We start from the raw sequence: 54,882 nt of genomic DNA on the forward strand, positions 1-54,882 counted from the left end.
GGCTATAGCCAAGCTTCGAAGAGCAAAATCTAATCCTGTAGACATGACAGCTCAGACTAGCCTTGGAGGCTAATCTATGCAGGAGAGCAAGTGGGCCTGAAGGAAGTGCAGCAGATTTAAGTCTTTGTCCTTGGGGCCTGGAAGAAAGACCCATCACATGGGGGCTTAGCTCAGTTTCTCCACCATGAATTATAGAGTCTCCCTCTCAAAGAATTTGAGTTGAAGAAAAGCATATTTTGTTCTTAAAAGAAAAGTGTGCTTTGTTTTTTTGTTTTTTTAAATGTAATAATAATAGTATATATATATATATATATATATATGTATACTGTATATATATAGTATATATATATGTATACTGTATCTGGGCTCTGCTCAAATCCAGAAAACACACATATTTGACATCTCAGATCAGTTAAGATGCAGTCGTTCTTCATTCATTATCATTCACCCATGACATAGGCCTATGATTCATGAAAAACAAGATTTTTTTTTTTTTTTACTTCAACAAAATGATTCATTCCTTTGATTCACATAACATGACACAAGATAAGGGTGATTCACAAGACAAAACACTTGATCCGTCAAATTCAATGTGCATCTACAAGATGTCATCTATATATGGTGTGCCTTTAACACTCATAGCATAACACAGCTGTTCTAAAACCCATTTCTGGTCTCTGACTCTAACAATGATAACCATAAGATAGATGAGCAAATATAAATACACACTCTTCTTAATGGTCTCTGAAGTACAATAAAACAAAAAGAAACCCTCGCACACCATTTCCAGTGGACAAGGACTGGCAACTTGGTCTACCTAGCCAGGTGGAATAGTTTCCTTGGCAACAAACTGACATTTATTTGTGCACTTGCCCTAGGGTATTTGAGGTTACAGAGACACCTTTATGGGTAGTCATTGACTTTCTACCATTTATGAGTCAGTGCTTTGATATGGATTTGCATGATTTGAGTGCAAGTCATGTGACTGAGGGGATCACCAATCACAATAATGTGCTTGTTATTCAAAATGTTGCTGCTTTGTGTTAGTATTTTTTATTCAAATGACATTTGAGTTTAAAGATATTTCTCAGTTATTATAAGTAATAAATATATAAATTATTTAAAAATGTAAATAAAATAAATAAAACATTTAATTGATTATAAATTAAAAAGAAATTCAAACTTGCCAATTCCCTTTTCCTTTAGTGATTCCTTTGTCACCCCCTACAGAACAGAATGAAGTATTGCACTGGTGTCTGCATGCACTAAAATAACTTTTTTACTTTTAATGCTGCACATTTTACTCTGTTCTGTCAAAACTTAAATGCATTTTAAAAATGTACTACACTAATATTTTGTATTGCCTTTCCAAGAAAATATAGCTTCTGCACAGTTTTCTGATCAACTCCGCAAGAGAGAAAATTCCTCAGCACACCTGAGGGACTCATAAAAGAGGTTTTATATGAATGCGGGATTGGGGGGGGGGGCTCTCCTTCCATAATGCCTGTCCATGGGCGTGACTCTTCATGGCTGGCTGCACTCTATAAGCATTTGTAAAGGGTGTAAAAAACAAAGGACATCTCATATTACATTCCCTGTCCATGGAAATCTCATGGCGCAAAATTTTAACTGAACACCTGGAGCTTTAACCATCAAGAAACAAACCAACCACTGGACTAGAGGATCCCCCCCAATTAAAAAATCTTAATAAAACCATTGTCTCATGGATAAATTAAAATACAGGACGGAAAATCCATCCTATCATGTAGTTTGAGGTTTAATTTGCCACCTTTTCCCCACAACATGAGCCTCAGATGTTCAAAGAGTCAATCTCAAAAGCTTTGTAAGAGTTGTGGATGACAAATGGCCAGAAGTCAGCCAATCACCTTTTGCCTTTTATGTCGTTCTCTGGCATTTACAAAGAAACATCCGTAACTGGGCAATTTAAGCACAAAGCCATCCTGTATACAGTGACATGGCCCTTGGGAGGGACTAGGAAACTAACTCCAGTGTTGCCAGAAAGTCATTTCTGCTTCCTCAAAAACCCTGCACAAACACTTGAGTTAACCCTTTGGTGGCTGAGAGGCGCAATTCAATTTTAATCATTGTTTAACTAAAAACAGCTGAGTGAGTGTGAAGATCTGAGATCAAAACTTGTGGCTTAATATGTTTGTAATTTGTAGCCACAGAGTGACACTCCTTTTGATTTGCTCAAGAGTTATTACAGTCGACTTTTCATACACTTTACTAAAGTAGGCAGAAGGTCACCATTTTTTATTCATTTATTTTTGTATGACACCAATATATCTCCAAGTCACCATAAATGTGCCACATACTATGAAAAAAGTTAAACAAAGCCTTGATAAAAAAAAGTCACATACAGTATGTGTTCATTTTGTAGAATATCTGAATAAACCTGTTAGCCTACCGCCTACCACACTGTAAAAAAAAAAAAAAAAAGTTGTGCGAACAAAAAATTTTTTTTTTTACCAGCTTCAGCAGATTTTTGAGTTTGCTCAACTTATTTTTGTGGGAGATTCTCGAATTTTTGTTGTATAAACTTAAAACGACAAGTTGAGAAAACTCAAAAATCTGCTGAAGCTGGTTGCCTTAAAATTTTAAGTTGGCTCAACTTATTTATTTTTTTACAGTGCACCTAGAAGTGTGAAGAAATTCAGAGAGAAAGGTCTTCTGTTTTTCCTCATTAAAGGCATTCCAGAGCTACCTGTCTGTAAAAGAGTTAAGGAATCCCTAAATATACAATCCTGCAGTTATATCATTCAATAACTTTCTCCCTTCACACTTCATTCTAAAACATAAATTACACTGAAGGAGTGGATCGCACATCTACAAATAGCCCTCATAATAATGTTAATTATAACATTTCTTGAATAACTATTTATCAAAGTTACATTTATGCATGTTAGAAAATAAGCTGAATATGGCTTTAGTCTGCCTTTTTACTCTCTAAGAAGCTGCTCTCATTGTGTGTGTGTAGTTAACCATATTAGACAAGATTCAGGGCAGAGTCTGGCAACCTTGAAGTACAGATAAGTGTTCTCTGCGTATGTGTGTGAATGTCTATCTTTGCAGCTTGATGCAGAGAGAGAGCTCTAGGAGAAAATTGTCATTTGCCGTCACCCTGATATCCAGGGTAACAGATATACGTCTCTGGAGAGACCTATTGCGTCTGACCTCTGATCAATTGTCACCAAAATAATCACTAGAAGATATGCTTCGAGTTTTACGTCCATGTGTGGAGATTTTCTAAGTTTATCTACCAACCAGAATCTTGCTTACCTATGTATTGACGTAATTCGTGACCTCTGTTAGAGTATAACTATTGGTTTCTAGAACATGTACGCAGAGCGGCCTACGAACTCCATCGTGAGTCTTGAAGCTGACTTCTGCTGATGAAACTGCAAACTATGTTCTTCAGTAAATTTTTCTTTAATTTATCGCATCTCTGACTCCTGGTCTTTGTTCATCATACCTGGTCCTTGTGTTTTAACTGTAATTCCCCTACAACACACAATCATACCTCAAAAATAACTACTGTAAAGAGTGTTGTGATGGAGACATGTTCTTGTTTTTCTTGAGAGTTTTCATTGTGTTTTATATATTTTTTATTTTTAATATTTTTGCATTTCTTTTATTGTGAAAATGTAATTTTTGTGTTTGTCATGTATGCATTTGTTGTGATTTGGCTGCTACCTTGGCCAGGTCTCTCTTGTAAAAGAGATTTTGAATCTCAATGGGACCTCCTGGTTAAATAAAGGTATAAATAAAAAAAATATAAATAAAAATGAGTTTTAAAGCTGCTTTATTTTATTTTTTTAATTTTATATTATTATTTTTAAAATATGAATATGTTTATATGATTTTTTAATTGTTTATTATATATAGGCAATATAAGCTTTGGTTTTATATTTATATGTTAAAGTTGATAACTACTTGCTAAGGACTATAAATTTGACATGAATCAGACAACCACTGCAGGATTTATATAAGAGTTTGTTCAAATAAAAAATAAAAAGTTGTTAAATTCGTGGTTGAGGTGTTACTGTATTAATGTAGAACATAATATGAAAGTCTTATTACTTATATATTTTACTCAGAAATCGAAAAATACTACTCTAAAAACCCACAGATTATTAAACATATTTTGTGTGAAAATTATTTGGTGTAAAGTGGCCTTGAGAACACACAGTCAAAAGTTTATTTTTATCTGGAGTTAAATTTAGAGTTTATCATTATAAATGCATCTAAAATAGTAAAATAGTTCAAATGATATTTTAGGGGGAAAACAGAGGCACATAAAACAACAAAAGAAGAAATAAAAAGCATTTTTAAAAAAAAGAGATAAATATAGTTAATTATGTTGCTCATAAAGCTTTTAAATTATTGAAATAATTACCTTCATTCAGTCATTTATGTTATGTGTAATTGTTGTTGTTTGTATTTTTTTTTTTTTACTTTTGACTGCCACACAAACCAAAGCCACACTGTGTGTAAAGTGGATGGCTATTAGTTATTATGCACCCAACCAAATGACTGTGCGGAACCTTCGACACACAGCATTATCCGGGGAAGTTCATTGTCATTGCACCAGTGTCAGGAAGTGCGCATGTTTTGAAAGATGGCGGACGTTCCTAATGATGCACCAGAACGTAAGTTCTATGAATGATAATGCATTTTCACATTAAGCGTATAGAGTCCCCAGTTTCCTCGGCTGCCATCTGTGCACAGTTTAAATGACGCTTTCGCCAACTCTACACATATTCGACACGTTTCGCTGTGCCTTTCTGATGTTTATGTCTTGGAAAATGACCTGTGTGTCATATCAGAGTCTTTCATAACAGCTGCCTGTGTCAGCTGCCTAGACCTTTGCATTACTGTTTACTTTAACATCCACAAGTACAGTTACAATATGCTGTCAAGCTAAGCGTGGGAACTTAGTTCTGGTCTTTGAATGGCATAGTGTTAACTTAAGTCTTTCAGTGTATAAATAATCTCGGTTAAAGGGCAGAAAAGGGAGGGTACAATTTACAGAGGCATCTGTTCAGATACACACTACACATTTCTGTTTATTAATTGCTTAAATCTGTTATGATACTCTCTAGACTGTCCGGGCACAAGCAGTGACCAGGCTGGTAAATCATCAGCATGTCAAGGATGCCCAAATCAAAACATGTGTGCGTCTGGTGCTGCCAAAGCTCCTGATCCAGGTATACATACATAAATATCACGGCTAAAATCAGTCAGCTCTGTGTGAGCAGTTTCCTCCAAGATGCTTTGAAATCTCGTAAAGAAAGAACAAACAAAATTAATCTGAAATTGTTCTAAATGTTATTCAAGGTTGATGGCATGTCATACTACGACTTTTTAGATTTGTTAACAGATTTGTTCTTTTTTAAAAAAAATAAAATAGCTTGTTGGCTTGTTGGTGACTTTGTTTAATCTCATTGCAGCCATAGAGGAAATCAGACAGAAATTGACCTCTGTGAAGCACAAGATTCTGGTTTTGTCTGGAAAAGGGGGTGTTGGGAAGAGCACATTCAGCGCACATTTGTCTCATGCGTTGGCTAGTGATGACTCCAAAGAGGTAAGACCAAAGAAGGCTGCATCTCTGTACTATGCTGCAGATGTTTTTCAAAACACTGAGTAATGCAGAATATCACTTGTTAACTGTAATATATATATATATATATATATATATATATATATATATATATATTTATTTCTACCATGGTCTGTTTGAATACTACAAGTCAGTTTAATCACTGTTTTATATTAATGTGCTGCTTTAATTGATGCACACAAACGCACACACACGCACGCATGCACACACACACACACACACACAGAGAGAGAGAGAGATTGCAGATTGTAATGCGCACACACAGAAACATTCATTAGCACAGAGACTTGTTGTCAATGCTGCCCCGTGACTTTTATTAATAAAATTACCTAGATATTGGATCGCTACGTTATATTCCTCAGCAACAAGGTGGTAAAATTGCTGTTTTTTAAAGGGATCATCGGATGCGACATGCACTTCTACAAGCTGTTTGAACTGAAATGTGTGTTGGCTGTGTGTCCACAACCACCCAATAATGATAAAGGTCTACCCAGTGTGTTTTTTTTTTGTTTTTTTTAATCTTGTTAAATCATTTCCCCTTTCTCAAATCGAGCCGATCTCAGATGCCTGTGTGTGTGACATCAAGGCCCCTACTTTGATAAGGCCCCTCCCACAATTGTTTGATTGACACTAGCGTTTCAGCACAGACTGGACTGGTGTCTTACCTCAGACCCGACCTGAGTGAGCTGTCATCAGTTGTTTCACTGCCGGAGCAGATGTAGATGAGAATGTCTCCTAAGCGATTGAGGTGTTTTGTTGTTGGATGTAATAATGAACATAGCAGTCATCATTTACTGCCAACATCTGAGACACTGAAGACACAGTGGCTTACATTTGTTTCTGAAGGGAATGCGCCCCTCGTTCTACCTAAATGCGAATCATTCGCGAACCAGCTTCACGTCCAGAAGAAGTGAGTGTAAGGTTTTTTTAATGAATCTTTGCAAATCGCCTTTCCTGATAATGTGCTAGTTAGCGAGTTTCATGAGAGCGGCTCGGAAGAGAGGGGCGGGGCAAGCAGAGCGCATTTGCATTTAAAGTGGAATGCAATAAAACAGTTTAATGTTGACAGAGCTGTTTTTGACAGGGTAAAAACAGTGTTGTTATACACTACCATTGGGAAATTTTAACCAAACTATGTCACAGACCTTTCATTAAGACCCTAAAGAATCATATCAACTTGTGGAAAATGGGTATCTGATGACCCATTTAAGCAACACAACACAGTGTCATTGTTTGTAGAGAGAGCCGCACTGACGCAGGTGATTCACACACACACACACAGCTGTCGACTCTCTCTCTCTCTCTCTCTCTCTCTCTCTCTCTAGATCGATAATTAATTTTAAAAAATGGTGTAATTCATTCAAATAAATGTGGTCTTACTGCACTATTTCATTTCTGTGTCTGATTTGAAGCGGGCAGAATGCTAGCACTAATGAGCCATAACAGACGAAAATAACTGTCATTTTTACCCTTCTGGTCAAATATTGCGCTGCAAACATCATTTACAGCTTTAACTTGTCAATGCTGGTAAATAACCATGGTATAAGCGGGATAATGCACGGCTAGCTGTGCATTAAATGATTTTAATGCACTCCACTTTGCGTCTGGTGGTGGCGAAGCAGAGTGCATATTTTCTTCTTTAAAGATTTCATGCGAGTTGTTCAGAGTAGAAAATGCATCACTAATTTGGCTAACAAATTATGCTTTTCTTATTGTTAGGGTTGTACACAGCTATAAGTGTATTTTTATGATTAAAATTGTTAAAACAGAAATACAAATATGATTTGATAACTTTGTACTGTCTTGTAGCAGATGAGTTTTTTTATCACGTGTTGTTGGTTGGTTTATCCATAATTTCTTGGAAGCTTACATTTATGTCGGTGTTCACATTAAGCCTGGTTCAGTTGTTTTATTTAAAGTGTTGACTTGATGGTTAGTACAGATTTGGACCTCGGATTTGAACAGATTTTGATTTATTTGCTAGTTTATTTACATTTTGATTTAGTGTTGTCAAACGATTAATCGCGATTAATCGCTTCGAAATAAAATATTTTGTTTACCTAATAAATAAATAAATATATATATATATATATATACATATATATATATATATATATATATATATATATATATATATATATTTAAATGTATATGTATACATATTTAATATATAAACATAACATATTTTCTTAAATATACACATGCATGTGTTTGTATTTATATGTACATAATAAATATACACAGTATACACACACACACATTATGTAAACAAAGACTTTTATTTTGGATGTGATTAATTGCGATTAATCGTTTTCCAGCACTAATTTTGATATTGACGATGCTCTTTTGAGCATTTTTTTTTTATTCACATGCACACACAAATTGTCAAATATTTGTGAACTTTCCAGTTTTTTTCTTGTTTAAATACTATGATTATTAGAAATAAAATCTGTTAATTCAAAGAAGTAAAATATGTATAAAAAATGCCATTTTTATTTTTTCAGCCAACTAGGCCTACACATAGGACTGTGGCATGTCAAATGGTACATTTACACTGCCTTTGACTAAACTGACTAAATTATGTAGTGTCAGTAGAAAGGATGCTAATTCTGGCATACTTTGATGTCTTCCTTCCTCTACCAGAAAAGTTAGCATTGTTTAGATATCAGACACAGCTATTGTTTTGTCCAACATTTGTCTCACTATTAATGTGATACCAGTCAATTCCAACTCATTGGAATATGAAATGCCATAACTAATTTAGATGTTCTGCAAGCCCTGCTCATATTGGTTTTTTTCTTTTTTCAACAGAAAGCGCTTCATTTTGATTAATTTTCATCATAGCTTGTTGTTCAAGTGGATTGTTTTTGCCTTACAGCACTGTTAAATCACATTTCCGAACCCGCTCAGAAACAATCCTGAAATCATATCAGACATTTTAAGTGTGGTGCCTTCAGCAAAACATTATCGTATTAATCAGAATAGGAAAACAAACTAACTTCTGAGGAAAACGTAACACTTATGCTTGGATGAATCGCTACGAAAGAGCAGTGAACAGGAAAAGCTTCTGTTTGTATATCAGTATCCGAGCCAAGCGCTTCACAATAATTTTTCTCCATCTGAGACTGCTAGCTATTTTTAGTGCATTGTAGAGCTCTGCGGCAGAAAGAGCTGTGTTTACCGGGTTCATTCAGAAGAGCCCGGCTCTGACTGGGACTCTTTCTGAGCCAGTGCACTGGGGAGAGCTGTATTGATCTCGTCTCAACAAACTGCGGCCACAATAGTGCAGTCAGCGTGCAGACTGCGGCCGCTGTTTACCCTTTGGCAGCTCACTGACTGAAATAATCTTCAATCCCTCAAACAATTTAAATCGCACAGCTTGGGGACTTCCACAATGTGAAGCGCTCCATTGTTGGCAGACATCTAAAAAGCCGAGAGGAATGGAGTCCCACGCTCTCCGCTTCCAGTATTCAGAAGTAGCTTTAAAAGGTCTCACTGTGGTATTATGGGTCATGTCTTTTTTTCTCTTACATCTCACTCTCTTTTCATTGTAATATGGCAGTTTGTGCAACTGTGCATTTTTCTCTTTATTGATTTTTCAATAAAACATTTTTCTTTTCCCCTAGGGACTGTTATTATTTTTCGAGCACATGGTATATGTAGTAATGGGACGCTGTAGCCTGCAGGAAAAAAATGTAAATGGTCTCTTTTTTGTGCTCATGTTAGGTGAGAGTGAGAATATGTTCACCCTGGCTGACGCTGTTGACAGTTGAAACCTTGTGTGTGTGTGTGTGTGTCAGTATGATCTCCAAACAGCACCTTCCACTCAGGCCTGTGTGCTGATAGCTCCCTCTTATCTGCTGTGTCAAAAGCCCCTCTTCTGAATCCGGAAGGGCTGTGAGCTTGAGTGAGAACATCCTGTTGTATGCCTTGCGTTGTGTGCACACTTCCTGAGAACTGAAAGAGTGAGGAAAGCATTGAGAGGCTCATCTAGTGCAACCTTCAGCAGATAAGAGTGGCATCCACTCCAACGCACACGCATGGACAGTCATAAGGAGTTTATTTCACATGGAGTGAACTATAGTAGATATGGAACAGAAAGAGAAATCTTGCGTAAATAAGTATATACATAAGATTTTGGGGTTGAAACATTATTGCAGTGATTAATGTGTTTCTGGCATGTTGTATGTTTGGTAACAATTATTTTAACCCTAACTGATGAATTTTATTTTAGCTTTTTATTTCTCAAACAACCATGTTAGATGTACCCATGTCCTTATTCCAAGATGACAATGCCAAGATTCATCAGGCTCAAACTGTGAAAAACTGTCCAATGCAATTGAAAGCCTTTGGGATATGTTGGAGTCAACTTTACACTGCCTGTCCAAAAAAAAGTCACAAACTCATAACATTTTGTTGGATTGCCTTTAGCTTTAAAAACATTGTGCTTTCATTGTGGCATTGTTTTGACAAGATAATGCAACATTAAAACATTTATTTCAATCAAGAGTTGCTTTCATTTTTGGCAGAGATCTTGTATTGACAATAGGAGAGTCAAACCACATTGTTAAGCTGAATCCAAGATTTTCAGTGGGGTTAAAGGGTCATGAACTGAGAAAACAACATTACCTTGATCTTCCCCTTGAAATTCCTTTTTGATATGTAAGAGGTCATTGTACTATAAAAACACCCTGTAAGTTTCAGAACTCAACTTTCTGGTTAGTCTAAAAACAGCTTACATTGAAGCCAGTCTGCCAAAACGACAGCTTGTGGAATGTACCACTCTGTGATGTAATAGTGTGGATAAAGTCCGCCTCCACAGAAGATGATCAATGCCTGCTTCTACGTCACTGCCTATTTAGCCCCGCCCACCGATTCACGCATGTAATGTAAAGAACGAGAGAGGCAAGCACAGGTCTATGCAGAAACCAAACGAAAACCTTCATTTAATGAGTTTTCAGACTGTGTCAGTAGGCTGTCAAACATACACAACTATTAGCCAATCTTAGCAGTGGGCGTTTACTTCTTAGTCTACAATTCTGCCATGCCTATTCAAACAGAGCATTCTGATGAGGATGGTTATATTACTTATAAATCATTCATGACCCCTTTAAGGCCAATTTATTTGTGAAAATCATGCTCGCTAAATTACTCTTTGAGTCTGATGAATCTTGGCATGGTCATCCTGGAATATGTACATGGATACATATTCCAACATAGTTTTTTAAAAATACAAAGCTACCCACTGCATCAGTTAGGATTAAATGAATTGGTACCAGACATACATGTGTCCATCTTTAAGCAGAAAGCAGACACATCAAGTGACACATCCTGGCTTCCTGTGGGAAGGTTCGTAGAAGCATCTCTGTATTCTCAAGAAACTATTTTCTATGTTCAGTGGCAGTGTTCAGTGAAGCTGGATTCTTTATATTTACGCTGACTGTTTATCCCCACTGTTTTTCTAGCATGTCCTCTGGAGTGAGTATTTCAGCCGACCCAACCACCTCCTCTTGTCATTTTGGTTTTCTACACAGTAAACGCTAAAGGTCATACTGTTAAACTTTGTAGACCGTCGTCATGAATTACAAAAATGCTTCCCAGTGTTGATTATCATGGTAAACATATTGTTTGCCCTAAGACCCATTTCTTGCTAATAAGCATCTATGTAATGAATTTACTCAATTTACATTTTAATGTAGGTTAAGTGCTGCAGGCTTTGACTGAAGGTGCATGCGAGTTGGAAAAGTAGAGTAATTTACAGGTGCAGCATAAACTCACAGTAACTGGAGCAGGAAGGGGATGAGGTCATCACTGCAGCATAATGACAAGCATTATGTAGCTGTTAATGAGAAAGTGTGTGTGTTAATGGTGATAACTCGATAAACCTGCTCTGGTGTAATCGGATGCGGTTCACACATTTTGCTGAAATACACAATGTTTAGTTGTATACTTTATGCTGAAACTGAATTAAATTGTGATGCAGCATGATTTTATTATCAAATGATTATATATTACATGTTTATACCAAAAAACAAAGGCGGTTACAGATGTGCTTTTGAACAATTGTGAGGTTTTTGTTTCCATATGGAGTTTGTCTCATAGTTTTGATTACAGGGGAATACTCCGCCCAGCTGAAACTGGGAAGAGACTTGTGTTTGACCCAAGAATGTCTTGTTCTTCTGCCATTTTAAGTGCTTTAGGCTGTTGCAGACACCCTTTTTTGGTTCTCATAGTACACATTTTGTTTGTTTTTCTGGCTGTTTTGATTTTTCTCAGACATTTCTATTGAATCTCTTTCTGTTGGTCTGTAGAGATATGGTCACATATTTTCATAACTTGCCACTAGACGTGTGAAGAAATAAGATATAAGAAAGAATTTCCCTTTGGATGAACTCTATCCTCCTCCTCCTTCTCAGAGGATAAATACCCTTTATGAGAGAGCTGCGCCTATATCTTAAACTTTTTCTCATTTTTCTTGTGTGTCCCAAGCTGCTTTCTAAGGAAATGCTGGTGGTTTAGTAGCTGTCTGCAGAATCCTGATGAATGTGGGAGCCACTTGTTTTGATGGTTGAGAATAATTGCCTGCAGCTGGGTAGTTCTTCAACAGTATTTTTGCTGTTGTTGTTTTGAATAATTTTATTTATTTATTGTTTTGCACATTAGTAGTATGTGAACTTAATTGTAAGGCAAATTTGATCAGTCTTTAGATGTTCATTTATGGTGATGTGCCAGTCACCAGAAGGTCTGTGAATAAGGTTTAGGAATCCCTTCTTTTGGGCCTCGAACCAACAACCTTTGGTTTATGAGTTCAATATCCCCAGAAGTGAAAAACATAACAATGTCAGTTATTCAGCACTTACTAGCTAGGTTTCCATCCAAATATTGTTATGCAAATGTTCAGATATTTGGGGAATCCTTTATTGGTGATAAACATTGTACATTTGTACTTCTGATCCTTCCTATCCTTTTTTTTTTCTCTGTATAGTCAAGTATTAAGAAGGTATACATTGATTTTGAAATTCTGGAAAGCTTTATGTGTAGTATAACTTCATGTGATGTTGCTAAAAAGAACATTATTTTGTGTAGTTGGTTTAATGCAATGTGTTTATGTGGTTTAAGGTTCAAAAAACACATTTTCCACATACCGTACATTATTGTTGCTCCTCTCTGCCCCGCCTTTCTGAAATGCATCTATTTTTACAAAGCTCATCATTCTGAAGGTGTGCTCTGATTGGCCAGCTATCCAGTGCATTGTGATTGGCCGAATACCTCAAGTATGTGTCGGAAATGTTATGCCCCTTATCATATATGGAAACACACAGTATCTCCACAACTTGGTGGTTGTGGCGGCAACAATACTACAGCAAGAATAAAAGTTACGCCTTCTTTCTTTGCGTATACATTTGGGTGGTGTTATGCAAATCTTCCCACACAGTGAACAAGACATGTGGGGGCGTGTTTAAATGAGACATTTTAGGAAGGCGTGGTTGAGTCTTAACTTTTAGAAAGAATATCTCTTTGGATTTGAGAATTCAGTCATTGCGACTTAACGGATCATATATGCACAAACAGCTTGTAACACTCCATAGACAAAAGAAAACTTGAAATCGTGTCATATGACCCCTTTAATATGTAACTTTACCTATAGAAATGTATATGAATTGTGTAAAAATTTTATATTTCCTGAAAAAATTGTGAAAATTTGCATAAAAATGTATACACTCACTTAAGGTGGATAATATTTTTAAATATTAAATATCAATTGGAAGGCATAAACCAGCAAATAATTTAACACAACCATTTACATTTTGCACCAGTTTTCTCAGAAGTTAAAATTTTTTCTTTTAAAAACATGGGATGTAAACACTTTATTCGCAAATGAAAAAGGTTTTTTTTTTTTTTTTTTTTTTTATAAGTTAAATTCACGTTTAGGCCAAAATCTGCTTTTAGGCCAAATCTGCTTCTGGTCCCAAACAGGCCAGTTTGTGGATGTTCCATATTCTCTCAAGAGCTCTATGGGATTCCTTGCATTTTTGTAAGGTTAAGATGTGATTTTCCACTCCTCGCTCATCATATATTTGATGAGCCCTGAGGGTTTCAGACATTGATTTAAGAAGGCCAAATAAGACTCAGGAGCACGAACATTTGTGTTTCTAGCCCAAGAAAGAGGGAAGTACTGGAAAAGAAGAGCGGTTGCCAGAAGAAAAGTATTCAGACTCTGGGAGGAAGTGGTGTGACTTCCCCTTTAGCTCGGTGGAAGAATCCCTGACTTTTTGCCACTATGGTAGCCTCCCCACAACCCTGCTCACTGAGCATCCTTTTCCTGAGAGAGCGCGAAAGGCAGAGCGAGGGAACCTGCTCGATTCCTGTGGGACTATTAAGTGGCATTCTGTGCTCCTCCTCGTTTGCTGCTTTCACTCCAAAGTTTGCTTTCAGTAAATTTCCTTTAGGAAGCAGAAGAACAGGGAGGGAGAAATAAACACAGTGTGACCCTTCAGAGGGTGTGTATTAAGGGCGTGCTGCATAATTCAGCCGTCGACAAATAACATTTAACTCAAGCCAGGGGCAAGAAGGTCATACATTTAATTAGACTCTCTATTTATTTTTAAACCAAATCCATTTTACATTTTAAACAAGTGCTTGTAGTAACATTTTTAATATTTCTGATCCATTTAGGTGCATGTCATGTCTTTGTTGCATGAAAAGAAAGGGCTTTCGTGGATCCAAAAAGTCAAATCATCAGCACATCTGGAATTTTTATCAGTTCCTATCATGTCCACAGATCAGTCACACAAACAAACTCTTACTCTGAAGTGATTATCTAAACACATGCTGCAGTATAATCCAGTGAGCATGCATCAGCTCTCGGGGGTCTATTGTAAGAGAAGAAAACATTTTCTATACAAAAGCCAGGAATATCATCCCTCTAAAAGATTTCCAGGTGTTTTTTTCCACCTCGTGCCTAATGACATTTGCATCTGTTTCTGTGAGGCCCTGTTGAGGTGTTTGCAGTGATAGATAGATAGATAGATAGATAGATAGATAGATAGATAGATAGATAGATAGATAGATGCATATTCTTTTTTTACATTTGTAATGCTTCTCTTCATTATTGGTACAATGTGATCCAGATAGTTGTTTTTGCTGTATAATTACTTTTAATGAAGAGCTGCTCTAGTTTTGGCGGTATTTGTCAAAGTGTTCTGGGTCTGTTGTCACACTCGCTGACTCACATTGAGCACCTGTTCTTATGTCATGCATATATGGCCCTGAGTTCATATATAACTATTAGGTCTTGTACAAACTCAACCCACGCCAAATCAAGGCTGTACACTCAGAAATGAGACCATAGACGTGATGTTTTCATTCATTCCACATAGGCAATGGAAAGGTTATGTTTCCCAGTCACAGCAGGGTAGAAGTGGCATTCAGAGATGAGTTTAAATAGCCTAAACGTGTGTTGGAGGTGGTTGTGGTCTGTGTGTACAGAGCTGGAACTGAAGTGATGGCCTTATGTAATGACTGAGTCAGTGCTGGTCAGACCGAAGCTGTATGTGTGTGTCTGTGTGAGTTGCTGACTCACTAAGCTATGCCATGCTGACATCTTGTGTTAACTTCATTGTATTGCCGTGGTGCAATTTTCATTTGTCTTTAGGAAATGTTACCTGGGTTCAAATCCCAACTGTTTTGTTTTGTTTGTTTTTGCTTTGTTTTGTTTTGCTATGTTTAATACAGTAAATAATATGAGTAAGGTACTTATATGAACTAGAAATGTATTGCTGGAAACACATCACAAAGACTGTGAACTCTGTAGTACTGTATTGTGTAGTTAGACTGTTAAACCGGTGTTTGTGTTTGGGATTTTTTGGGCATCCCAGAAATCATGTCTCATTGATGCACTGAATCTACTGAGAATGGGTCTTCCCCTAAAACTGTAATAACTAGAGAGCACATGAGCATCAGTGGTTCACCCACTCAAACACGAGTTACTGTCAGCCTTCAGTTTGTTAGCTATGCCTTAATCATGTAAATGCATATTTCATGTATGGCTGTGTAAATCCAATTAAGCTGCAAGAGGGAGCATCCATTCAGGTTGTAGCAGTATTTGACAGTTGAGAGGTGGCAGCTTTCCCGCGAGTGGCCGTGGTTTCAGTGATTTTGATAACTTATTTCATTTACTTGCCTTTTTTTCTTTATTCAAATTTGGCTGGGTGATTAATAACACGTTGTTTGTGGTGTTATAAACTCAGAACACATTCAATATTGCTTTACAGACTTTCAATGTCTGGGTAAAAGGCACATCCTAATTAATCCATATCCTTATTAAACCTTATTAAATCCTTGTACCAGTTTTTGTGCTTTATTTATTTATTTATTTATTTATTTTCTTTCCTCTTCCAGGTTGCACTGCTAGATGTGGACATCTGTGGGCCGTCTATACCAAAAATAATGGGGTTAGAGGGGGAGCAGGTATGTCGTATATCTCTGGTTTCATTGTGCTTCTTGCTTGTGTCAGAATGCTGATTGGGAATCTCATTCTTTGCTTCTTTTCTCTGTAGGTTCATCAGAGCGGCTCAGGCTGGTCCCCAGTGGTGAGATCTTTTAAATCTCTATTCTTTTGATTTGTATTCTCAAGCATTTGTCATTCTTGCATAAGGATATATTCTCTCTGTCTAGTATGTTGAGGACAACTTGGCCGTCATGTCCATCGGCTTCCTGCTCAGTAGTCCAGATGATGCTGTTATCTGGAGAGGCCCCAAAAAGAATGGTTGGTGCTTTATTTTAGCCCAGTCTTCTGTTGTCCACATCAGGAATATTAAAATTTTTCATTTTATTAAGTTGTTTAAATTGTCTTCCTCAAAGTCATGCAGTTTTATTTAGCTGTGAGTTGTATCGGAAGCCAAACATGGCAGTCATTTTTGAAAATAGAAATCTGTTCACTTGCACCCCTGATAGTGAAGGTCAAAACAAGCAGGGGAGCCTGCACAATCCCACAAAACCATATGACCTATTTGAATTCTACCCAGAATGCTGTACTTCAGAGTTCTAGGGGAATTCAAGCTCCTGATGAACGGGCACTTGGTAAAAACACATTAAACAGCCCTGACGATCTAAACAGCCAAAACGTCATGAAACTGAATTTCTGTAGATTTTGTAGAATTTGTAAATTATTAATGAGTTAGATGGGTGAGAGATTGACAGTGTTACTGATCATTACATTTTTAGTGGTGGGGTAAAAATACTGTTATGCAAATATATGAACATTGTTCTATTCTGTTGATTTTTATTTATTACATTTTTTTATGTTGTGTCATAATTAAACTTACTGCCCTGATATGATTATAACCATTTATAAGAATTCAAAATAACAAATGGCACCTCATATAAAAAAGATCCTACTAAATATATGCCCTCCTAAATAATAAATAAATGATTAATCATAAATAACAGTGCTAAATATTCCCTACATTCCAGATCAGGTCTATACATATCCCCAGTGTAAAAGACAACAGTTAGTGGGTGTATGTGCTGTGGGCAGCAATCATGTGATAGGTTGGTTTGATGGTTAAGTATATTGTGGTGATGCATGTTTGCTTTCATGCAGCTGTTTTTAAGTGACATGTTTCCACTTGGTTAAACGTTATTTCAGTAAGCAGGTTTGTTCATCTCTGCCAACTGGTGTACAATAACTGCTTCTTAACAGTCACATCATGATTAACTGTAGTGTAATTAAATCAGGGGTGCAAACTTGTCACCTTTTGGAGAAATTTGCCGTTTTCACCTTGAAATAGGTTATTCACATGAATCGTGTAGATCTGTGTAAAAAAAAAAAAAAAAACAATTGGGTGGGTGTGTGGTGGTCGTATCTGCGAGTCGTTTGTGTCACGTCACCTGGAGCGTTTTTTCCCCTGTTGGCAAAGGAATGGACCCGCCCTACTCTGCCTCTGATTGGCTTACCTTAATGTTCTTTCCGTCATCCAACCAATCTCACTCCTGAAGCCTAACTTTTAGACGCTGCAGGCAACTGTCCATATTCCCAGAGGCTACGTAAAATATGAAGGAACAAGCTAATGGCAAGCAAATTATTTTAGAAGTAATTGGGCTATGCTGGTGGTTAGATTAGCCTGTTTGTAGCTAGCTAAATTAAGTTCGCTGTAGAGCAGGACGGAATGCATTTGTATCTGCTGTAAATTGTGTTCCAGTATAAATGGTGATTACCACGTGAGGCTGCTGTTTTTTTTGTTTGTTTGTTTGTTTGTTTTGCATGAGGCTGCTGTTGCAATAGCTATGAAGATTGTAAGTTACGTTATCGCTACATTAGTTCGCTTCCCTTTGCAAAATGCTCCTCAGTCTCAGTAAGCTATTACTCTGACATGAAGTCGATTTGAGAACTGTTCGACCTACAAGTAAAGCATACTGTTTAATGTACAGTAATATTAGTATCACTCAGCTCAAGTGGAGGCAGCGCTAAGCCATAGCTAAGTGTGACGGAGAAACACCTGGCGTTTAGCCTGTCAGCTGCTTCAAAAATTTGAGTGCTGAAATGATTTACAGTGGTTTATTTGTCCTGACTAAGTTCATGTAACATCTTAACAACAGTCCTTGTTGATTGTAGACCGTAGTTGTCGCACAAAGGTCTTTTAATCATATAAAGGTGTTTATCCTTGAATGGTGCACTGCAATAAATGATTTCCTACATAGAGTTTTTGTCTTGTTTCTAGTCCAAATATCAAAAAAAATTTAAATCAAGAAGCATTTTCTAGACAAGTAAAAAATTGTCTTGTTTTCAGAAAAATAAGAAGTCAAAATTAAGTGAGTTTTTCCTTAAAACAAGCAAAATAATCTGCCAATAGGGTAAGCAAAATAATCTTATTTCAAACCCAAAAACAAGATTATTTTGACTTTTGACAAAATGTTTAGAAAAATTATTTGATTTAAGAATTATTAGATATTTAGACTGGAAAATGTAAGAAGCATTTTTAGCAGTGTGTAACATTTTCTCCCTATAAAGCACTTCGACTTGCCAGTGTATGTGAAATGTGCTATGTGTGTGTGTGTGTGTGTGTGTGTTGTGGGGTGAGTTAGTTTGGTTTGTCACCTTTTCACCCCTGGCGAGTTTGCACCCCTGTAAATAAATGATTTGTGTTCCAGTGGTAGTTAAAAAAAGGGCAGCATTAGCTTCCTGCCACAATAAAACTCACGAAGCAGAAGTACTGCTTTCAAAATTTAAAAAAAAGGGTTCCGTTCTGACAGGACAACACAATGCACATATGACTATTAGCGGAACTTGGATTAAATGTATTTTATGATGAACAACAAAAAATGCATTGTATGACATTCTTCTTTCTTTCTGCACCAGACCTGAACGTATTACTGTTTAAATTTGTTTTATACTTTATGCTACAAAGGAACAGAAAAACAGGTGTCATGTTCCACGATGAGATGCTCAGAAAAGCTTTCTGATGAGAGCACGTGGCTCTGTTGATCTCAAGCACTAAGTTATGTTTAGACCGGATGGGTTTCACTTCCTTGAACGCTGCATTTTAACCACTGTCTGAAATCTAAGTGTCTCATCTGTGATGAGAACTGGTTTCCTTTACTCTATGCCTTGAATGTAGCTTCCTTTAGACTTGAGATACAGTATCGAACAAGGTGTTGAGTAGCTTCATTGATATACATACTGTAGCTGAATGACTCTTGCTTTTGAACTTTAAGTATACAGAAATATATATGGCATATATGGCAAACAATAGCAGTTTTCGAGCACATTCGTCTGATAAACTTAATAAATCAGGTGGGAGGTATTGTTGTTGTTTTCTTTTTTAATTTCAGGAAATAACACTGTATGATTCAGGGGAAGCTGACGTGATGTCTAATGTTTTGTGAATCTTAAATCATACACGCAGCTCTCTTTTTGTTGTTTTGGGGATGCACCTGAATACAAATGGACAGAAAGTTAAAGGAAAGGTCATAAGACATAAGGTCATGTTCTGGACATTTTTGTTTAAAAATAAAATAAAGTAAAATAAAATTTATTTAATAAAATGTAAATAAATAAATACTAGTTGACAGTGATATTTGCATGTACCTTTTTTCCATTTTGGCCCACGTGTTCTTTTTTTGGAAGACTGTAACTATGTGCAATCATTTAGCATGGGTGGAGGGTTTGTAAGGACAATGATTATTATTATGAAACCTGAATTCCTTTCGGTTGGTATCATACCAAATGCATTACATTACAATGTTTTTCTCTTGTTATCTGTGTATTTACTCTGTGTTAAGTACTCTGTGTTATCTATGTGGCTTCTGTTTACTTTAGAGTTGTGAGAAAGGCTTATTGTAAGTTACATTGGTCTTGTCTGCCAAGAATAGGCTTCAGAAAATTAGGATTATACTCTATAGTTCAAGACCATGACTAAAATGTATGACAAAAATGGCACTGTTTTCTGCATAAAACGACAAACATGATGCAAGCCATGATGTCTGATTCACAAACAGGAAGAGGATGTGTGAACAGGTACTTTTTAATGTGTCAGCCAAAATATTCACGCAACTAGTGAGTTAATGGACTAAATCTGGCTCATTCAGTCAATTATTAATTACATTTTTTAATGGTATTAAAAAACATTCAGATGTTTGTCAAAATAAAATCGGTTATTATTTAACATAAGAGGTTGTATTGTTGAATTAAGGGAAAGTTAAGGAAATTTAGTTTGAACCATACCCAACCACCAGCATTTTACTCACCCCCCCAAACTGGACACCAAGCCTACGATTAAATTTCATATTTGAAATCACCAATGAAATCTGACAACTCTAGACCACAAAACCAGTCAAAAGGGTCAATCTTTCTAAATTGAGATTTATACATATATACATCTGAAAGCTGAATGAATAAGCTTTCCATTGATGTATGGTTTGTTAGGATAGGACCATATTTGGCTGAGATACAGCTATATGAAAATCTGGAATCTGAGGGTGCAAAAAAATCTAAATATTGAGAAAATTGCTCTTAAAGTTGCCCAAATGAAGTTCTTAGCAATGCATATTACTAATCAAAAATTAAGTTTTTATATATTTACAGTAGGAAATTCACACAATATCTTCATGGAACATGATCTTCAATCAATGTCCTAATGATTTTTGGCATAAAAGAAAAATCAATAATTTTGACCCATACAATGTATTTTTGGCTATTGCTACAAATATACCCCAGCGACTTAAGACTGGTTTTGTGTTCCAGGGTCACAAATGTTGTTTATTTTGCTCAAATAGCTTTATAAAAAGCGTATTATTCAGGCTAGACCAGCCAGTGCGCATGCGCAGTCCTTGAACGTTGACTGTCTCTATAGCAACCGGGACTTCTAACGCAGCTGCAGTGACACGCTGACTTTACCGATTAGCGATTGACTCTTTTACTGAGAAGGCGGGGCTTCGTTCGATAGAGCGGCTATATTGAGTGTTGCATTTTTTCCCCTCCATTCTATACGAGTGACACGTCTTGGGTATTCTATAGTCTTTGTGTGTGTACTCGGTGAACTGAATCACTTTTGAATGAGTCTTTGTCAAACACTTGAGAAATGTGTCAACAAAAAGTCATTTGACTCCAGATGTTTCATCTGCATGATTACAGCCTAGTTATGTTGACAGTTTTGGCACACAAACATATTCGATCGTGTTTCATTGTGGTGCACATCAAGCATCAAAACACTACAAGTGTACAAAAAGAAGGATTTTGAGTTAAGAGTCATCTTGAGTGGCAAAGCTGTTTGCTTTTGTGATTTTCACAGCATCTCGCATACGATAAGACTGGAGTGCTAGACAGTGCAGTTGTGTCAGACATATGTGTTGTGAAAAGGCCTATACAAACAAATGGAAATGGATTTGAATTCAGTGACATTTTTCTTATGGTGCATTGTCACATTTTCAGTCTTTTGCTAATGTTTAGGCATGATAAAACAGTTTCTGAGGGATGTGGACTGGGGAGAAGTGGATTATCTGATTGTAGACACGCCTCCAGGAACGTCTGATGAACATTTGTCCATCGTGCAGTATCTCAGCAGCGCTGGCATCGATGGAGCTGTCATCATCACCACCCCGCAGGTGAACAACAACACTCAGACACGTGGAACGCTGTGCATGTTCCAGGAAGTTGCTTTCACATCTTGTGATCTGCTTTGCATTTATAAAAATAAAATATATAAAAAAAAAGATTTGCATTAAAAAAAAATAGTTTGATTTTAATCATGAGTTCAGATGTATTAACGTGCGAGGAACAAGAGGCTTTCACACTTAACTGAAAGTTAAAAAAAATAGTTGATTTCCTGCACACTAACAGTGAAGTGGAACTCAGTGGTGTGAACAATTTATAAAAAAGAAAAAAGTTATTTATGTCTTCACAGAGTTGCACTTCTTAATTGTGCACATGCTGAAAGAAGCCATCAACACATTTCTCAGAACTAAGCATTTGAGCTTTGCAGTTAAATTTTAATCGAAGGTGATAAATGTTTAGACTAGAGGCTTTCACTGAAACTCTGTGATAGGACACACAAATGCACTTACGCTTCCTTAAATAGCCAAAGGTTTTTTGTTTTTGTTTTTTGTTTAGTTTTTTCGGTAGAATATTGTATTTTGCAATATCGGACTGTGTTGCAGCAATGTTGAATGTTTAAGTTGAATGTTTGCTTTGTAGGTGTTAGGGTCACCCTTGTTGTGGCACTTTGTTGCCACCACTGCACATGAGAAGAAAAGTATCAGCTAACATAAACAATTTTGCTGTATTTGTAATGCGTTTATAGGAGTACTATGTAATCCTTATTAATATGTAACTGTTTTATTTACATATTATTTATTGTTCCCTTCTCAAATAGGAAGTATCTTTGCAGGATGTGAGAAAAGAGATCCGATTCTGTAAAAAGGTCAAAATCCCCATCATAGGTGTGATTGAAAACATGAGTGGCTTTGTTTGTCCTAAATGCAAGGTACAGTATATGTGTTTAAATGCAGTATCATAGTAAAACACAACACACGTCACCCTTGACGTTTTCTGTATGTTAATGGTGTTGCGCATGACTTTTTTGCAATGAAGTTTGAGATTGTCTTCGTCTTTTTATTTTTATTGACATTATTTACTCACCCTCATGTTATTCCAACCTATATGGCTTCCTTTCTTACATGTAACAAAAGTTACAATTACTTTAAAAGAAATTTTAAAGATTATCCTATTTTTTTTTTTTAGGTTTAGGTTTACTAGGCAGTTACAATTAATGGGGACTAGAGCTTTTAAGCTTCAAAGAGGATGCGAAAGCACCATTAAGTATCTGGAGAGAAGTTAGTTTGAGTCAGTTGATCATATGATGATATGTGACCTAAATTTTATACTACTATTTAAAAGTTTGCAGTTAGTAAGGCATTTCATTGAAAACAATACTTTAATTCTACAAGGATGCATTAAATTGGTTGAAAGACATTTATAATGTTACAATACAATTACTATTTCAAATAAATGCTCTTCTTTTGAGCTTTCAATTCTTTAAAGAACACTAAAAAATTGAATACAGTTTCTACAGAAATATTAAGCAGCAAAACTGTTTTCAGCATTGCTAGTGAAAAGAGATGTTTCCTGAGCTCCAAATCAACATATTAGAATGATTTCTGAAGGATCATGTGACACTGAAGATTGTTTTTGCCTCTAATTTGATGGGACAGTGTAGAGAGGACAGGAAACGAAGTGGGAGAGAGAGAGGGATATGGGATCGGGTCCGTGAGCTGGGATTCGAACTCGGGACGCCCGAAGTGCAACGGCGACAATAATTGACATTTATAAAAAATAAATAAAAATAGAAAGGTTTTAATTTGTCATATTTCAAAATAAAAACATGTTTATTGTATTTTTGATTAAAAATGCATAAGAGACTACTTTCTAGAACGTTTAGAAAAATCTTACAGGCCCCAGACCTTTATATGCGATTATAAGTTGTTATTTACAGATATTATCGTAACTATTATTTTTGTAGCATCCTTAAAAATGAATCTGTTTATCCAGTTCATAAAAATACTCAGAATAATTCATTCATAAGTCTGACTAATCCGGTTCTTGAGTTCTGACAGCCAGTGGAAAGGAAGATGGTAAGGGGAAAACATAAGGGAATATTGTTCCCTTCTCAAATAGGAAGCATCTTAAATTCTGTTCTTTGTCACATGAAGCTGTTGTGCAACTTGTGTGGTCTACTTTGATGATCACTTTGCATAATTTTTTAAGCTTGTAAGTTCAATTGTACTTGCATAGAAAAGAGTGATTTAAATAATGTGTTCTCTAAAAAAAAGTCATTAGTGTTTGGAGCGACATAAGGGTGACTAAATAAAATGTTGCATTGTGAAATGACCTGCCGCGTTATATATTGTTTTGTAATACCCTTTCTCTTTCTTTTGACAGAATACATCACAGATATTTCCTCCGACCACAGGAGGAGCACAGAGAATGTGTGAAGAACTAAATCTCCCTCTTTTGGGCAGAGTCCCCCTGGATCCACGGATAGGTACAAAGAGCTTTAATCTTTTGCCATTCACAAGGAAGCGAATGTTTTAAACCAGATTAAATACAACAGCAAATATCATTCTATATTTGTTCCGCATTAAGTGGTCAGGACATGAGGAAGTTTAACAATTCACATCATAGCACAGCGGTGCAATCCATTTCTTTATTTTGTGAGAGTGTTTCCTTTTTATATTTACAGCGTGTAGTCAGTGAATCAAGTATCAAAAAACTCCCTATGGTGGTTCTTATAAAGCGTCTGAAAGAAAGTCAGCAGCCTGCAGTTTCTAGTTCTCTAAATGCACTTCCGTATGTTGCTTTTCAAGGGAAAAGCTGTGACGAGGGAAGGTCTTTCCTGACTGAAGTTCCAGACTCTCCTGCAGCAGTGGCCTATCAGAATATTGTCCAAAGTAAGTCATCCAAACCCCAGCAAGCATCTCTAAAACAGACCTACCTCACACGTAAGCTGATAAACTGCCATAACTAACCATTCTGGTAATGCTGCTTTAGTCTGTTACCTAAAAGTTTTATAGTACTGGTATTGACAAACCAAGAATGGCAAGCTTTGCCAGAGGCAAAAAGACAGTGAGCACTAAATAAAGGTTAGGATACACCTGACACTGAAGGAAAACAACTGCAAAGACAACAAATGTAAAGACATTAAATATATTTACACTTTGATTGAGTTAATTGATTTCCCCATTGCTTTTATGAAGAACCAGTTTTTAAAGGTTTTCAGTGAATCAAGAAACTCATTGGGCGTAAGATATTTAATCTTCAAGTGCCAAGAATACCCAAAATAGCTTTCTGAGAACTTCTGTATACAGATCCTGTCTTCCCTTTTTTTGTTCCTTAATGTTGCACTTGGTATATTTCTCTTTAAGTCTGGAACACACCAAGCCGACAGTCGGCCGTCGGGAAGTTTTTGTTCATCGACCGACTTTTTTTCGGCCGATTCGACGTGTTGAATCGGCGTCGTAGCTCGTCTGTCAGTGAGTCAGGCCATCTGATCATTCTGATTGGCTGTTCAGCTGGCAAACCAGTGCACGAGAAAGGCACAGAACGGATGTGCTACTCGGCCGTCCAGTGTCAAGCGTCGGCTTGGTGTATCAGGGCAACTTTGGACCCAGACGCTGCCGACGTGAGCCGACCCCGCAGTCTGCCTTCGTCACCAATAATTCGTCGGCGTTGGCTTGGTGTGTTCCGGGCTTTATTTATATATACTGATCTGCCACTAGGTGTACTTGCTTGTTTAATGACATCTTCAGATCATGTGGTAGAAACTCAAATCATACATATAGCTGCTTAAAGGGTCAGCTTAAAATTTCCTATATATATTTATATATATGCAGTGCCCTCCATAAGTATTGGAACAGTGAAGATAAAATTGTTCTGTTGGCTGTGGAGTCAAGACATTTACAAATATGATGAAAAGATGAATATGAGACAAAACTACAGAATGTCACATTTTATTATTAGCTGTTTCAACACATACATGTTTTGCCAAATAAAAAGTACAGCACTTTTAGAGTTCGTCCCACCATTTGATGCGAGCATAAGTATTGGGGCAGATGAACTTAAGGCAGATGTAAACGATTAAAAGCTATTATTTTGTTGTAGATCCCTTGCGCACAATCACAGCAGCGAGTCTGTGACCCATAGACATCACCAGACTCTTGATCTCATCCTTTGAAATACTTTTCCCAGCCTTTAATGCAGCCAATTCCAACTGTTGCTTGTTTTGGGGAGTTTCTGCCTTTACTCTCCTCTTCTTCTGGTGAAATTCATGTTCAATTGGATTTAAATCTGGAGATTGACTTGGGCAATCTAAGACTTCCCATTTCTTTGCCCTTATAAATTCCTTGACTGAACTGGCAGGGTGTTTTGGGTCATTGTCCTGATGCAATATGAAGCACTTCCCAATGAATCTCGTGGCATTTTCTTGAATATTGGTAGGCAAGATGGTTTTGTACCCTTCCAAATTCATTCTGCTACTGTCATCATACATTTAAGTCATCTGTAAAGTTGAGAGGGCCTTTTCCAGAGGCAGCCATGCATGCCCATGCCACGACACCACATCCACCATGCTTTAGAGATGAGGCTGTATGCTTGGGATCATTGCAGTTCCCTTTTTTTGCAAACTCTAATCTTGCCTTTCTATTTTTGGAGCTGGTCAGAGGTTTGTATCTTGATGTGTAGCATCTGTAATTCTGTGTCCAAGTCTCCTGAGGACAGTAAGTTGTCAGAGCATCTCCCCAGCTTTCTGGAAGTTGTTGGTGATTTTACAGACAAGTCTTTTAGGATTCATTTTCACAGCTTTTATCAAGTCAAGTTCAAGTTGAGCTTTATTGTCATTCTGCTACATGTGTGGACATATAGTGGAACGAAATGTCGTGTCTCGCAGGACCACGGTGCTACATACTAGTTAAACATGAGATAAACATACAACAATGCAAATATAGGAAAAACAATAGAGCTATAAAACAGTTTAACCATCTGACTATACATATACTATAAATACTATAACTACTATACCTAGTTGACTACACATACACAAACTGAGACTGTACAAGAACTTTACATAAATACTGTACATGAAATAGTGTTAAAGAGATATTTGTACATGAAATTGTGCAGGAAATATATATTTTGTACATTAAATTGTTCAGAAGAGAGATTTTGTGGGAAGCAGTGCATAGTGCAAAAGATTTAGTAGTGCAATGCTCCAGTACACATTGTTTTGTAGTGCAATATTCAAGTAAACATATTATCTTATTGAGTCTTTGTTGCAGGGAGTGTTTATAGAAAGTGTCTAGTGTGCATATAGTGGGACGAGTGCGTTACTACAGGTGGTTTGTATAGCCCACTCACCTGTGTATAGCACACTCAGAATTGCTCTTAGGAAAAATTTGTCAATAGTTATTTATAGTTGGGGGGCTGAGGTGTTCATGGTTTCAGAGCGGGGACAGGGAGATTGGAGTTAAGAGCTCTCACAGCCTGGGGAAAGAAGCTGTTGAGCAATCTGACAGAACGAGCTTTGATACTCCGGTACCTTTTTCCTGATGGCAGGAGCTGGAAGAGGTTGTGGGAGGGGTGGGTGGGGTCCTTCACGATGCTGGAGGCCTTGCAGGAGCATCGTGCAAGGAAAATGTCCAGGATGGAGGGAAGAGGGGCACCGATGATCTTTGCGGCAGTGTTCACTGTCCGTTGTAGGGTCTTGCGGTCAGCAGCACTGCAGTTCCCATACCAGACAGTGATGCAGCTGGTCAGCACACTCTCAACGGTGCCCCTGTAAAAGGTGGTGAGGATGGGTGGAGGGAGACTTGCCCTTTTTAGCCGACGGAGAAAGTAGAGGCGCTGTTGTCCCTTCTTGTTGAGTGACGTGATGTTGGTGGTCCAGGTGAGATCCTTTGTGATGTGCACCCCCAGGAATTTAGTGCTACCGACTCTCTCCACTGTTGAGCCGTCGGTGGTCAACAGAGTTTCTCCTTGAAGTCCATCACAACCTCTTTTGTCTTACCCACGTTGAGGGACAGGTTGTTAGCACCACACCATTCAGCCAGCTGTGCCACTTCCTCTCTGTAGTGCGTTTCATCGTTGTTGCAAACTTGATGATGTGGTTGGAGCTGGACTTGGCAGTGCAGTCGTGGGTCAGCAGTGTGAAGAGCAGCGGGCTGAGCACACACCATTGTGGGGCACCTGTGCTCAGTGTGGTAGTGCTCGAGGTGTTGCGGTCGACACGGACTGACTGAGGTCTTGCAGTTAAAAAGTCCAGGATCCAATTACAGAGGGAGGTGTTAAGGCCCAGCAGGTTTAGTTTGTGGATGAGCTGTTGTGGGATTATTGTGTTGAATGCTGAGCTGAAGTCGATGAACAACATTCTTACATAGGAGTCTTTCTGTTCCAGGTGAGTAAGAGCTAGGTGGAGAGTGGTGGATATTGCATCGTCCGTGGAACGGTTTGGACAATATGCAAACTGGAATGGGTCCAGCTTGTTTGGGAGACTGGACTTGATGTGATGCATGACTAACCTCTCAAAGCACTTCATCATGATTGGGGTCAGTGCTATGGGACGATAGTCATTCAGACAGGACACATGTGACTTCTTTGGTACTGGGATTATGGAGGTGGATTTGAGACACGTGGGGACGACTGCCTGGCTCAGCGAGGTGTTGAAGATGTCTGTTAGGACATCCGTCAGCTGTGCAGCACAGTCTCTCAGTACACGTCCAGGTATGTTGTCAGGGCCCGCAGCCTTTCGTGGGTTAATCCTGGATAATAGGGTCTTCCTTACATCGGCTGGGGAGAGACAGAGTACCTGGTCGTTTGGAGATGTGGGTAGTTTCTGTGCAGGTGTGTTGTTCTGTATATCAAATCGTGAGTAGAAGTGGTTGAGTGCCTCTGGTAGAGATGTGTCATCGTCACTGGCCTGTGGCGGGGCCTTGTGGTCAGTGATGGTCTGAATGGCTTGCCACAGGGTCCGAGTGTCTTTACTGTCGCTGAAGTTGTTGTTGATTTTTTTTTTTTTTTTAGCATACTGATGTTTTGCCGCCTTGATGCCATGAGACAGATTTTATGATTTGTCTGTCATCAACTACTGTTGTTTTGGTTGCTGGTGTTGCTGGTGGTTTCCAAACTCTTGATTTCTCTATGCCCTTTGTTTTTGCTATAGCTCTAACTGACTTCCTCTTTTCTTTTAGCATCCAAATTGCTTGCTTTTCTCTCAGAGTCAGCTCCCTCACCTTCATCGTGGTTTGTGTATGTCATCATCAAATGCAAGATTCAGAATGCAGAAGTAATGGATGTAACTGATACGACACATTCCCTGCTTTTAATATCTGAAGAATTAATGCAACAGGACACAGCTGATCACTTAGAAAGACCTGTGAGGCAACTTTCCCAATACTTATGCTCACATCAGATAGAGGGATGAAACTCTAAAAGTGCTGAACTTCTTAGCTGGTAAAACATCTATGTGTTGAATCACCCAATAATAAAATGTGACATTCTGTAGTTTTGTCTCATATTCATCTTTTAATCATATTTGTAAATGTCTTGACTCCACAGCCAACAGAGCAATTTTGTCTTTACTGTTCCAATACTTTTGGAGGGCACTGTATATTAGGGCTGCATGATTATGACAAAAATCATAATTGTCGATTATTCCCTTGATATTGTAATTGCGATTATTCATAACAATTCTAAACCGATTATTTTGAACCGATTTATGCCACTGTTTGAAGCTGCATGCCATATTTTTATATAAAATATATATTAAAAAAGGCTGAAAACTCTCTTCCTGAACTTTTATTGCTTTTCTATAGCACTGAGCCTCAAATGTCAACTACACATTGGTTTGGTTTCTTCTTTAAACAAAAAAAGGTAAAATTATGCATGGTATAATAATGTTATACTAAAACTAAAAGGAAAAAAAAAAGAAAAAAATGGTTTACTAAAGCTATATATTTCATTTACAATTAAACAGACGAAATTTCAAATTACAGTAACATTTTACAGTACAATTTATATTATCAGGGCTCCAGACTAACATTCGAGAGCAGTGGCACCAGCACCTGATTTGGTAGCACTGAACATGTAATATTACAAGTTTTGTCTCTTAGAAATGCACATTAGAACAGGAGCTTGAGTTCAGAGTAGCAGGAGCTTGAGTTGGGATGCAGATGTACATTTAACAGTACCATTGTGAAAACTGTAACAGCCTCATCTTTTATACATAACCAAAAGTACAGCACCTCATTACCATGCTAAAAAAGTAGCCTAACTATATGGTCTCTATGGTGTTTGCATTAAAAAACAGTAGCCTTAAGAAATTCAGTCAATTACAAATCCACATCAACTGATAGAATAATTAACAAAATAATGTAATTATATTCCATTACTCCTTTAACATATTTAGTATATTAATAATATAATAATACTCTATATGAATATCCTACTTTTCTGTTACTACAGTAAAACTATGGTAAATGTGGGTGATTTGTGGATTGAAACGTCTTCTAACTGGATCGTTGTTGCACTGTTTCTGCTGCTTTCTGCATCAGTGTTGTCTTTTATCCAGTGTGTTTGAGTTTGTTAAAGCCTGTGCTGCAAACACCTCTTAAGCACACAGAATAATGCAAGTGGGCATTTTTAATTGTTTATTTATTTTTGTAATCGCGGCTTTGAACGATTATGGAATCGTGGCATCCATAATCGTAATCGCGATTACGAATTCGATTAATTGTGCAGCCCTTGTATATATATCCTGTAAGTTTCAGAACTCAGAGCTTTCTGGTTAGTCTAAAAACAGCGTATGTTGAAGGCAGTCTGCCAAAATGACAGCTTGTGGAATGTTCTACTCTGTTTTAATAGTGTGCTGAACACCACCTCCACAGAAGATGATCAATGCCTGCTTCTACATCGCTGCCTGTTTAGCCCCACCCGCCGATTCACACACGTAGTGTAAATAATGAGAGAGAAAAACAGGTCTACGCAGAAACCTAAAGATAAACTTCATTTGATAAACTTTATTTTTAATGAAGTACCAGACTGCATCAGTAAGAACTTGGTCTTTTCTTCACTTCATTTTAGCGCGGATTCATTTACAAACAAAGCACAATTTGACGCATGATTTTCAGAAAGATTGAAACTAAAAGACGATGCTGTGCTGACTATATTGAATCGCAACACACAAATGTAACTCTTTTCATTATATGATCACTTCTTACAGATCGCTTGATGTGTATCTAGTTATTTATGCATTTTTAAACTAAAACACAGCAGCGTCCATCTGTGAAGGATGTAGGCTGTCAAACATATACAACTGTGTATCATAGCAGTGGGTGTTTACTTCCAAGACTACAATCCGCCATGCCTATTCAAACAGAGCGTTCTGTTGAGGGGGTCAAAACAGGCCAGAAAGTAACCTATTACTTCTTAATTATGTTTTTTGATGTAAAAATCATAACACAGAAAAAAAAAATTGAGCTGAGTGATTGTGGCTAAAGCAATGATTGGAGTTTCCCTAAGATATTGCACAACTGTAAGAACTGTAGATACTCCACCCCAAAATGAAAATTTTGTCATTAATCACTTACTCCCCCATGTCATTCCTAACCTGTTATAGCTTCGTTCATCTTTGGAACACAATTTAAGATATTTTAGATGAAAACTGGGAGGCTTGTGACTGTCCCATTGACTGTCAAGGTCCAGAAAAGTATGAAAAATATCGTCAGAGTACTCCATCCTGCCATCAGTGGTTTAACCGTAACATTATGAAGCGACGAGAAATAAATGTATGGAAATAAAACAAAAATAACAGCTTTATTTAACAATTAGGCACCGTAACGTCAACGTAGCGCCATTTTGGAGAGTATCACTGCACGCAAAATGCGTACGCTCTTCTGTGTTTTTGGTTTATTTCCGTAAAAAAGGTATTCTTGTCGCTTCATAACGTTACAATTGAACCACTGATGGCAGATGGAGTATTCTGAAGATGTTTTTCATACTTTTCTGGGCCTTGACAGTGTAATTTACTTGGCAGTCAATGGGACAGTCACAAGCCTCCCGGTTTTCATCTAAAATATCTTAATTTGTGTTCCGAGGACGAGCGAAGCTTTTACGGGTTTGGAACGACATGGGGGTAAGTGATTAATGATAAAATTTTCATTTTGGGGTAGAGGATCCCTTTAAAGTAAATGCAAAAAATAAATAAATAAAATGAATTAAAAAATGTATTATGTAGCTTTTTAAATTACATTAAATCTGATAATTTATGTATTTGTGCTTTTCAGAAAATTCATTGTCAAAATGTTTGTTGTCAACCTTGGAATTTCATAAAAAGTTGTGGAAAAAAGGAGCAGTTTATTTTTGTAAGGATGTAAAAGTATTAAATATCACTTTCCATGCTAGGTTAATTGTTAATAATATTCAGTGTAGCCAGATTTTGTTAATTTTGCCCTTTTGCTGGATGACCAGGTGCTATTAGTAACTGTGCTGTAGTACTTGCAGATTTCTTCACAGACATATTTAACACATCCTTCAACCAAGCCACTAAATGTATATCTCATAATATAAGAGAAAAATTGTTGAAATATAGACAAAATACTATGTTCACAAAAATCTAATCTCAAGGAAATAATGCATAGTTTGTGAGAAGTCCCCCCTCACCCCCGCTTTTTTTTTTTTGTTTTTAATTAGAAGCAGATTACAGAAGTGAGTATTCGTTAGAATCCGGATATCTTGTTATTTTGACTCAATGTTGTTACACAAAATGGAGTGTGGCCTTCATTTGTGCTGACAATAACAAAAATATCTTCTTCTTTTTTCTTTTCACAGAAATCAGAGATTACTGTTCTTCCCATTCTACACCAGATAATCCTTGTTGACGCAGAAGTGTACATCAGACCTTTGTCCAGCCAGTTGGGATGTCCGATGAATTCAGACAGCAGTGTCATGTGATTAATCAGTCACAAAAGCAAGGTCATGAGCTTTCTGCTCAACACACTTGCTCACCTTTATAAACTCATTTACAGGGCCAAATCTGAATTCCTGGGTTCCCTTCAAATCACAGATTGTGAAAATATATAATTTTTGAGATTTGAAAAATTGTGTGTTACAATATATCATAAAAACGAATTCATGTTATACATTAGAAGTAGAGATCACAAGTCACAATCCAATTCATGAATCCAAATTTGTAAATTGTACTTGATGAAAGTGAAAGCAAAATATAATTATTGCTATAATGACAATGGGCATGTTTCAGCAGGCCAGGAGAAATTGTGTTTATTATCAGAAAAGGTAATGTGTGCCATATAGTGGCTTTTCTCGTCAGTGAGATGTAATGGCTAATGTTTAATTTTGCTAATAAATTTCTTAAGATGACAATTTCTAAATCTGATCTGCGCTAAATCTCTATATTTTTTTTGTTATTTGATAAATAACATAAGTAAAAACACCTGTTTTAGTCCCCATACACACATACTTGAACATTTTTTGTATTGTTCCTTGTTATATGGTATGTCAAACCAACGAACTCGTCATCCTTTCTGATAAACTTCAGAGTATTTATATTATTCTTCATAAAATATTCATATTGCTACCATAGGTATTAATCCAAATTTCAGGGGATTTCCACTTTTAGTTTATGAAGGCGTTGTCTGCTAGAGCAGTGTTTGATTGTGAGTCACTGAGATATTCAAGGGTCTTTATACAGGATCAAATGTTTTTGAGCTGCATCCAAAAGCATTCGCTGCTGCTTTAAGAACAGTGTGGTAGTGTTTCGTTTTCATTTGGCTGCAAAACTTACTTTCACTATTAGACGATCCACTGGCACAGCTCATCTTAAAGCATCGGCCACACTTTTCCTCACAGCTACCATTTTAGGCAAAATAATTGACATTTATTAATTAAATGCTCTTTTCAGCTGCTTCATCGCATGCCATTTATGCTTGTTACACCAACTTCAGAACTGCACACACTGGATTGTAGGTTATCATCTACCATGTGCTGCCTTCATAAACTGACCTCAGTAGACAGTTATGCGAATATTGTATTCGGCGAATATTGTGTCTTGGTGTCTTCCTACCTCCATATACTGTCTGCAAAAGCTATGTTTTTTTTTTTTTGTTGTTGTTTTTTTTTCAGATATATGTCAAAATATACATTTCATTTTAGAAGAGTAGATTGTGCTCAGTATATGGAACTATTACATTTATGGTAGTATACTAGTGGTAGGGGTTGGGATCTGTTAATGGCATGTGTATATATAATCTCTTCCATATTAATTCCTAGTAACAAAGGAGAAGTGAGATGGAGATGTGGTCTCTTGATTTGTCCATGCACAGCACATTAGCGACATTAGTTTTCTTCTGGAAAAGTACATGCGAAACTGTCCTCACCTGACCTGGGTAAAACTGGTTGTCCTTAAACACAGTATAGTATTAAACAGACAAATGGAATCTGCTGAGGGGATTTTTTTTATCCAGGAACAAAAGCACAGATAATTGGCTTTGGTATGACAATCAGGAAATGAAGCATTGAAATGAGCTTGTCTCGCGGCTGCTGTCCAGTCATGGTTCCGTTTGAGGAGGTACTGTTTCAGGTGAGGAAAGCTTTACAGGTCAGCCCTATCCTACTGCACGAGCTTCTCGGAGAGCTGCACGAGGCCAACGTCTTCTCTACCCAGTTCTACCAGTCTCTCTACAAGGATAGTGAAATTGGAGAGCAGAGTTTATGTGAAGCCTTTTGTAACGATGGAGAAGATCTGGCCAGAAGACTCTCTTTGCCTATCTGGCAAAACTGGGACATTAGCCAAGGCATCTTGGATTTGGCACTCTCCAAAGAGGAAGATTTGGTTCCTTCTGGTGAGTTAAATATTTGTATTTACTCGTGCTGTCAAATGATTAATCACGATTAATCGCATCCAAATAAAAGTTTTTGTTTACTCAATATATACATTACATATTTTTCTTAAATATATACATGCATGTGTTTGTATTTATATGTGCATAATAAATATACACAGTACTCATACATGTATTATGTGAACAAAAACCTTTATTTTGGATGCAATTAATCGCGATTAATCATTTGACAGCACTAGTATTTACACATTCTTTGTCTGCTCACCGTGTATGTATAATATTTTACACTAACTTGTTATAAATAAAGGTTTTAAATGGCATTTATTGTTCTGTCAATCTGTGGAACCTTTTCGTTCCACAAAACTGTCGATTTGTCAGTGTTCTTTTTTTTTTTTTTTTTTTTTAGTCTGTTTATTTAACTTTCACAATAATAACAGGATACAGATACAGGAAAATATTTTCACCCCGCCCACCCCCCAAAGGGAAAAAAAAAAAACAAAATGAAATAAATACATTATAATAATGATAAAAAAATAAAGTAAAGTGTAATTAAACAAACTAAATAAAACAAAAATAAAATAGAAAAAACATAATACATATTGTACTATAAAGAATTTCAAGCATAATGTCTCGAGTGTAGAATATATGTTGGAGCATTAAAGTTTATAGACATTTCAACCATTTATCAAATGTATACATATACATCCACAAACAAAACCTTACAGCTATAAAGTATATACACATACACATGGTAGTATCCACACAAATAATCACACACTCCTAACTAGATTCAAGCCACAATCATAATAACATCTTAATGCTTATTTTGACACACTCTAGACATATTCATGTACTGACATATTCAGAAACAAAACAAAAAAAATGAAGGGATCCCAGATCTCAGAAAATATACCAGTGTTGCCCTTTAATGTATACCTAAATTTTTCCAAATGAATGAAGCTCATAACATCTCTCAGCCAGTCATCAAATGATGGAGGGAATTTTTGTTTCCACATCAGAAGAATGCACCGTCTAGATAATAATGTTAAAAAGGCAAAAGTCTTTGCAGTATTTCTAGGCAAACCAGTGACGTTTGAAGAAAGTCCAAAAAGTGCAACCAAAGGGCATGTAAAAATGTTCTTAACACAAAGAAAAATAGTTTTATTAAGAACTGTTCACTGAAAGGATCTTTGCTGAAACAAAAATAGTTCTTCCATGGCATCGCTGCAAAAAGCCACTTTTGGAAACTTAATTTTTGGCAAGGAGGAAAGAGACTAATTATATTTCATTATATTTATATGTTAAGTATCAAATAAAATTAGAGGATCACTTTTATAAGTTGGCCATAGAGTGAATGTATAATTATAATAAAAGCGGTTAAGTGAGTTTGCCCCACAGCTGCCATTTTGGGCAAAAGCTCAGTTTAATAATTAATGGCCAATAATAAGACAAAAATGACATGGCTTTATAAATTATGGATTTGCCATCATTCACTCTAAAAAAATTTTTTTTAAAAATCCGTAAAAATAAAGCACAATGGTCAGTGCCGATAGCCTCGTGTTTAGTGCGCCGTCATACAGCGCAACTGTGCTCGCAGCGACCCAAGTTCGAATCCCGTCTTGTGGTCCTGTCCCACTTAAGGCACTAAAGCCCAAAATATAACTTTAAAAAATAGAGCACAATGTACTACATTAATATTAAGGAATTTTGTGTTTTGATTATTTACAGGTGTTTTTCCTGTATTTAAAATTTTGTTATGTTTTAGCATTAATGGAAATGTCTATAAAATTAATGCATAATGTCAGTGTCCTGGCAGAAAATTAACAGTACTTTTTTTTTTTTTTTTCTTTTTTTTTAACAATGTATAATATGTAAAAAAACTGTGAATGTGGTCATTGTCTGCCATTTAAAAAAAAAAAATGAGAGCTGCACATTATTCACGATGTTTATTCTCACAGACAGTTATACTGTATATGATGGGCCCTGTTTGTCAGAACACTGCTCACAGAAACAGTGCACAATAGTTTCATTGACTAAGGGTTGACACATCTTACCCCACAGATTCCCGATTTCAGTGCCAGTTCTGCCAACGTGAAGACTAGATCAAATGCATCAAATGTCTTACAGTTATGAGAACTTGAGGAGAAAAATGCTTGATCTTTTTCTATGAATAATAATTCAGTTAAAGAAATGGCTCAACCAAAAATGAAAATTTGCTAAAAATGTACTCATTCTTAGGCCATCCGAGATGTAGATAGGTTTGCTTATTCATCGAAACAGATTTGGTGTTATTTAGCTCACCAATAGATCTTCTGCAGTGAATGGGTGCCGTCAGAACGAGAGTTCAAATAACTGATAAAAACATCACAATAATCCACAAGTAATCCATGTGACTTGAGTCCATCAATGAACATCCTGTGAAGTGAAATGCTGTGTGTTTGTAAGAAACGGATTCATTAAGGCTTTTAACTTTAAACCATTGCTTCTGGCCAAAATACCAGTCCAGAATACATAATAACACTTCCTCCAGTGAAAGGTTCCTCCTTTGGTCCTCTCACATCAAAATCCCCCTTCATATTTGTTTTGGACTTTTTTAAACTTTTATCACTTGTAAACTGTAAAAGAGTTATGGATAGAAGGCTCTCGTTTTAGCCTGTAGCTATGTTTGTTAGTTAAAAACATCTTGATGGATTTGCATATTAAGGACAGGCAGCTTTTCGCTTGCTATTCCTTTTAACCCTCTGCACAAAGAATGACATCACTACAATAGCAGTGCAATAAGAGAGTGTGAATAACATTTATAACAGGCCAGCAGTGAAACTGTCAAATATACATGTAAATACTGTCCACTTTTTTACTTTTCAGCTCACAAACCGTAACACAGGATGCACCTGTAATTAGATCTCTCACAGACACTAGAGTTGCTTTCTAATCACGCTGTGTGGAATAGTCTCTGAAGGTTTTGTTTTTCTTACATGGGGATTGCTGGTCAAAAAGCAAGAGGACACTGAACGATGTGAGGGTTAAACCCAAAAGGTGCCACTAAAACTTCTAATGGTAGATGCCCTTCCTTGACTTGACTTTGATAGATTGTGTGGTAAATTTAGGCTAAATGTAATGTCAACAGCAAGCCAAACCAGTTGGCAAGACAGTTTATGGTATGGGCAGTGTTAATACAAAACTCAAAGTAAACAAAGTACTCATCATACCAGTCTGATATGTGAACAACATTTTTGTTTCATTTTAGGAGGGTGGCATCAGGTTTTTATTTTTTAATGTAACTGTAGCTGGGAACTTATTTAAATTACTTATTTTAGGATTTGCAGAGGGGTTTTTTTCTTTCTGGCTGGTTGGTTTTGGAAAGTCAAATAATAATTGACATTTCGAAAGCATAAATGTGTGTTATATAAAACCAGTGTGTTAAAAAAAGGGCACAGTAGATCATGGAAAATACCTACCACTCCTGGGTAGTGCATTTCCGCATAGGAGTGACAAGATTAAAAAAATAAAAAAATAAATGAGGGTCAACTTTAATTCTTTGTGTGTGTGTGTGTGTGTGTGTGTGTGTCAACCAACAGAGTTCCTTACTTTTAGATTGTATAATATATCAGTCTATCAACCTGTTGTGACAGATCTATTTGTTACTGTAAAATGTAGGCTACTGACATTAATTAACTCTTGGTAAAATGGAAGGTCACATGATGACTTAATCACATGGCAATTCAATAATTTACTGTAAAAAAAAAAAAAAAAGTCTTTAAAATTTAAAATACTTTATATTAGCCGCCAGCATGTAAATAAGACTAGAGCTGGAACAGACACACGAATAAATAATAATAATAAAATAAAACTGAATAGCCTAAATAATCATAATAATGTAGCTTATGTGTCAGTTCATTATCTCCATCATTTCAGAAAAACTGCTAAATTATCCACACGAGGCAAAATGCATGTCCTTTGTGAGAGAACAGATTTGCTGGTAGAGCTTGGTTTTTGCAAAGCCAAATCAACTCCCCTCACATACTGAAAGTAAAAGCAAGCAGTGAGGTGTAGCCAGTTTTGGTGTTTGCCAGACAATGCCTGAGCCTGTGTAATCTGAGGACACGTCGAGCGCTTATTACAGTATAAAACATTTTTTGCTTCACAACTTTAATGTTATGGATTAATAATTCTTCAGTAAACATGGAATATCTCTTTGAAACAGGTAATGTGCAAATATATTTTAATTTATTAGACATTTTATATTAATGCGTCATAACTCAACTTATTTTACTTTGATGGTGCATAAAACCAGACATTTATATAAAATGTACAAAAGAACATTATAATTTGAATAGTCAGATAGTTGTTTCTATATCGGAAACGGGCTTTTCTACGCGCGTTATTTTCCTTGTCTTTTCTTTTTTTCTCACAGCAAAGGAGCGCGCGCTTCACAGCATCTTGCGCGTCCACGCTATAAGCGGTTACCAACAACACTATTAGTTTTCCCTGTGGCACATTCATGTCTCAAATAAAAATAATGTAATGTAATGTAATGTGTCACTATGTTACAACAGATGCTGAATCGCAAGATATTGTCCCAGACCCAATGTCTGAACTCTTACCTGGTGAGTTATAGCCTACTTGTTATAACATGGTAAACAAATGTAGCTCTGTATTTGGCATTTGAGTTTTCAAATGAAATATTTACCCTTTGTTACTATTTTTCCACAGAAAATATCATCTCAAAATATCTCGAGTCATTGGAGTCTATTGAAGATGATTTCGGTCAGTTTCACTTGTTGCCCTATTTATTGCATAACAGTGTGTTAATGTCATGAAGTCTGTAAATAATTTCCTTGTGTCTTGGCAGATCCGTCCATCCTTTATAACTTTTCAGGTAAGACTCAGTAAAATAATATATAATAATAGCCTATTAATAATATTAAATTTGGTCCCACTTTATATTAGGTGGCCTTAACTACTATGTACTTACATCGAAAAATAAGTACAATGTACTTATTGTGTTCATATTGTATTGCAAAACACATTTGCTGCTATTGAGGTGGGATATGGGTAAGGTTAGGGACAGGTTTGGTGGTATGGGTAGGTTTAAGGGTGGGTTAAGCTGTAAGGGATGGGTCAACAGTGTAATTATAAATGTAACTACAGACATTAATTACAGATGTAACTACATATAGGTATTTTTAAAAATATAAGTACAATGTAAAAACATGTATGTACACAATAAGTGCATTGTACCAAATAATAAATTTAAATGTAAGTGCATAGTAGTTAGGGCCACCTAATATAAAGTGGGACCTTACATTTTAATTGAATCAGTCCTTGAATCCCATATGACATTAACGTTTTTGAAGGTGAAGGGTAACCTGTTTGATAATGCATTTGCACATCACACTTAAAAAAAAAAAAAAAAAAAAGGTATATACTGTGTATATATAGTAAGCCTTTCATGTCTGCTTTGCAAACAACAGGTGACATAGACACAACCTCCACGCCAACACCAGAAAATGCTACTTTCCCAGATGAAGTGCCAAAAAAAATACCAAAAGGTAATGCTATTTTCTCTTAGATGTTCTCTAATAAAAGATCTGCATTGAATTCAGCACATAAGAGTTGTGTTTTCTATCTGTCAATAGTTGTTGCAAAAACCCCCCGCAGAAAACGCAACAAAAAAGGTAAATCAAACATCGCAATGTAACAATGACACAATCATTGTAAGTGGTTTAGTGGTGGGAACCAGAAATAATGTAGTGGATTATTTGACTCCCAAAAAAATAGTTTTAAAAATACAATTTCTTTTTTTTTTTACTTCTGTTTTTAAGTAAATCGTTTCTAAAAAAAAAAAAAAAACTATTGTTAGAACTGTCTATTTATTTAAAAAAAGGAAGGAAGTATATATTTGCGATAACTGAGCATCTCGACCACGAGTGGAATGAAACATTGGTAACCGAAAGTCTGATGTATTGCAGCAACAAAGTACCCTGAAAGTCCCTCAAACGGAAAGACGGCCACCATTACCCCTGAGAGTAGTTTCCATCTGAGCTCAAACCCATTCCAGCATGTATTACATATTCCCTTCAGCCCCTCTCTTCTCCCCTCTAGTGGTGAGTAGCTGTTTCCATACTGTATTTGCATTTCAAGGAACTATTCCTTGGCTTTACTTTTGACTATGAGTCTTTGAATATCTCAGGAGGTTCACCACTACAAATCATCCAGACCATTGGCCCTTATACACCACCTCTATTCGGCACTGTGGTTCCACCAGGGTCTACGTACGTGATTGGTGAGTAAAATGTAAAAGTATCATTAAACAGCCGCAGGTGCCTGCATGTTCTTTTAATGGTGTGCACTGTATCTCTAATTTCACATTCAATATCTGCAGTCTCGCCCCAGTGTGTGAGTCCAGGCACTCAGATAATTCCTCTTTCACCTGGTAAGTAAAAAAAAAAAGATGGTCTCATAAATAATTATGCTTTTAGGGTTAGCAATATTGTGGTGTGTGTTAACTGAAATCTTCATCTTTCAGCCATTGGCACAGTTGCCCCGCCAGAACTCATTGGTTCTGTTCCTGTTGGCTCATCCTCAGACAGCGCATGGCAGGGTTCGCCAACAGTAGACACACTCTCCCCTACAAAAGGTGAGTTCAGGGTTTGATGACAAACACGCATGGCAAATACGTGTCTGTGGTAGGTTTTAACCAAGTGTATATATCTATTAAAGATACAAGGTCTACAAACTATAGAATCTGTTCAGAAACACTTTTTTTTCAGTGCCTCCATTGATAAAGTGCTCCTATTATGGGTAATGAAAGGTTCATTATGTTGTTGTTGTTTTTTGAGTCCCCAACAACAGGGGGTCCCCAATGCTTGCAAGGTTAAAAAACATTTTCATTATCTTATAATATGCATTTATTTTTTACCTTACTTGCTCAACGACTCCCAGACGATTCGCTCAACGATTAATTTTTCCAAACCCCTCCTTTGCGTGACGCTAATCTGCGGTGATTGGTCCGGTTGGTCTCATTTTCATTTCATCTCGCCTGTAATGCCTGATAAAGCAGCGTTTGTAAGCGCAGTGCTGCTTTGTGTACAGCGTTACTGGGGAAACAGCTATTTTTTCCCTCCAAAAGCAGCACCTAGTGGCAAAGAATGAATTTGCATTTTCATTCAGACCAACACAAAAAGACCAACTAGTGGGCGGGCAATATGCTAATGTTTCATGTTGACATCAAAATGAAACGTCTTGGGATTCGTTTTAAAAACGACTCGTTTCAATGATTCAGAGTCGACTCTTTCTTTTGAGAGACAATAACTTTATACACAGTGCACCTTCAGATTTAAAACTTTGCAGGATGTTTTCATTCACTTAGAGCTGTGTTACACACTGCATGTGAAAGGTCATTTTCAAAAACCCGTAATAGGGGCACTTTAAAGTATGCTATTTGGCAGCACAAGAGACATCAGACGGAATAGTGAAAATAACTATATTTCAGTGCTTTTGTGAGGGAACGCAAAAGTTTATCTGGGGAAACGCAATACAACACAAGCGAACAATACAAAAACATTGAAATATAATTAGAAATATAATTTTTCCTTCCTTCTCTCTCTCTCTTTTTTTAACCATCAGAACGTCCATATTTATGCACTTTTGGGGAAAATTATTCTATAAATGGATTACTTTGGAAATAATCACACACATCCCTATTTAATTATCCTTACAAAGGATTACACAAATCCAAACAAGATTGTGCAAGACTAATTATTTTGCTTTGAACACGTTTAGAATTGATCTGGTAGCCTGTCTTCCGCTTAGTCATGGTCAATACAGCATCATCTTTTCTAGATTTTGGCCAAATGTATTAAACGAAAGACAAAACTGTCAGTGCTTTAAAGACATTAAAGGAACACTCCACTTTTTTTGGAAATAGGCTCATTCTCCAACTCCCCCAGAGTTAATAAGTTGAGTTTTACCGTTTTTGAATCCATTCAGCCGATCTCCGGGTCTGGCGATAGCACTTTTAGCATAGCTTAGCATAGATCATTGAATCCGATTAGACCAGTAGCATCGCGTTCAAATATGACCAAAGAGTTTTGATATTTGTCCTATTTAAAACTTGACTCTTCTGTAGTTATATCGTGTACTAAGACCGGCGGAAAATGAAAAGTTGCGATTTTCTAGGCTGATATGATTAAGAACTATACTCTCATTCCGGCGTAATAATCAAGGAACTTTGCTGCCGTACCATGGCCGCAGCAGGTGCAGTGATATTACGCAGCGCCTGAAAGTAGTCCCCAGCTAGGTATCTAGTTATAATATATATATATATATATATATATATATATATATATATATATATATATATATATATATATATATATATATATATATATATATATATATATATATATATATATATATATATATATATATATATTATTATATTACTATAGGCAAAGAAAAAATAAATAAAATAATGTTATTAACCGATACTTTTTCACTTAAACTGATTTCGGAATCGTAATAATACAGAGGAACGCATGAAAAGAAACATTAAAATACCAATTCTGCTCGGAGTGAACCCATTGGATTTTATTTATTTTTTTCGTTTTTAAGCCCTGCTCTTAGCAACTATTGCAAAATTCTTTGTTCAAATTTCAGGAGGCTGTTGCTTTGGAAAGGTCTAATATTTTATTTCTAATTTGAAAATTAAAATCTAATTTGATGATCAAAATTCTGATCATCCAAAGTTTTTGTTTTCTATTATTAATTCTGTATTAAATCCTTCCACTGTTATTGGTCTTGGTCATAGCCCAGAGTTGTGTGAAAAGTTTTGCAGCTTCTTCATAAAAAATAAATAAATAAAATCAGTTGTATTAAATTTCAGATTATAGTGAATCCACCTCAGAAGGTCTGGTATTTACCTTCGAGTCCAGCTAAATTTTCACATTTTTATCCTATCTTGTATTCAGAGTTGCTGGATATTCTCTCCAGATAATGAATAATTATAATTATATTATCTACCACTCACTCTCTTGATGTTATTTCAGGTATGTTACTTAAGGACGTCTGACTCTATTGTTTCTGTTATCAATAGTTCTCTACAAACAAGTTCTGTTCCATCTTGTTTTAAACACATGGTGGTTCATCCGATGCTTTAACAACTATAGACCCATTTCATAATTGCCATTTTTGTCAAAAGTAAGGCCATTTTAAATCAGTTATCCATCGATTTTATTTCCCTTATACATGCTCCCTCTCCACTACATTTAGGAATCTCTGAAGATTGCATGTCACATATATGCAGATCACATTCAGTTATAAATGCTGATAAAACCTGGGTCAAAGCCCTTATCTGATTTGCTAGCTTGTGTAAATGACATCAAAAGTTGGGTAGGTGATAATTTTCTTCAGTTAAATGAAAATAAGACTTAAGTCTTTTGTATTTTTTTTGGCTCCCCTCATTTGTTAGATAGCCTGACCTATAGTTTAGGACCACTTCAATCAAATATCTGCACTCATGTAAAGAACTTGGGTGTCCTTCTTGATTCAGAGTTACAATTTAACAAGCAAATAAACTCTGTATAGAGACAGTTCCCCCCCCCCAGCTTAGGGGTTTACGGAAACTTTAAACTTTCTATCTTTTACTGATCTAGATACAGTCATTCATGCCTTCATTTCAATGTGGCTTGATTATTATAATGCTCTATATGCTGGTGTCAACCAGTTTTTCCTCTCACTCTTGCAACTGGTTCAAAAGCAGGTCGTTTTTTTAATGGAGTTAGAAAAACAGTGAGCATATCACCCCTATTTTAACACATTTACACTGGCTATCAGTTAAATCTAGAACTGATTACAAGGTTTTGACTTTTGTATTTAAATTTATTCATCATTTTATTTTTTACTGTGAAGCACCTTGCTCTTTTGTGTTGTTTTATGGTGATATAAATATAAATGACCTTGATCTTCGGATTCAGTTATATGATCTTAATATAAAAGCCACATCAAAATAAAAAAACTTTATTTTTTTTTAAAAAACAGTTGAGTGAACAGAAATGTAAATGTTTATCTGTGTAAAAGTTTTTATAATGAAGAAAAAATACTAAGTGCACCTTTTGATTTTAGTAAACAAGGCAGACTTTTGCTGAAATTGTTTGGTCACACTTTATTTTAAGGTCCAATTCTCACTATTATCTACAACTTTTCTCCTCAATAAACTCTTAATTGTTAAGTTTAGGTACGGGGTAGGATTAAGGGATCTAAAATATGGTCATGCAGAGTAAGGCATTAATATGTGCTTTATAAACAAGCCAATATGGTAGTACTATGCATGCTAGTTTATAGTGAGAATTGGTCCCTAAACTAAAGTGTTACCAATTGTTTTAAACAAAATTACTGACTGTAGGTGTCTTTATTTCAGACATGGCACAAGAGAGTTAACACATTATCAGCTAAGTGAGCATGATCTCAAAAGGCGTAATCAGTCTAATAATTGACCAAACGACTAGTATATCATTTACTCTTTAAAGAATTAGTAGAGAGGATGATTAGCCTTTCATTCAGTCTGGTATTGCTTCACTCTGTTTGCAAGGAAAATGAATATTCCTTGCAAACAGAGAAACTGTGGCATTTTACAATTCACAATTCAATTCAAGTGTTACATTATTAAATCTGTATGGTAGTTCTGTGCATATACTAACAATTGTGAACAGGAATTAATAGTCACAGAATGACTGCTTGTTTGTTTTGCAAATTACAGACCTACAAAAAAACTACGATTCCACATCTCCAAAAACCGAAACGAAAATCCGCCCAGAAGCACCAGGTTAGAAACCAATTCAAACATTGTGTAAAGCTTAAATTACTTTATTGTGTGAAACTATTTATGAAACTGCTGTTTATGACTATGTGAAACATGATAAATGTTTGTTTTACAGAATGTGTTAAGGACTACATACATCACCTAAAATCTTTCATGAGAGATGTCTGCTGCTCAATGCGTGGGGGAATGGGAATGGAGTCACACTACGTGGACACGCATCTGGTTCAGAGAAAACTCCTTATCAAATCTGGCAAGAATGCAAACAAATGTCTGGAGAAAGAGCTGGTCGTCCTTAGTAATTCAGAGCGAAAGAAAGCAAAGCTGGACAGAAGCCAGTTGTTTCCAAACAGTGATTCCAAACCAAAACAGTCTGTCGCTCTCCTTGGAAAAGCCGGAGCGGGGAAAACCACGTTCATTCAGCGTTTATGCTTGGACTGGGCAAGTGGCAGCCTGCCTCAATTTCAGTTTGTTTTTTTGTTGAACTGTAAAATTTTAGACTTCACACAATCAAACTACAGCTTGAAAGGCTTGCTGTTTGATTTGTCTATGTCTCCTCGCTGCGAAGACTCGGACTCTGTGTTCAAACGCATTCTGTCCTGCCCTGATGAAGTTCTTATTATCTTCGACAGCTTTGATCACATTAAAGACTTTGAGGGGCTTCTCCAGTCCCCTGCTAAATCACACACAAACACTAAATACACAATCAAACAGCTATTTTCTGGTTTGTTCCAAAAGGAAATCCTCTCGGGCTGCAAGCTTCTCATCGCTACGAGGCCTAAAGACGTTTTAAATCAGGTTCTGCGAAAAATGGACAGCCTTTTGGAGCTTTGTGGCTTCTCTCCTGAGGAAATTGAGCTGTATACGTCAAAACATTTTGGAGACGCTTCCCTCCAAGAAAGTGCACTAGAACAGATTAAGAAGGACAGATACATATTCAGTCTATGCTCCAACCCGCTGCTTTGTTGGACTACCTGCTTCCTGCTTGAGCACCAAGAAAGCTGCAATGAATTGCCTTCAACCCTCACGGATTTGTACCAAAGAGCGACCTCAAAGCATCTACAACTAGCTAGCCTTGAAAACAGCACATTGTGTAAAAACAGAAAACAGCTGGACATCCCACAATTGTGCAAAATGGCATGGGAGGGATTCAAGAATCATGATACGCATGTAAATCCTGCCAGCTGTACAGAGCTGCTGGACTGCGCTCTTAAAAGTGGCATACTTACATCCTACAAAACATCTGAGGGTCAGGAAAACCACTTTTCAGACCTTTTCACTCAGAACCTCCTGAGCGCTGTGCACCTGGTACAGTCTAAACAGGTGAACGAAAAAATGGTGGTGGCAAACAGCGTAGTCCATCAGAAGAAACGAAAGGTTCAGGGAGAGTCGCAGGACGTGCTGCAGAGGTTTATCATGGGCTTGATCTTCCAGAAGGCTCCTGATGGAGTCAGCATCCTGGACAGCAGTGTCAACATAAAAGCCAAAAGAAAGGCTGTCGAAACCCATCTGGAGAGCATGAAGCCTAATGATTTGGTTCCTGCCAGGTTACTAGAACTGTTCCATTGTGTTTATGAGACCAGCAGCACCAAATTTGCCAAACTGCTGTTGAAGAACCTGCCCGACAATCTGTCATTCTATGGGACGCAGCTTTGCCAATCGGACGTGTATGTTATATGCCATCTCCTTCAATATGCCAGCACACTGAAGCGGACCTTCTCTATTAACCTGCAAGATACATGCATTCCCATCAGTGGCCTGAAAGAGCTTGTGGGACTCAAATGTATCAAAGAATTCTGGTGAGAAGTTGTCAAAGTGCATTGTAGTTTACCTTATCATTTAATAACCCTAACATCGAGTTCATAACCTGAATGGCTTTTTTTCTGTAAAAATACAAAACTGGATAGTTGAATACTTTTAATTCATTAATTCCCATGCAATCATAGTGAAGGGAAACTGAAGCGTTTGAGCTTCAAAAAAGCTCTTGGAAGCAAAGAATTTTGGAACTAATAGAATTTTCATTTTTGAATCATAAGGTTTTCATTTATATGTCATGATGTTTATTTACTATATAATAATTTGTTTTCCCAATAGGGCACATACAGCAGACACCATTGGATTATGGGAGGACTTGCACCAAAGCAATGATGAACTGAACCTGAAAAGTGCCATTGAGAAATTCACCTTGCACCCATTCAAGGCAACCGAAGGGTATCACATCGAGAGCCTGCCTGTCCTTGTCCAAATTCACAGAGAGAAGAAGCTACCAATGAGGTACAGCATCAAATTTGTGTTTGATAGGAATTCTGATGACTATAAAAATAATGTTAATATATATAACTGACCGATGCCATTCCCATTCATGTTCTTCACTTCAAATTGTAGCATAAAATGATGCTGTTGATAAGGAGTATGATTGTTCTTTCAGTGAATTTGTGTCTGCACTGGATGAAGGTGTGCCAGCCCTCCGGCATCTTCAGAGACTGGAATTTGAGTAAGGTTCCCGTTGCCGTTTTCACTGTATCCTTGTATACATTCAGTGTTGTTTTTATAATAAGTACTGGTGTTCTGCATTGCAGGCTTGGAGTCCAGAACGGTCCTGAACTTCTCCCTAAACTCGTAGAGGTCCTGCCTTCTCTGCAGTCTCTCCAACATCTGGAGTGAGTATTAACTGGTGGATATCATATGGTTTCACGACTATGAATGGATTGGGAAAAAAAAAAAATCCTTTAGTGTTTTTAAGATTTACAAATGTTCTTGATTCTTTGTTTGTCTTTTAGCCTTGAGAAAAACCAAATAGGAGACTCTGGAGCTGAGAAGCTAGCTGGCGTTTTACATTTTTTGGAATGTCTGAAATTGCTAAAGTAAGTTTTGAAACATCTATGCCCTTAAATATCACACACAGGGACTTAATAGTCTCTGAAAAAACTGTGGTTTCCAAAGTAAATACAACTTGTAAAGGAACAACTGTGCCACAAATGAACCGTCCAATCTTCCCACCATACAGTCTGTCTCAAAACCTCATTGGAGATGCAGGAGTGGAGAAACTAGCTAAAGCTTTGGCATCAGTCCCTTCTCTACAGAGCCTCAGGTACAGACACCCTTGGAAAAATATTTACCATCACTAAGTAAAATGTGAATTTTGGAAGTGTTTATAAGACCTCACTGTTTTGTCAAAATTATTCCACATTCCTCAATTCTAGCCTTTATGGAAATGCAATTGCTGACATTGGAGCTGAACACCTGGCCTTGGTATTACCAGACATGAATTTCCTGCAGGACCTGGAGTAAGTATCTATTCAAATCATGTTTTTATTTATTTAGTTTCATTTTTTTAAATGTTGTCGTACATTAGTCATTTTGATGTACATTTTCTCTTCTAATGCTTGTTTAAAAAAAAAAGAGAATTATATTAAATTACATTTATATAATATTATATCTATGCATTTCTCTTTTTTTACTTTCAGTGTTAAGTTCAACAAGTTCACAGACATTGGAGCTACAAAGCTCAGTGCTGCTCTGAAAAACTGCACAGGAATGAAGTCCCTGGAGTGAGTCTCCTTTTTTTTTTTTTACATTTCGTATCTACCATCCTTTTGGACATGTAATGTAAAGCTAAAACATTAGCTTTTACTTGGATAACTTTTTCTTGTAATTAGGTATTAGATACTAGCATCTCAAGAGTGAGCATAATATTTGAGCTAGTTTAAACAGAAAATAAGAGATCTTGCGACAGTTTGCCAACACAGTCGAATGGACAGGAAGAAGTTTATCTCTACAATCTGACCACAGTCGCTAAGAAGATGCATGAAGTCCATTATTGTTCATGCATTTAGTACCATTACATAACTCCACAATTTTTCCTGATATGCAAATTTTCTTTTCCTTCTCCCTCATTAGGATGTGGAATGACTGCATTCCATATGGAGTTTTTGAACACCTCCGTCTTCAAGATCCACGGATAAGATCACTTTAACGCACATTTAAAAATTACAAGATTTTTTGTTTGTTTGTTTGTTTTTGTTTTCTCATCAACGTTTGTCAACAAGGACACTAAACTGCTTTAAAATGTTGTTTCACTTTCTCATTGAAATGACTGTACATGTGGCTTGTATTATGACTGACTTGCACTTTCTGATGCTTTTGTGAATATACTCTTCCACAACATTAAAGGTACTTTTTATACTGTATTTTTTTTTACAATAAACACAAGTTCTCTGAGTCTGCTTGTCTGATTGTGACAGTTACAGATGTCAGATACATCAAACGTTTAGCTCCTTCTTTAATTCATTATAATTTGAATTAAACATTAGTTAATACTGCTGCTTTGATTATCTGTTCAGTTTTGGTTTTCAGGGGCTGAAACAATATGTACAATAAAATGAAATGCATACATACAATGACTTGAATACACCTCTCTATAGTGGAGATCAAAATTAGAGAACAACCTATAATTACCTAAATTTCAAGGCCACTGCTTAATCCTATTTGAAATTAGACTAACAGGAGAAGAAGGGCAGTTTTTTAAGAATATTTCATAAATTAACTGTAATCTGAAGCACAATATAAAAAAGACAAATGCAAGAGAAGACACGATAATGCAGAGACTCTCAATTGGGAATCGGTTCAACACTGCAGCTGGAATTGCTCGCCAGTTGAACGCTGAACAGGGTAAGGATCTGTTTAAGAGAAGTCAGACTGAAAGCGCACTCTGCAGTGACCAAACCTCTCATCAGCAGAAATAATCAAAAGGCTAAGCTCACCTTTGCTGAGGAGCATGTTGTGTGGAGAGAGGAGAACTGGTCCAATGCTCACTTTAGTGATGAGCAAGTTTAATTTATTTGGGTCTGATGGGATTTTTTGGGGTTTGTTTGGCATCAAACTGAGTAAAGACTGAATCCCGAGAGCGTAAAGAAGTCAGAGAAAGGTGGAGGATGAAGTGTTGGGCCTCTTATACAGATACATGGCAAAGTGAATGCAAATGTTTCAGAAACCTCTTTAGCAACATGTGGTGCCTTCCCTGCAAGCATCTCCCAATCAGCCTGCAATTTTCATGCAAGACAATGCCCCATGTCACACTGCAAAATAGGTAAAGGCGTTCTTTGAAGCTAAAAACATTGAAATAATGAAATGGACAGTCCAGAGTCCTGATCTAAACCCAGCTGAAAATCTCTGGAAAATCTTTGGCAATAAAGTTATAGCTAAGAAATCCACTACAGTGGATCGACCAAGATCACACCAGCGCAGTGTGAGAGACTAGTGATGTCTCTGGCCGCTGTAACCATAGGGCTGTAACCCTCAATTTTAGTTGTAATCTTCTTTTGTGCTACAGTGGTTACCGTTCTCTAATTTTGATCACTGTGTTTTCCACAAAATAAAGGTTTTTTGTTGTTGTTGAAATGCCTTGGTTATTTTGTAAAACATGTTAGTAGTTCTGTGGTATACCTACAGCTGATGAAGATTAACAATATTTCAGAGAAAATATTTATGGATTGTTCTCTAATTTTGATCTCCACTGTATATGCTAAACTAAGAGAACATCAGTCAACATGGCAAAACTCCTTTACACACAATGTGTGGAAAGTTAATTTCATTCTAATGAGATCAGGCTTTGTGGACAACAAAGGATGTGCCTTAAAGGTGCAGTAGGACATCTTGGAAAATGCTAACTTTAGCCTGATAGCTGTAGGGTTTGATACATAAATATAATTTAATTTAATTTAGCTCAAAGGGAATCATTTGTGATTTTATAGGGAATTTGAACAGAATCACTGTTCTGCGGCTGATCACTGAGTCGGCAGCGATTCACTGAATGAGCCGTATAACATTAATTCTGCACTGGATATTAAAATCCAAAATATAGTGAAAACACTATTAATAAGCACAGTAACAAGATCGGCAGATTAAGACATTAACTTGTAAGCACAAAACACAAGATACTTCTCTTTTAAATATAAATACGACTTTATATAAACCTAAGACATAAACTAATCTAACACATGAACACAAGCAGTCACACGTTGCAGAAAGGATGAGTTTAGAGAATGAGAAAGTGAAATCCCAAGTTTATAGCAATATGTGCTATCACATAGACCTGAACAACCATCAATCACGTAATTAACCCTCGCATTGAGTTTCTCAATGAGGCTAAAAATTATATTAAATGTGCCAGTTCAGTTAGACCTGGAGGTACTTGCTTACGTTGCCTTTGTGTTACAGGGATTCCCTTTTGTCGTCGTCGTCGTTGCAGGAAAAGGGGTTTCCCGAGTTGGTGATTGGCTGGAAGTTCAGTAGTCTTTGATGTCTTGGGAAGCCAATGGTTGGGCGTTGACTGAGGATGGTTTTGGAGTCAGTTGCTGGTTGAAGTTTGAAGCGGGTGCAGTCGGAGCTGGACTTTGTGGCAAACTTAACTTTTGATCACGAGACTCAACGGAAAGAAAAGAAACTAAAGTAAAAGAATAAAATGAGTAATGAGACTAGGTGGTTTTTCTTCTCATCGTGGTGTTAAGTAGCAACTGGCCTGTAGGCCAGAGCACGCTCAAAGAGTGCTAAAAGCAGCGTCAAAACGCGGTGGCAGAAGAAGGGGAGAAAGGTGAGAAAAAGGGAGATTTGATGGTGTCCTGAGTTTTTAAACTCGGCTTTTGGACACATCCCATCTGGTGTCTTGACCAATTAGATAGGCTATTATCTTAGCTAGGGTTGTTCCTTCCATCATAAATCAGCATGTTATCAGTCACATGGTCCGAATTTTACACACTCTTGCAAAGTATACTTTTGGATGTGATTTCTATAACCAGGATATGATACATTTGACAAAGAATCAGTTGGAAGAAACGTTTCAAGCTAGAATTGTCAAACTCATACATACCAAACACGACTAACCCTTAAAATCGCTCAATAGTTATTAAAAAGACATACATAATATGTGCTTAAAACATGATAGTCTAATGTGTGGGTTACATACATAATATAGTGTTATGCCTAGAAATGTCCTTTTAGGATGATTTTATATGCATATGAAAAAGAAAGTCTCTGTGTAGTTCTGTGGAGACCAAAAGACATGTTCTTTGGACAGAGGAATTTCAGTCTGGTCCTTTGTCTTCTATGTGTGGGGAAAAAGTCAATCTAAAGAAGCTCGTGATTTCTCTCGTGGAACACATGTGATGGCCATCTCTTTGACCACTAATCTTGATTATTTACCCCAAATTTGACGATCTCCTTCCTGCATTGGACTTATCAATAAGTATTCTTTTGTCTCAATGTTGCGAGCTGTTCTGTGAAAGAGGCTTGTTGGTAAGGCTTGCTCCAGACTCATGGTGCTAGGAATCTGATTTATGATGTCCTGTTTTCTTGGGCCTCTCTGGAATTTCGGCTCCTCATGTTTCGATGTTCTGATCGAATCTTAAATTTGTCTGACTCGTTCTGATCCTACATAGCACTGAAAGCTCCCTGCAAATCGCCATCCAAAGCCACACCTCCTGCCAGACAACCAGAGTCAACATTACTACAATACATCATGTGTCATTCAACCATGAGAAAACTTTATATTACAGTTTGTAACAGTGCTACAATACCAGGAAGGAAGGCCAGGTCAGGGTATCTGGCCATGGTAAACTCCCATGCGATTTCAGGTTTGCCGGATATGTGGAAAAACCTGACCAACATTACACAGAACAGTAAATTTCCAGAAATACCCAGATACTTGGGGTACACGGACATATACAGGAATCTTTCTTCCTCAAGCTTATCACTTGTGGAAGGCAGTACTTCAGCCATTGAACAAAGACTGATCCAATCACCATGTGCTCTTTCACTGATCACAGTCCTTCATTTTGAGACCTAAATGTGAACGACTACTGACTACCGCAGACTGACCGGTTTTTCCTTGTGGTTGAAGCAACAAACCAAGGACACACCTTCACATGCGTTCACACAAAATTGATTAAACCTTCCTCGTATCAATTTAAAGAACTGTATGAGTGCTGTGTGCGATACAGCAATGTATGCAACCTTGGGTTGTGGGTGGTTTGAGGGGGGTTATATAATATCCAAACTCAAAATATGTCATTTCCATACCTAAAATACATATTTTATAGTCAATTTTATGCAGATTGATCATAAACAAAGCTTAAAACTTAAGCAGTAAAAGTTATTAGCTAAGAGTTTTCTTAGAAGTCCTCTTGTTTCACAGATTTAGGAGCTAGTTTTAGCACTAACATGCTTTGTAAAATACTCTTAGAGCAAAAATTTAGGAGTCCTAAATTTAGGACTGACATGCCCATTATTTTTAAAGGGGTCATATAATGGTACATGCACTTTTACAAGTTGATTGTACTGAAATGTGTGTTAGCAGTGCCTGTACACAACCATCATAAAATGATAAAAATCCATCCAGTGTTTTTTATTTGTTTTACCCTGTCTCAAATCAAGCCGGTCGACCGTGTGACGTCACACGGTCGGACGCCCCTCCCACGATGGTTGATTGACAGCAGTGTTTCAACACAGACCCGCCCTTGCTCGTGAGCGAGCTGTCAATCATAGTCCGCGCGTCATTGTTGATATACGCTGGAGCTGTCTATGAGCAGAATGGCGTCTAAGCGATTGTGGTGTTCTGTTCTCGGGTGCAATAATGAACACAGCAGTCATTTTGATGTTCCTAAGTCCGAACCGCTGAAGACACAGTGGCTGAGTTTTGCTTTTGAAGGGAATATTCCCCACGAGCAACGTCAATGTTTTCATGTTTGCGCGAATCATTTTTCACCAGACTGCTTTATAAATGAAGGTCAGTATAAAGCTGGTTTTGCTAAGAAGCTGCTCCTGAAAAAAGAATCGGTACCAACTATTCGTGTTCCTGCTGAACCTCCAGAAGAAGTGAGTGTAACATTTAATTAACCTTTATATTAATCTTTGCAAATCGCTAGCACGCTTCACGATGTATGTGGCTAATGTTTACATTCAGGGTACATGCATGTTTTCTATTCTGACGTTCTCAATATGAAAAATTCCTGCCGTGACCTCATATCAGTGTTTCCGCCCTGAGAGTTGTACCTAACACTGCATAGATAACGTTACGCATCACTGACAAGCCTACATTTACCGAATGTATTTTTCATGACCATTAGCTGTAACATCAATCTGTCAATGAACTAACGTATCAGTAAACACATAGCGTTCGTATCTCACTACTCTACCTGACAGTACACACAAAATAGATAAAAGTGACATTACGTTAACCAACCATTCAGAAACGTCCCGTTCGAGCCTTAATTGTCGAACTTCTTCGGGGCCGTCATCCTGTTCCGGGTCCGACTCCGGTTCGAATTGATAAGGTTGCACAGTATCCTCAGAGACTCCCGCTGCCATTCTTCAAAATATACCCTCAACTGTTGTCAAGGCAACACTCCACATGTGTTGTGTCAAAAACGCCCCACAGAACAGAGGGGCGGGGCGAGCAAAGCTCATTAGCATTTAAAAACACACGCACTAAAACTGTGTGCTGAAAACAGAGCTGTTTTTGAGC

The 54,882-nt window shown here is 36.9% G+C and overlaps 2 protein-coding genes across 3 annotated transcripts; both read left to right on the forward strand.

Annotated features, from left to right (window-relative positions):
- The first annotated feature begins 4,528 nt into the window (after positions 1–4,528).
- nubp1 (nucleotide binding protein 1 (MinD homolog, E. coli)) lies at positions 4,529–33,078 on the forward strand. Its single transcript, XM_058769325.1, has 11 exons — positions 4,529–4,670; positions 5,124–5,228; positions 5,472–5,605; positions 16,043–16,111; positions 16,201–16,233; positions 16,319–16,409; positions 21,591–21,745; positions 22,513–22,623; positions 24,078–24,180; positions 24,503–24,586; positions 32,514–33,078. The coding sequence occupies exons 1-11, from the start codon at positions 4,640–4,642 to the stop codon at positions 32,561–32,563; spliced, it is 966 nt and encodes a 321-aa protein (XP_058625308.1). The 5' UTR covers positions 4,529–4,639; the 3' UTR covers positions 32,564–33,078.
- Positions 33,079–33,820: 742 nt separating this feature from the next.
- On the forward strand, positions 33,821–49,584 carry ciita (class II, major histocompatibility complex, transactivator). Of its 2 annotated transcripts, none has more exons than XM_058769323.1 (20): positions 33,821–34,543; positions 39,100–39,150; positions 39,257–39,310; positions 39,396–39,422; positions 40,018–40,095; positions 40,183–40,221; positions 40,516–40,650; positions 40,737–40,829; positions 40,929–40,979; positions 41,073–41,183; positions 45,303–45,368; positions 45,481–47,161; positions 47,457–47,636; positions 47,791–47,856; positions 47,942–48,022; positions 48,143–48,226; positions 48,370–48,453; positions 48,566–48,649; positions 48,830–48,913; positions 49,263–49,584. In XM_058769323.1, the coding sequence occupies exons 1-20, from the start codon at positions 34,222–34,224 to the stop codon at positions 49,336–49,338; spliced, it is 3,447 nt and encodes a 1,148-aa protein (XP_058625306.1). In that variant the 5' UTR covers positions 33,821–34,221; the 3' UTR covers positions 49,339–49,584. The 2 variants fall into 2 exon arrangements, with proteins under 2 accessions (XP_058625306.1, XP_058625307.1); XM_058769324.1 differs by lacking the exon at positions 33,821–34,543 and adding an exon at positions 34,570–38,747.
- Positions 49,585–54,882: the final 5,298 nt, after the last annotated feature.

This window comes from Onychostoma macrolepis, chromosome 03 (genome assembly GCF_012432095.1).
Source record: "Onychostoma macrolepis isolate SWU-2019 chromosome 03, ASM1243209v1, whole genome shotgun sequence".
NCBI classification, from domain to species: domain Eukaryota; kingdom Metazoa; phylum Chordata; class Actinopteri; order Cypriniformes; family Cyprinidae; genus Onychostoma; species Onychostoma macrolepis.

Excerpts from the sequence above, each read along its gene's own strand:
- nubp1 (XM_058769325.1), top strand. The coding sequence starts at position 4,640 with ATGGCGGACGTTCCTAATGATGCACCAGAAC. Across the intron at positions 21,746-22,512 it reads TCATCATCACCACCCCGCAG|GAAGTATCTTTGCAGGATGT; the intron begins GTGAACAACAAC and ends CTTCTCAAATAG. Across the intron at positions 24,181-24,502 it reads CCCCCTGGATCCACGGATAG|GGAAAAGCTGTGACGAGGGA; the intron begins GTACAAAGAGCT and ends TTGCTTTTCAAG.
- ciita (XM_058769323.1), top strand. The coding sequence starts at position 34,222 with ATGAGCTTGTCTCGCGGCTGCTGTCCAGTCATGGTTCCGTTTGAGGAG. Across the intron at positions 40,830-40,928 it reads AGGGTCTACGTACGTGATTG|TCTCGCCCCAGTGTGTGAGT; the intron begins GTGAGTAAAATG and ends CAATATCTGCAG. Across the intron at positions 45,369-45,480 it reads AATCCGCCCAGAAGCACCAG|AATGTGTTAAGGACTACATA; the intron begins GTTAGAAACCAA and ends TTTGTTTTACAG.